Source organism: Populus euphratica, unplaced genomic scaffold, assembly GCF_000495115.2.
Source record: "Populus euphratica unplaced genomic scaffold, PopEup_1.0 scaffold67.1, whole genome shotgun sequence".
In the NCBI taxonomy this organism is placed as follows: Eukaryota; Viridiplantae; Streptophyta; class Magnoliopsida; order Malpighiales; family Salicaceae; genus Populus; species Populus euphratica.
This window is the reverse complement of record NW_011499914.1, coordinates 755,996-818,627: the sequence shown is the minus strand read 5'-3', so window position 1 is coordinate 818,627 and position 62,632 is coordinate 755,996. Positions and strand designations below refer to the sequence as shown.

Here is a 62,632-nt window from a genome sequence, read left to right as displayed (position 1 = left end):
TACTATCAGGACACATTTCACCTGTGAGCGTCCTCCAACACCTCACAATACTAGATTTGAGTGATAACAGGTTTTCAGGTCTTATTCGTCAGGAAATTCTCACTTTGCCTCTGGTGGAACGCCTAAACATCTCAAATAATCAATTCACGGAAATGGAGCCATTGCCATACCCCAGGGAAGGTTTACAGCTTCGTGTGCTGGACGCACACGCTAACAGGTTGCATGGTCATCTGCCCATCAGCTTGGTTAATATAGCGAATTTATCATCGATTGATCTATCCCATAATCAGTTCTCTGGACGAATCCCACTAGAATATGGAGCCAAACTGGGGAGTTCATGGAAAAGCTTGCTCTTAGAAGACAATTTTCTGATAGGAAATCTTCCACCACAGTTTATTAACGGGACAGTGGCAGTTAGAGCCAACCTTGCCCACAATTGCTTAAGGTGTCCGCCAAACATTCTGTTTTGCAGAGGAGGGCAAAGGGCAAACTCAGAGTGTGTCGAGCAGCGAGATCACAGCACTTGAGAAGTTACTGATAATTCACAACGGATCATCAAACAAATTCCATGTACTCAAGCTTATAATAAAGTCCAGTGAGGCAAGCTTCCACTTCCTAATCAAGGGTGGGATGCGAGTTTAATTTTCATCCAAAGTATAGTTCAGTGGTTCCAGCGAAGGAGAAGGTGTCATAATCTCTAGTCTTCATTAATGCATTTCCAGTGTTGAACAAATTTCCATTTATCCATTGGATAAATTAATTATCTGTAATGTTGGAACTTACATTTTATCAACACATCTTAATTATCTGTAATGTTGCAACTTACATTTTATCAACACATCAAACAACAGAGACTTTCCCAGATTCAATGTGGATGAAAAGAGCAGTGGATTCACATACTTATCAGCAAAAACAATCAGCTAATATTCCAAAAAATTCTGACATTTCAGAACTCCACAAATACATGTTTCTACAACATAACAGAGCAGTTTAGATAAACCAATTAACACCAACATTGCCAAGCCATGCAAAAAATGGGAACTGAACCAAAGCGATGAGGAGCAAGAGAAAATGGTGTCTGCTAGAATCAAAGCTCCTCACCTCTGCAAAAAGTACTCTCTTCATTGTCTTCACCAAGAAAATTCCCATGCATAAGCAGGCACATGGCATCAAAATGTAGTAAGAGTATCCAGATAAGATCTTTCCAAGGACAGCAAAACACATGCCTGTGAAGGTATACCCAGCATAAGCAACAATGTCTAGCAAGGGCGCCTCCCCGCTACCCAATGGAAGGAGTATCATTTTGAGCAATGCAACCTGCAAAAACCAGCCGAGCAATTAAATTGTATTTTTTTTCTAGCTTGTATTTAAAATTAAATTTTATAAAAATTATAGCAATATAACTTAATTGACTTGTTCAATTCATGAATAATTTGAACAATTGATAAAAGAAATTGATAATAAAATTTTAAAAAATAAAACTAAAAGAAAAGAAAAACCTCTCGAACAAATTCCTTATTTAAAACCATGTTTAAAATTAAATTATATCAAAAATTTTACAACTTGATTATTTCAAAAAAAAAATAGAGATAATAATAATATGTATTTTTGTATGTTTTGTTTTAAAATACATAAATTCACTAAAAAAAATTTATAAAGATAAATTTGTTTTAATTTTTAATCTTTTTTTATCTTTTTAACTAAATATATTTTTATTATATATATATATAATAAAAATATATTTAGTTAAAAAAGATAAAAGAAGATTAAAAATTAAATATATGTTTATTATATATATATATAATAAAAATATATTTAGTTAAAAGGATAAAAGAAGATTAAAAATTAAAATAAATTTGTCTTTATAAAATTATATATATTCTTTCTTAACTAAAGTTGCAAAATGTAATATGGGGATTGATTTAAAGCTAGGCTTGTATTACGAATAGAGAAGGTAAATCTAAATTTATCTAGGTTACCTGTATATGTTTTTTAACAAATAGTTTAATATGATATTATTTTTATAAAAATCTCCAAAATAAAATCAACAAGTTGATTCACCTTTTTTTTTTTTTCTATTTTTCCATTAACGCCGGTTTGACCGATCATGGCCAACCAGCCGAGGCAGTTTGGGTTGTACAAGAGAGAACACTAGCCTAACTGCAAAATCTTTCATTCATATATATATATATATATATAAAGATTTTCGGAAATTTTCTTTCCTTACATGAAACTCGTGAGGGTGTACAAGGCTCATAGGCCCCCGTACAGACCTATCAACTGTCAAGGCCTTATCTCCATGTACATTAACCCAATCCCTCCTTTCTCAACGCCAACACTAAACTATCAGGCGAATCCCTTGCCCATGTTTGTCTGTCTGGCATAACAGGTGAGTTTCGTACTCCATTGTTGTAAGTTGCAACGTTGCTCCATCTTTACACCACCCACATGGTTCTTAACAGTTTACAGATTTTGGTAATGTTGGTTTCTTTGGTCACGCTTTTTTCCGGTTGTTGTATATAACAGTTGTAAAAAGTTGTGTTTTTTTGGTGATTTATGGTGCTTTGGTTTGTTCTACTAGGCAATGCTTGGTCTCTTACTTGGGAATTGATGATGGAAGTTTAGAAAGGATTGTAATTCATGATGTTAGTGAACCAAAGAAAATTAAACAAAAGGATGGAAGGAGATTTCATTCCATTTTGAATCTTAGAGTGAATCAAATATTACCCTTTTGTCTGAAATTTCAACCTTTTTTACTTGAGGTAATGTTTGGTTTACTTAGGAATTGATGGTGGAAATTAGAATGATTTTGCTAATTGATTTTAGGAAGCCAAGAATGTTAAACAAAAGAATGGAAGGAGATTATGTTCCATTTCCATCATCTTGTGTGAACCAAAAATAACCCATTTGTATAAGATTTTTATCTTTTTTTATTTATTTTGATGAATATATTATCTATTTCTACTTGATATTGCAGGGGATTCCATGGAATAATATCAAAAGATATACTCAGTTTACTTGAAATTCTTTAGTGACTAATACGATTCTATTCACTTAATAAGAAAAAAATAAGACCCAAATGGCAATTTCTGCGCTAGGACCAGCTAATTCGCTCCGGTTAACCCCAGGGTCAACTCTCCGGTTGCTATCCTTCTACCCCAAATCAAACCCTAGTAACCTGTCTGGTATCCTCAAAACAATAACGAAGCCTCATGCCATACCTCCAAAGTTCCACCATCTATTGCAACTTTCGGGTTTGCCTTGTCGGAGGTTCTTCTGCAGTGTAATTTCTGGAGCTCTACAGTCTAGCGAGAGTGCAAAAGTGGAGAAGAAGGGTGAAATTGGGAATAGAGTTGGAGAATTTAGAAGGAAGTTGAAGATTGCTGATATAAAGGGTGGTCCAGATGAAGGGTTGGATCGTGTAGGGAATACCATCATTGTGATGGGTTGGGTTCGTACACTTCGAGTTCAAAGTAGTGTTACTTTTATTGAGGTAATAATGGTGGTTACTCTTATGATTTCCATGTTAATGTTGTTTTAAATTGTACTTTGTGATTAGCTGATTGGATCTCTGTTATTAAACACAAACAGGTTAATGATGGTTCATGCCTGTCAAACTTGCAATGTGTAATGGACTTGGAGGCTGAAGGTTATGATCAGGTATCACCTTATACAATAATTTGTGTATGTATAGTTTCTAGATTTTAATTTGCTCTGGAAGATAATCTCTTTGCACTTGACATCTAAGCTTCTCTTCTTAAGTTTGGTTGACAGAATCAAATTATCCTTTGTGTAAACAACTAGTAACAAGGACACTTCTGTTCACCTTCTTTTTTCTACACTTATTTATATGAAATTTAGTTTCTGAAATGTTGAAGCTGCATCAATTTTCTGTCTTTCAATAGAATTTCAAAAGCTCTCATAGTATGTTTATACAATGATGTATTCTTCTTTCATGTGGTCTTTATTGCTGTCACTTTACATTTATTCAAGCTTTGGAGCTTGTTAACAGGTAGAATCTGGCTTGGTAACAACTGGCGCGTCAATATGGATGCAAGGAACTGTGGTGAAGAGCCAAGGGTCAAAACAAAAGGTGGAACTGAAGGTCATCAAAATAGTAGCGGTATGATACTCTTAGGCATTCCTGGTAGATAGGGAGCTAATTTTCACTTGAACTCATCTATACATGATTTGATTACTTGCGTTTACTTAGTGTTAAGGGATTGCTGCTGAAATTTTTACATTCATTTTGTTCTCTCATGCCTTAGAAAGGGCTACTGCTAATTCTTATATCCCTCCACCCCCAGATTACAGAAAAGCTACTGCCAGTAAAATTGAATCCTTTTGAATTTATAATGATTGGCCTATCAGATGAGGCAAATTAAAAAATGGCAGGAAGAAACAGGGATCTAAAAAGAGTGCACTAAAGCAAATAGAAGTTATTAAGATTTTTCACATTTTTGCATCTTGTACAACTCAATTGAGTTGCAGTAAATCTGTACTTGTATAAGAACATACACTTTAAAGAAGCGAAAGAATGAACTCAAGGTCTTTGGGCGATTGTTTTCATATCTATTCTATCCCCAATGATATTCTAGATGACAAGCAATTGAAAAAACTGGTCCTCGTATATCAGGATATGGTTCTTTCTGTTTCTCATGTGATCTCTATCGGCATTTGAGTGTCAATCTACATGTTAGTTTTCACCGGAAACCTCCTTTCTTGTTATAGGTTGGCAAGAGTGATCCTTCCTATCCCATCCAAAAGAAAAGGGTTAGTAGAGAATTTTTGAGAACTAAGGCTCACCTTCGTCCTCGAACAAATACATTTGGTGCGGTATGGTTCTAGTTCTTTATTCTGTTTCCATGTTTTGGTTGGGTGTAGTGCCTTCTCGATGATGAATAACATTACCCACTTAACATGGCAAGCATGTTTTATACTCTCTTTTTTCCAATGGATCTTATTCTTCTTGATATTTTTGTCACCTTTGTAAATGATGCTAATTGATTCTAGGTTGCAAGGGTGAGGAATGCTTTGGCATATGCCACTCACAAGTTTTTCCAAGAAAATGGGTTTGTTTGGGTCTCAAGTCCTATTATTACAGCTTCAGATTGTGAAGGGGCCGGTGAACAGTTCTGTGTGACTACTTTGGTAAGCACCGCTTAAGTTGTTTATGACTTTTGATGGTTAATATCATATTTTCGCATATTTTATTTTCTTGTAGAAGCATTATTATTAAGATACTGAAGAGTACACCAAGATTCCTGTTATTAGCTGTAATTTGGTTTACATGGTTTGCTTCAATCCTATCTAACTAGTATTTTGAAACATACAAACATGCACAATTTTGCTAAAATTATGTACTTGAGGACAGAATGCACTTGACAAAGCTATGTAATTCCCCAGTAACTAACATTGCAAAATAGTTTTATAAAAATACTGTTGCCCTTATATTGTAGGGATTTCATTGTGCTTCTGAAAAATAATTTTAATGAACAGATTCCAGGTTCTCAAGAAGCTGTCAATTCTCCAGTGGATGGGATTCCAAAAACAAAGGATGGGTTAATTGATTGGTCACAGGTGATTTGAACATTCTTTTTTCTTGCTAGCATGCTCACAAGTACTTTAGTATAGCATGTCCCTCCCTCCATTCCCTTGTCTATCCCGCCACAAAAATCAAAGCGAATTACAGACAGGTTTCTTAAGGAACAAAGTACATCTTTAGCCATCAGAAAATTTTATTCTTGCATGTCCCCTGGCAAACCTTCATGTTAAATAAACATTGTGACTGAGAAGCTTGCTAGTTCTGGCAGCTGACATATTCCCCTCCCCCCCAACCAAACCAGCCAACTGAAACTGAGCTTGTCTCTACATCAATTTGGAAACATGGAAAGCAAGTTGATAATCTAGTGTTATTGAGCTCCACTGATATAGTTTTCATTGCCTTCATTGATTTCTCAGGACTTTTTCGGCAAACCAGCTTTTCTGACAGTCTCTGGCCAGCTCAATGCTGAAACATATGCCACTGCTCTTTCGGATGTATATATTTCCACTTATTCTTTGCTCATTATTTTAGTGTAAGATAGTAAATAAAAACTATTTGAACATTTTCTTATGGTGCAATTTTGCTCTTCTTTAGGTATATACATTTGGTCCCACGTTTCGAGCTGAAAATTCTAACACTTCTAGGCACTTGGCTGAATTTTGGGTAGGTGTACTTTGTTTTTTTCTCTGTTTTTTTAAAGAGACAAGTTTTGTTCTTCTGGATAATGCATTATATGAGTTTCATATAATTTTTCTGTTTCTTTAATCAAGATGATTGAACCAGAACTTGCATTTGCTGATCTGAATGACGACATGGCCTGCGCCACTGCCTATCTCCAGTATGTAGTATGTTGCTTTTCACATTTTCTCTATTGTCAATTTAACACTATACAGCTAAAGGCAAGCTTGCACATGCACTCACGCACACAAAATTACATATTTTTCCCATCCCATAATTGATTGACAAAACTTTATATGGAAGGTGAGGCATATCCTTGAAAACTGCAAGGAAGACATGGAATTTTTCAATACTTGGATTGAGAAGGGAATCATTGATCGATTGAGTGTATGAGCTCTCTAGTGTAACTTGTCTTTCCCCAAATTTTCTATCTTGTGCTTCATACTTTCCAGTTGTTTCAACACAATTCTTGTGTTGTTTTGGCTCTAGATGTAATTTCCATATTTTTCTTACACAATTTTCTTTGCTTTATACAGGATGTGGCTGAGAAAGACTTTGTTCAGTTGACTTACACTGATGCAATTGAACTTCTTCTGAAAGCAAAAAAGAAGTTTGAATTTCCGGTACTACATACTAATCGTGATATTTAGACTTTTCTGGTGACTATTTCTTGCAGATGCTGTTGTGTGTCAGTCTGCAGTTACTACTAACTGTGTCTTAGATTAGATCAGAAACTGTATTTCTATGTTAAATTTCCTTTATTTTTCCTGATTACATGCCAGAAATAGTTATATCATACTTGTAGTATCTTAAACCGAAATGCATATATGCTGATTATGCCTTTGATGTTTGTCTTGCACTTGGTTTCTATTAAGATTCATCACTATTATCGGTTTCTGTCTCATCTGAGTAATGAAAAGATCACTTATTGCGGCCTTGATTCGTTACAGTAATGAAATGTTGTCTGATTTGGCAAGATGACACGTTAATTGACTATGGTGAGCCAGAGGATAGGCATCATAGTCTTTTTGATTGATTGAAGTTGCAGCTTAACCATCTTAAACTTTAACTATGAAGCCTTGATTTGATCTTTCTATGGTTGGAACTGCTTTAGTAATCTTTTAAGCCAATTTACCATTCCTTAACTAATAAATGAAGATTATACAGAGTATTTACTGCTTAATAATGAATCTGTGACCTGTAGTTGGAATGGGGATGTGATTTGCAAAGCGAGCATGAACGATACATAACTGAAGAGGTATTTGGTGGGTGCCCTGTCATCATCAGAGATTATCCAAAGGTATGCATCAGACTGCCGCCTGTTCCACATTACTCCGCTTTTAAAGCAAGTGAAAACATATTGTGGATTGTATATTGTCCTTGGAGTTAATGTTTTTGTCCTGCGGCTCTTCAATCTAAAACTCTCAGGACATCAAAGCATTTTATATGCGGCAAAATGATGATGGTAAGACTGTTGCTGCCATGGATATGCTGGTTCCTCGGGTAAATATCCATTTCCTGATTCCATTTTAACTTATTTTTTGACTGTCAAGAGACTATTGGTTGTCATATTCTAAAGCATTTAATGACCTCATCACAATGGAGTGGATTGCATAGAGCAAGAAACTATTATGATTTACTTCAACGTGAGCCCTTGTTAGGGAGGTTAAAATGAATTATTTGGGCATAAGTTTAGAAAAAACAGAATGCAGGGGACAAGGTGTTTAGCAAATGTTATCCTAGTGAAATGTATCATGTAAGAATTTGTTTTATTTGTCAGGTTGGTGAGCTTATTGGTGGAAGCCAAAGAGAAGAACGGCTGGAATATATAGAAGATCGTTTAGATGAGCTAAAGCTGAACAAGGAGAGCTTCTGGTGGTATCTTGATTTGCGCCGTTATGGTTCAGGTGAGAAATTTCAATTTTTGAAGTTCACAATTTCTCTTAAGTTGCTGAGGTCTGTGCTTTGAAGCTGATGGTCTAATTTCTATCTTGGTCATTTGAAGATTTTGGTTCTGAGCATTTCATTTCCATTTTGAATTTCTCCAAGTTCTTGGAAACTTCAATGAAGTACGGAAAACAATTTGATGTCAGTTTTTATCCTACATAGAATTCAGTAGTACACTGCATACAATGCATGGTTTTCAGGGATTTTTCCTTTTTTTGTTCGATTGCTTCAGTGTCCTCAAGTAGTTGAAAATCTGCCTAACATGCATTTTTCTGATCTCTTTTGTTTCGGTATGCTCAGTTCCTCATGCAGGTTTTGGACTGGGTTTTGAAAGGCTAGTTCAATTTGCTACAGGAATAGAAAATATAAGAGATGCGATACCTTTCCCTCGGGTACCTGGTTCGGCTGAATTTTAATGGATATCTGATTTGATTTTCTTTATCCTTCAATCTTCTCTTTTGTTATACCTGTTACTTCAAATCATTGGTCTTTGTTTGCTCCTCCCTTTACCAATTTTGTCTTTTATAGCTCCAAAACTTCTTAGGTATACCTGTTAATTCAAATCATTGGTCTTTGTTTGCTCCTCCCTTTACCAATTTTGTCTTTTATAGCTCCAAAACTTCTTAGGTATACCTGTTAATTCAAATCATTGGTCTTTGTTTGCTCCTCCCTTTACCAATTTTGTATTTTATAGCTCCAAAACTTCTTAGGTAGCATAGAATATTTAAGTCTCAAGTTTGCTGCCTTTATCCAGCATGATGGTTAACATGCTATGCACAATATATGAAGTGATTAAACCAATTGTACATCCATTTATCACTGAATCACAATCTGACTGCGAGAATTCCCAGCATGATATCTGCTACGAGTCCTGAATTGCCTATCGATGAGTCTAGACGAGTGCTTTAACATGTTCCTGCCAACACTGCTAATTGATTGATAAACAAACTTAATGGACAGCTCATGCTAAGTCACTCAATGGTTCTGGCCAAATGAGAAGCCATTAAGAACAAAACAATGGTTCTGCATGTGTGCATTGCATGGACTGTCATGTTCTGAGGGAAATGTGCTGATCACATTCCAAATTATCAGCATTAGGTGTGAAATAAGAGATGATTCAACTACAGAATCTGAGGTCAAATCAAGAGTTGTGTCCCAGTGGTTCCTTAACTAAATGCCAAATTTTAAATTTGTGATGGATTCTTGAGGCTTGGTTGGGATGGTAAGTGAATTTGTCATCGTGAGTTTTTTCCTTTGGTTCGAAACCAAGGGAGGGAGGCTATTATAGAGTAATCTCCCATGTTTGGATTATTGTGGATTTGAAAGTCTATCTAAAATCTGATCGAGAAATGATTTGGAGCTGGTGTCTGAAATGCTTAAACATTTGAACAAAAAAATCAAGAATTTTGATTGCATAGCATCCTCTACAAAGAATCATAAAGCCTAGCTAATAAGTTGTGGTTTATGGACCTCCCTGTTTTTCAGACTGAGGCTCTTTCGATTTAAAAGCATGTATCCAACCTACCCTTGGCTTGACAGGCTTATCTGGTATTCTCTCAACTTAAAACTAATCTATTAGTTTTAAGTCTGGCCTAAATATATATTATTTTGAAAAGGTCCAGAGATTGATCCAATAAAACCCGAAAAAAATCTTGACAATTGCTATATATATATTATATATAGTTAGTTAGTTAGTCAACTTAGAGTTTGGTTTGATTGGTTTATTTTATAATTTATCAATATAAGACAAGCTTGGTGGGTCAACCTAACAACCCATTAATTATAAAAACTTGTTTGATATTATGGTTAAAATGATGTTTATTTAAATTTTAAATTTTTTAAATTATTTTAGTGTTTTTTGGATTATTTTATTATATTGATATAAAAAATAAACTTTAAAAAAATAAAAATATTATTATTTTAATATACTTTTATACAAAAAAAAATATTTTCAAATATAATTTATATCATACTTCAAAAAAAAACTAAATTAATGCATAAAATCTAAATAAGACCTTGTCAGGCCAGCTTTAAGGGTTTTTTTTATTAATTGATTCAGATTAAATCAGCAAAATTGTGAACTTGGAGGCTGTGATAGCCATGTTTAAATGAAAAGAATCACTGAAGCCTAAAGCAGGCAAGTAAACGACGAGTCTTTAGATGAAGATTTCTGCTTTGGACGACCTGTCACCTTGTTGGATTTTTGGGCAGAAAGAAAGTTGTCCTCCCCCGTGTGTCCAGATAGAAAAAAAATATGGAGGAAGCAATAAAAGTGTTGGGCTCTGCTCTCTCTCACATCAAATGGCGCCTCAAATTTCCAGCCAAAAATCGTCTTCAAATAGGTCCCTCTCATCTCTTTATGATATATAGATTTCTGGGTCTCTTTCAAAATCTGAACTTGATTTCATTTTTGTGGTTTTTCTTTGGGGGTTACCTTCGGCAGATATTGTAGCTTTGCTGACAGAAATGAGGCCAGTTATAATGGTTGACTATGGTGGAAAGTTGCCCGAATTACAAGACCATCTTTGTGCTCTTGTTAAATTTTGTCAACAGGTATTCTGTATGTCCCGTGTTGTCCTAAAAATTGTCACTCTTTAAGACAATATAATGCTCAAAGACATAAGCTTTTGCTGCTTTGATGATAAATTTTGTTTTTTTGTCCTGATTAGGGCGTAATATTAGTTTTGGTTAAAATCTTTTAAATTTCGATCAAGTTGGTTTTTGATAAACTATGTGATTCTTAACTTGTTAGTCTTGCTGTTAGTGTTGTGCCTTTGAATTTCCTTTTTGTTCCCTGATTGCCATTACTACGTTCTATGTATAAATTTTGCAGGAGTCGGCTATTTTTGAGAATCTTAGAGTGATGGTGATAGAAGATATGATATATCTGATACATGTAAGAGAGCTTGCTGAGTATGTTAAGTCAAGCTTGAATTTGGAAGTAGAATTGTTCTTCATCAATCTTGAAGAGGATCCTCCCAAGGTTGCTGTCTTCTTTATTCTTTTATCAAGTAATAGAGCATTTAATCATTTGCTGCTTGACACGCAAATTCTGCCGTGAATCTGTCTGTGATTAAGAATCTTTTCTTTTTTGTCTTCTTTTTTTTCCTTACAAAGATGGTAACACAAGCGGAGGAAAGTACTTTAGTTACAGAGCTTATAAGAGTTCAGAAGTTGTTCTCTTCATTTTTTCCCTTGAATGGAAATAGCAGTGACCTCGTGTCACATCAAATGCTAGATAGTGTGGCTAATGCTGAATCCTCCATCAATAAGCCTGCCACTTCTCAATCATCTGAGTTCGTTGATCTTAGTTGCTGCATGCAGGACACCGAGATCACTGTACCAACTTTAAATGGGTAATTTCCTATTTTAAAGAAATGTTTTGATTCAGTCTGTATTAAAAATGTGTTTACTTCATCATAACTGATAGACATCTGATAGACCATATTCTTCTATATTCTTTACCAATATCAACTGTATAAACACGCATGCGATGTGTTAATAGCTTTGTATTTGATGCAGTAAAACTGAATAACTGATTTGCTTGACACAGTAACTCAGTTAGCGCAGCAAGTGTTAATACAATCCTGTTATAGTGCAATAAAACCGTTCATCTAATGTGCTTCAGATGGCTCCTTGGCTATCCAGTCGTGTACTTGTTCAGCAAGCAGCACATTGAAGATGCCATATATAATCTTTCCACTAAATATCTTCGTATCTTCCAAATTACAGTCAGCAGGTTTGTTTTTCCTGATTCTCCTCTGTTGATTATAAGAATTACTTGTAGTGGTCATCAGAACAATATTAATAACTGTTTGGCCAGCATACTGTAGAAGCCTTCCATCTTTGAAGTCAGCTTTAATTCACCTCTCCAATTCTTCATTAAAATTCCATCACTTTGTTGGCATCTAAGAAAGTGATTTTGTCCAAGTGGAAATTTCATGTGGTTGCGATACTTCACAAAGATCTAACTTTGTTAACAGGAGGATAAAAAAAAAGAAGATTTTTTGCGTGAATACTATCTGAATAATCTTTGTTAACAGAAAGATAGTCAGGTCGTTTATATAGTGCTTTGGAGTCTGATTTGGACAATCTGCCAAAAATATGATAGTGGTCTTCAACATCACGAAGCAAAATGCATGTTTATAGTTGGTGAACAGTATGAGATAGTTTCTTATCAAAGATGCTGCTAGGAGTAGTGGATAGTGTCAATTGATGCTAAAACTTTATTAAGGACAACCAAATCATGGTTCCTGCAGGTATGCTTCACCGAAAAAAGGATCTCAGCCAGAAGAACTGCTGAGGTAATACTCTATTCCATATTCTATTGCAAAATATAGGCAGTAGGTGGCAAAGATGTGTTAAGTTTGACTAGAAATTTGTAACAGAGACCAAGATAAAGGAACAAAATATTATAAGAGATGAAAAGTTGGATGCGGTGGTGGAGTTGATAAGATTGCAACTGGGTTTCTGTGACCTTGCAGATAGGAAAATGAAAGAGAAAAACAGAGGTACACGAATGATTTTGCTAGTGAAAAAAGCATAAGAAAGGAGGGTTATCCTATTATAAATGTGTAATCTGGTTGGGGTTCCTTAAAGCTGCTGCCAATCTGAACTAGCCTCGATTTTTCATCCTTATTTACACAAACCAGCCCATCCCCGTTTCATTTCTCCTGTGTAAGGGATCAGTTTGGGGCAAGACAGAGCAGGTGACCGGTTAAACATCGGAGATCTCATCTGCGGTCATTTAGATATTACTTGTTTAGTGCTATACTCGTTCTGAACATCTGCATGCTTGTTTCAAAATGTTGTGACAGCTTCTCGGTGCCATATGAACTGAGCATGGGAGGAAGCAAAGAACCATGGGCCGTGGCATTTCTTGCACAAATGCAGACAAAGTGGGCAAAATGCAAGCCAACTTGGAGGTCCTTGAAGATGGAGGTGAGTGAGTGCTATCCACAGGCAATCGTCTTGTAGCAATGACCCGTCAAACTCCAACTCTTCAAGCCTGCAGAAGGAAGTGGAGGACTGGTTTCTTTGCTCAAATATAATTATTTTGTTGTGTCGGTATGCAAAATGTCATCGGAGGATACCTTATACTTAAAAAGAAAAGGAACGAAGATATCCTCTGAAAATGATATTTCCTATTTATGTATTTATGACAGACCTGACTGAGTTCCATCGTTTTAATTAATCCGATTTTCGCTGATTTGAAATGAAACTCGGTTTCAGTTCAAGGTTGTTAACTCACTAAATCAGGCTTCTTAGCCATGTTTTATAACTAGTGATGAATAGGCATACAACTCGATTTTCATTAAAATTTAATTTTTGTCTTAAATTAATTATGTTTTTAATATCTCTACATTATGTTTTATATTATTTTAATACATAAACAACGTCTGCAACTTTTTGGTTTGGCAGGAATTTTAGCTTTAAACAAATATAATATTTGGAGAAAGCTAACACTCAGATGATTGCTGCTTGATGCCCAAGATCAATTTGTTTAAAAGAAAAATTTTATTTGGCAAGACCTTAAAGCGCAAGTCTTTTCCATCATTACACTCGAGAAAAATGCGAAAATTTGAGATTGCAACAGCTCTTCGATTGAATTGAGAACCAGGAGCTGGAAAGGAAAGGGATAAAATGCAGTGCGGATTAAAAAAATAGAAGTTTATTTTCCTTCGTTAACCAGTTTGAGGACAGCAGCCGGAGTAGGAAGAGCAGGGATTGCTCCCTTTTTGGTGGTTGTAATGGCTCCACAAGCATTTGCAAATCTAAGTATCTCTCTCAACCTTGGCTCATCCTGAAAATGATGTCAACAAATGTAAGAGACAGCAATACAAGAATTGCTTCTTATTACCAATCTAAATGGAGATGGATGGTTTACAGAATTTACCTCAAGCACAGATTGGTCATCAACAATCTTGCAAAGGAGAGCACCAACAAATGCATCACCAGCACCTGTGGTATCAACGGTGTCCACATGGAAAGCCTCAACTGATCCATGGAAATTCTGTATTTGAACAACACAATTGGAGAATATTTAGAAAATCAAGTCCGTTTATGGTTCAATAGGATGTTCATTCAACCAACATTTGTGCTCACATCTGGCAACTATTTATGGCACAAAGTCTGAGTCTCCTGTCAAACAAGACAAGAGCACTGTTCTTGAGTTGCTGGGAAATAACACAGCAACTAGATTGGTGCAGAGATCACATAGCAAGCATTGACTTTTTGAATGCCCCCCAAGAAGGAAGTTTGTTTTATGATTTAACTTGAAGACGATCAATCTTGTAACCCAAAAGAGAAGAAGCAAGTTTCCAATCTAATCATATAAATACTTATTTCAAGCATTTTCCCTGTAAATTGTGTACAAGAATCATCCATATTTCCAGTAAATGTTTCCTGTTATCAAACAAATCAATTTAGCATATTAACAGAGCTCCAGGTTCATCCAAAGCATCCCCGCATACGCTTCTTTACGATCTAGACAATAGCTTCATCCCCTTAGCAAGTAATCTAGTTAGGTAAACAATTTATACTTTAGTTGGCCGCACTCCACTATGCTTAGGATATAAATAAATGCAAACCAAAACTCCCTTTCAACATGCAGAGTGGGCCAAGCACCAACCACCATATACACCAAACAAGGCAGCTAAATCCATTTGAGTGGTTGGAGATTTTGACCTAGATAATGACAACACACGCCTAAATGGACATGCCTGGTTTCTGACCTAAGCCAGTAGTTTTTTCAGCATTTAAGGGATTTCTTGATCGATGTCACTGCATGCTTATTTGACCGCTATTATGTTCCAAACAAAATTCATGCACATAAGCTTTGATCATGATTTCAAAATTAACATCATTAAAAGCAGGAATTAGGACTGCCGACAAGTATCAAATCCTACAAGATTAAAGCATACTCCTTGTTAAATAAATCAGGTTTGTATCCCTAATTAAAGCAAGTTTACTAAAATATATGGTCTTGCATCTGAGAAAAAGCATGAGATCCAACACCCCATTAGCAAGTAGCCTCATAGACAGTCAGAAATTCATCGCCTACCCTTCTTCCGGCCAAAATCCCGGTTGGATGACAATGTAACAGACAACATTGCTTAAACAAAGATCATATCATGGTTAACCAAAAAAAAATTAAGAATCCGACAATGAAAGACTGAACTAAATTACTCACCTTGGTGTAATAATTGCAACCCTTTTCACCAAGGGTGACCAAGAGCAACTTAAAGTTAGGACGCCAAAGTGACAAGGCAGTTTCATCATCAATTTTGTCACTTCCAGTGAGGAACTCAAGCTCATTATCACTGACTTTGATCACATCTGCCTCGTCCCAGATGCTCAATATCTGCTCACGCGCCTCCTCTTCTGATGGCCACAATGGCAGCCTCAGATTTGGGTCATACGAAAGCAATGCACCTGCATCCTTCGCCACCCTCATTGCCTGTAAATGTGCTGATCTGCATGGCTCCACAATCAAACTTATTGATCCATAGTGGAAAACCTTAGCCTGTATACACAAAAATAAAAGACAACACTTATGATAACATTTTAAGCGCGTGGGCAAACACAAACACAATCAATAACATAAATACAAGATTTTTCCGCAGGTTGACTCAAAAACCCGCGACAAAAGACCGATCCAAACAAGGTTTTAAATTAATCTTTGTGAAAAATGAGTTCTTCATCAGATTTTTTTTACAATTGACTCGGCAAAACTAACACGGGTCAAAATTAAAAAACAAAAAAAATTATTTTAAAAAAAATAATGGACACGAATTGAAACAATTACCCGATAAAGCGGGTCCTTTTCCGGGTATAAAAGGCTGTGATTTTAGCTATATTTTACACACACTCTGCAAATTTTCTAAATACAATTCTTTTTTGCTATATATAATATTTTCCACCAATTTTAACCGCAGTAATAAAAAAAATTCACTGTAAAAATAAAATCTTTAACCATAAATCATTTACGGTAAATAATTAAGACAGAAAATGATAACACTTACAGATCTGATTAACTCAAGATTTAACTCTTCTGGCCTTAGTAACATATCAGCACTTGGATTTCTATAAAACATGAACTCACGCTCTCCATCAGCGCGTAGAGTAACAAACGCGAGAGCAGTCCTAGCACCAGTGTCAAAATTTATCCCCGTAGCGATCACGCCGTTTTCCTTCAAAATTCCGGCGAGCATGTTGCCGAACTCATCATCACCGAGTTTTCCAACAAATGCCGTCTTTCCCCCCAGCCTCGCTACCGCTATCGCCACGTTCGCCGGAGCACCACCCGGTGCCTTCACAAACCCCGGAGCTTCAGCGAGGGAGACGCCAGAGACCGTCGGGACGAAGTCTATCAGCATCTCCCCGAAGCTGACGATCAGTGACTTGTCGTTCACTCCATTGGAAGCCATTGCAAGAGAATGAGAGGGACGAGAAGGAGAGTTGTGTGTTTTCTAGATAGAGAAAGCAGAGGAGGGAGTGGGGGGGAGAGAGAGAGAGAGAGAAGGGAAGGGAAGAGGGGTTCATTTATAGAGGGAGAAAGAGATCAAGTGGAAATTTTTTAATTAATGTTAATGACGATAATCAAGGTTTATGATTTTTAATTGTTTTTGTTGATATTGTGGATTTGTTTTAAGGGCCCACAAGTATGGATATTTGTTTTTAGGAATATGATAAATAAAATATGGATGGAGAAGAGTTTAAATAGCACGGATTTTTAGATGGAGGTAACGGTTTTTATTAATTTTTAAAATATTTTTTTATATAAAAATAATATTCTTTATTTTATAAAAATATATTTTTGATATTATAAGATTTTTTAAAAATAAAAAATTATTTTTTTGTCAAATGATATTTGAACTGGATTTTAAAATTCTATTATAGAATATAATAAAGTATGCTTGAATTAAAATTAGATGGAATTTTTTATTGTAATATCCGAAATGAGATTGAAAAACAAATGGGGTTATAGAATTAACTAATAGTTTGTGGGATTAATGTAAATTAATTATTTTTATTAAATAATTTTATTTTATTAAAAAAATACTTTAAATTAATTTAATTAAGTTTTTACCAGTCAACTAAATTATTAAAAATCAAATCAAATTAAATTAGTTTTATTCTATATAATATGTTTTTTAGAGGGATTAATTTTATAAATAATAGATAAGGATATTTTTTAAACTCGTGGATTAGGTTTCTTGATAATATTAAAAGTTGACCAGGAATTGCAGCATAACTATATGTACATATTTGCGCATTAAATTTCGGATAAGCTTAGGATACAGAACTATGAAAGGTTTTTTTTTAAGATAAAACTCATTTTATATATATATATATATATATATATATATTGGATAAACCCGTAACCTATGGATAATTGTCAAGTTATAGTAAAAATTTATTAAGGGTTTTGGTGAATTTACCGCCAGATTAGTATTTATTAAATTAGTTTGCATTTGGGATATTGGCTAAAGTGGAAAGTAAATCTGCTCCTACATTATAATTTATTATTATTATTATTATTATTAATGGAGATAGTAGAAGGAGATTGTGGGATAAATTCACATGAAGAAAAGTTATCGGGTGATCCAATTTCATTAAAAAAAAAGAGAGAGAATGATGACTTATCCAAATTAATGAAAAAAAGGAAAATAAGAATATATGGTAAATTTTCATTCAATACATTATACTAAGATTTTAAATGTCCTTGCTTTTATATTAATTTGAGTTTTCAATAGAATATGTTATCAAATTGTTGCATAATCAAGTACTAAAAGAAAAAAAAAATCTTATCATATATCACATACCCAGCAGTGTTTGGTATTCTGGTTGAAAAATAATTTTATTTTTTAAATTAATATATTTTTAATATTTTTAGATTATTTTAATATATTAATGTTAAAAATATTTTTTTTAAAATAAAAATAATTATTTTAATATGTTTTTAAATAAAAAATACTTTAAAAATGATTACTACAATATTTTCAAACAATCTTTTATAATTAAATTAAAAGAAAAGCATTGATCTTCAAAATTTAATTAAAAAGTTAAATTAAAAAAAAAAAGAGAACACACTTTATAATTAGATTAAAGAAAAAGCATTGATCTTCAAAATTTGATTAAAAAGTTCAAAAAAAAAAAAACACAATTTGACCTGGCTGAATTGAGTCAAAACCAGATAAACTAAAATCTTAGAGCAAGTTTTACAAATTTAAAGCGAGAGTTGTAATTAACCGGGTCAAAGTAGGTTGACTTTCCTGTTGATTACAAACCACTGTTTTGCTTGTTGTTTTGATGGATAGTTTTCACCCATAGTTTTGTCATTAAATAATTGGGTGCATGTATGAGGATATGTACATGGTTCATGATTTTATTTTTTATTTTATTTTTATTTTATTTTGTTCTTTTCTCAGCTGCAATATTGTCAGCTGTCAATCTTGCTACCGTATTGCCACTGGAAAGGGAGCATGAAATTCATTATATAAAATTATCAATAAAATATTTTTTTAATATTACACGCATACACTCTGATTGGGTTGTTGAGATCGTGTTTATCTTAATTTGTAATCTTATATTAAAGGACTGCCACGTATACATATCATATATAGTCATATCTATTTTGTCGCAAATGTTTTTGTTTGTATTTGATCTAAATTTCTTAAAACATAAAAAATTAATATCTAAATTGTGAGCATTTTTCTGATATTATTATTAAATATAATATGACTGTTTAAACCTGAAAAAATCTTGATTTGGCTCTTTAATTAATTTTCAGTCAATCACAACTCATATTATATATTTCACCAAATCGAGTTTTTATTATTATTATTATTATTTAATAAAATAATTATGTAAATTAATTTATTTTCATTCAATTAAATAATAAAATATAAAAATCATAAATTAAATGATGAAATTAGTAAAATAAAATAAATTTAAAAAGCTAAAAATTCTTAATTTGATTTCTTAATTAATATTTAATCAACAGATCAAATGTATGAATCGTATTATAAATTTTATTAATTAAAATTAAAATTTTATTTTATTATGAAATAAAAATATAATTTCCCACTACCCCAATTATAATAATAAAATTATATATATATATATATATATAAAAAAAACCTGAAAAAAAAGCAGCAAAGATGAAACACCCAGCCACGTCCATACGAGCTTTTCTAAAAAAAGTCAGGCACGTGTGTTTGAGAGAGTCCACGCGCTCAGCAGATCATCCTTTAAAAAAAAGAAAAAATAAACACGGATGACAAGTAATTTATATTTTGTTTGAAAGAAAATATATGCCTTATTGAACTTGAACTCGCATCCTCAAGTTGCGTCCCATGCTTTAACTCAGTTACAACTCAAACTTGATATAAAATGTTTAAAATAATATATTAATCTAGTTCGTTATTTGTATTAAAAGTTAAATTAATTTCATATCTTTTTGTTGTTTTAGTAATCAGTAATGCACAAGTGTTATTTAATTATATAAAAATTATAACCTATGATATATATATATATATATATATTCCCAAGTTTGCATTTTTTTAATGTAAAACGGGAAAAAAAATAAACATATTTCCATCTTGTTTTTTTATGTTTGAGTAGGCAAATGCCATGCTATGATATGTCCAAAAATATTTTTAAATGGTCAAATCTATTTAAAAAAATATAAAAATAATTAAGTTACATACATACATACATACATATATATATATATATATATATACACATACATATATATGGAACATCCAAAAAGGAACAGGATCTTGTTTGCATTTTTCAAAACCACTCTGATCTTTGTCGCGTAGTTTCCTTCAATGACATTGGTACGAATCTACGTAATTCTATTTTACTTGATTATTATATAATAAAAAATATCATCTTTATTATATAGTTAAAAGCTAAGCATATTTTCGATAAATAAAAAATAATATTATTGAGCTACAAGAATATTAAAAAATTTAGCCAATCAAGGTAAGGTATGATATCTTTCCCATCTTTATATATATATATAACAGATAAGTATTGTATAAAAGAATATTTATTGTTGTAGTAGTAGTTGGTTTTAAAAAGAATTTTTTATTTAAAAAATATATTGAAATATTTTTTTAATTTATAATTTTTATAACACATCAAAATAATTTTAAAATATTTAAAAAATAATTTAATGCAGATAAAATTTAAAATGTCAACCATAAATTCATTAAAATCATAAAAATAATGATACAATTTCTAAAAAAGTGGATTCAATATTTATAATCTCATTATAAAATTTAATTATCAATAAATCTAATATAAAAAAATAAAATTAATAAAAAAATAACAGTAAACTCAAAAAAGCAGCGTGGATAAATTTATCAAATTCAAGTATCCAGATCATGTTTTAATATTTCCTTGCAAATACTGCATTCCCTGTTGCAAAGCACATCATATGAAATAAATATATTTTAGAATATGAATAGCATATTTCATAAGATATGCTTTGACATAAATATTTTATAAAGTATAATGTTTCCTTGCAAATACTGCATTCCCTGTGGCCTTGTTTCCCCCCTCTTCTATTCTTTATTGCAAACTCAAACTTTAATGTAAAAAAAAAAAACTAATGAATTATTGAAACAAGGAGACAAAATATGACTCATGGGGCAGGTTAACAGGGTCCCACATCGTGTAGGCCATGCACATTGTCATCATGAGGATGAGACATGACTCCACTCAACCTCCACAGCTAAGCAACACCAACCTTTTTCAAGGACATGATCAGAAGACTTATGATGCATGTGGGTGGTCAATTTAGGGTTCGTTTTAAAGAAAGTAATAGTGGTTTAAACTAGTTTTTTAATTTAAAAATATATTAAAAAAATATTTTTTTAGTATTAACAAATTAAAAAAACTTGAAAAAATTTAAATTTTAATGTAACATGGTTTGAACCAAGTTTGAACAACTTTGTGTGTTAATTTTTTTTATTAATATAAATATTAGAATTAATTTACGTATATTTTTATTAATTTTATCAGTTTTGAAATTAATAATTATATATATTTTTAATAATTTTAAAATTTATAATAAGTAAATTGATAATTTTTTTAAAAGAATTAAAATTAAACTATAGTTAACTTGCCTTGAACGGGAAGCTATATGCCCGGTTTGTCCTTGTGGGACACCAGTGTAGTTGTGCTGTAATTGGTGTATGGGTTTATGCGTAAACAGAACTAATATCAAGAAAATAAAGCGGAGGTGGACTTGTCAACGCGCGCGCGCACAGCTGCAAATTAAGATCCAAGCAGTACGTCCTTTTTATCCAGCTAGCTTCTCTGTCAGTGGAGCTTTTTGCAGGTTTCAATTACCTGTCAGGCAGTGAGTTTGCTGAGGCTGTGTGCCAAGGAAAAAGGATTTATAGCTTTAGAACTTCAGGGCACGTTTGTTTTGTATAAAGCATTTTCTATGAGAATATTTTATTCTTTATGAATTTTTTAAAATGACTTGTTTTTTATTATTCATAAAATTGAGAAAGATTATGATATTTGTGGTGAAAGTGATAACAATAACAATAATAAATATATTTATAATATTTATAATAGTAATGAAAACAATAATGACAGGAAAATAATAATTATTATGGTAATGATTATGGCGATAATAATACTACAATTATTATTATTTTTATAATAAAATAATAATAATAAGAAAATTGCGATAATTATAATGGTATTAGTGTTATTAAAATATTATAGTTAAATGATAACAAAATAATATTTGTATTGATAATAAAATAGTAATTAATATTACTATGGTGATTAATAATAACTAAAGATTACGGTGAAATGTGATAAAATGATGATTATATTAAAAATAAAATGAAGATATTATCATAATATTATGAGTTGTTAGTGGAATTAAAATTATTCAAAGTTGATTAGGATATTTTATATTATTTATTTTTTAATGTTTGCTTAGGCTAAAAAAACAACTTGAAAGTATTTTTCACATAAAAAAATAAGTTATGATAATTTATTTATTAAAAAACCAGATTTAGTTAAATTTTTTGTATTTACAAATAATTTTTTTTATTTCATTGAGATGATAGATGTTAAGGATCGATTTAATAAACATGTTCATTTAACTATTTGACTAAAGAACATCAACATCATTATCTGATTAAGTACTAATTGTGTTGATTTATGTTTAAATTTATTATTTAATATTAAATTGATTGAGAATTGAATTAAATAATTTATTTTTTATTAAGTTATTCAAGTTTCATAATCTAAGTTTAACTCTGGTTTTTTACTTTTTTTACTTTATTTATTAATATTGAGATGATTAAAAATTAAATCTTAATATATTTTTTATTTACTTTTTATGAGGTTATTATAATTTAATGATCAAAATTATGAACTTTACATATTAATTTTAGTTAATTTAGATCAAATAAATATGTTATTGTTCTAATATTAAAAAAAAATTCTTAAAATCTCTTTACTCCAACCATATTTTTTTATTTAGATTGTCTTTCAACCTACCACCTCGCCCAAATTATTTTAGATAGATTTTCATACAATTTAAGATTTTTTTTTCATGAGAACATATTAGAAATTCATGTATACATTTTTTAATTTTTTCAAAAAAACATTGACTGGACTCTATGCGTACAGTGGGTAAATGATTTTGTAATACCCATGCAAAGAATGCAAGTTCTCCAAAATAAGAACGAACAAAGTTTGAGCAAACAAAGAAACAAAATATTTTGTCATTTTAGCAAAAGAAATCTTGTCACGTTGAAGTTCACGCGCTCCTTCTGGAAACTCACGCGACTTGTACTAGATTCTACAGTGTTGAAAACCCAACTACAACTTGTTTGCTTTTTTCCCAAACGACAATCAACATCCTGACCTGTAGGCCGTAGCTTTCCTTGGAGGCTCTCTTGTCAACACAGATCCCCAGATTGAGGGAATAGCAACGGCCGGATTTATTTGTTTTATTTAAAACAAAACACCAAAACTTACTCCTAAATCTGATCCAAAATACATATTTATATTATATAAATATATTCATAAAATATTTATATTTTTTAATATACTATAATATATACTTATCTTAATATTAACATATAACATATGTATATTAACTATTCATTTTTTATTGAATAATAAATAATAATATATAATAAATACATATTGAGTGCTCAAAAACCTGATAAATAATTTATGAATATTAAATTTTTTTATTAAATAAATAATAAGTAGATTATAGGTATCAAGATTATGTTGATAACTTTATTTAGCCTGTCATCTATATTTAATTTTATTTTATTTACTGTACTTTTTATTTGAGAATCTTTTTTATTCTTATCTAATCTTTGTTTTTACATGTTCCAATTAGAAGAATAATTTAGAACTAATAATGAACGGTAAACCTACTAATCCCTTCCTCCATATAAATGATAAAATAAATTTTATTTTATAGATTACATTCTCCTACTATTTTAAATACATATTTTTTAAATTATCACCCTTGTTTTAGGTGGTGTTTTTTGTTTTTTTTAAATAACTTCATTAATTAATTTAGAATATTCTTACTTTTTTTTTTTATAGAATATTCTTACTTGTTAGTATATTGTCTATATATCAATATGACATAATCAGAAGAAAATCAATATGACATGGATCAACCTTTCTTCTTGCATCAAGATCTTACCAATCTCCTCTTTATTTTTATTGGAAAGTTCTCACGTGTTTTCACATCTCCTCTTCGAGACCCTGAAAAATACAAAAATCATCACTTTCAAAAAGATGAGAAGATAACGATAGGCCCTTCAGTAACTATTAGATGGGTCGGAATCTGATTCACGTAGAAAGAAGTCTTGAACTTCAGAATCATCTTCAGCATCGGACAATCTTCCAAAGGTGGAATCAGCTTTTATCTCTGAAAGACCTGGAGAGAAGCTATTGCGAGGCGAATCATTGTTTTGCTTTACAGGATTTTCCAGATTCCTCGGAGTCTTTTTGCGCAGGACTGTTGAAGATTGATGCGGGATTCCTCTTTGTTTGAGTCACCGTAAAGTGCATCGTGCCTGTAGTAGAGCTCCGATTCTTTTTTCCGAGATAGCGATGAAGAGCCTCAGAGTCTCGAGCGACTGTTCATACTAGTTTTGAATATGAAACACATCAATGCCAATTGTCACCATCGTATACAGAAGCAACAACAAGTCAACAATGGTAGGACGAGAATATGCCAGATGCAATGGTGCCCTTTCCAAGATAATAAAAAGGGAGGTTGCAAATGGTAAAACAGAGGCGAATAAAGTATCCTTGCACGGCACGTTCTTCTTGAGCAAGAACACGAGCAGAATCACTAATAATGGTGTATTACAAAGGCCATATAAGAGCCAAGCTGAAAATTAATATAATAGTTCTACACATAAAATCATGCAGTGGAGTTTTAAGGACAACAAAAGGTTACAAATTAAGAGCTCAAAAGACTCACTGATTAGTCAAGAACACTCTTGTTTCCAAAACCTGGATTTATGACGCCTTGATCGTGTACTAGTATTACCTGAACCATTATTGGCATGCAAGACTATAGCCAGAAATCGGTTGACTCGTCTTTAATCTCATCCTAGAGGTCGCAAACTCTCTGTTGCGAAAAACATTGCAATAATTATTGATGAATATTGTAATAAGTGATCAACTAGAATGAATATAAAATTTTACGTTGTTCGATAATATATTTATATCAACATGAACAGAAGCTTTAATTATATATATGTAATAGATTCTAAACTGTCTAAGAAATATTAATAATTTTCTATAATTCCCTTTACTATACCGCGGGGGCAATGCCCATGCACCTCCAACTTATTAATCGCTCATGATAATAAAACAAGCAATAAATCTCATAAAAACAGATACCTTCGTTCCCTTTTGCTTCACTCGATACATTATGAGACACAAGCTATAACACTCTCTTAAATAATATATAATAGGAACGACAATGGTAGGTTGATGCCAAATACATAAAAATATTTCTAGTGCTTTGAGTTTTATATTTATATTAGACAAAAACATCTTAAGTCTGATAATTTTATCATATCCAAGAGAATTGGGTATTTTTTCTATTTTTTCATCTTTGAATATAACAAATTTATAAAATAAGTTGTACAAATAGAAAAAAGTTTGTAGTTAAGTTCTACTACAAATGAATAAAAAATTTAGCTTGAATGAGACAATATTTGTTATTGCAGTTCAATCATGTTTTTGAAAAATCTTAAATATTTTGACCCAAGCATGGTTTTGACATGGTTGTCAATTCCAAGTGCATGGGTTTAGACTCAAACATCTATATCTTGGGTCTGACAGCCATACTAGACCCAATGTGCTTAAATATAATAAACATGTATAATTTGATAATTTACAAATAAAAAGAACAATTATATATTTTAGTTGTTATGAGAAAGAGAAAAAACACAAATAATTAATTACTAGCAACAATTCAAATATTATTTATTTATATATGCCATATTAAATGAAAAAGATGAAAAAGAACATGCTTGTAGTGAGATGATAGATAATTAAATTTGACCCAAAAAAAATCACAAGGCCTCTTGCGTAAATGCTATTCTTTCACTGGGAAAGAAAAGGAAATCTAAAGAAACATCTCACTAAAAATTAAAAATTAAAAAATAAAATTATCATTATAATTCACAGTGAAAGGTTTCTTGATCTACCGTTTCTGTAACATTTAATTTTTGTTACAATGAAGCTACATGCTACTACGAGGACATTTCAAGTGTTCAAAGAAGTCACAGTGCAACCACGAATTAAAACACAGACTGCACAAACACCATAAGCATCTGGAAAGAGGAAATCTGAGGCAGTTGATAGTGTTGGAAGCTGCAGCACCAGCACCAGCACCAGCACGCACCTTCCTTTTCAACAACATATCCAGCGCGTAACTTCTGGCTGCACACAGTTCTTCCCTCTATAAAATATGATGGTACCTTCGAACATGGTTCTTCCCTCCACTCAATCTGGCATGGCCAAATTTGCAAGAAGATTTGCTAATGACCTTTACAGTTTCGTGCATCTTCCAGTGCTAAGCATGTTAAAGAATGGCACCTCCAAATAATCCTCTTCTGCCATCTTTTTCATGAAAAACCGCAGCTCACCAGTCAATTCATGTGGTTTGACCTCAGGAGGACCCTGCATTTTAGGAAATTCATGCCGCTTGAGTCCTTCAATCACTTTGTCTTCCTTAATTTTGGCCTGTGATTGATCCTCACATTGATTCCTTCATAGTTTCTTTTTTCTAAAAACAAGTTATTTAAACAAAAAAAAAATCTACTTTTTAAAATTGGATCAAAAGATGTTCAGCTTGCAAGCGAGTGTTTGATATCATGAGGTAAGATGTTTTTTAAATGTTTTTTTTTTAAATATATTAAAATATTAATTCTTTGTTTTTGATATTAGTATATAAAAACCATCAAACGGAAACATAATCTATGGGATCTTTTGATGGATGAACAATACCATCTACAAATTCAATTAAAAAATGGGATTGAGAATTTGATTATCGGATGAGTTCCATTTGGGTGGCAAAATTACAACAACTTTTAGTTTGGTACTGATTTCAGCTATACTCAATATTTAAGAGACCAAGAGGAGAGATTTACAGATAAGTAGTGATCATACGTGTAAATGTGCACTCTTCTTACCACGTGTTGACCCACCAGTCGTTCAAAATAGGAAGTCTTGACTTCTTCTTTCTATCCAGTCCAATCAATGTTTGCCACGTCACCTTTACCTCGCGTCCCCATTCTTATTAGCCTGAACTCGCACTTTCCTCTTTCAGTCTCCCCTCTCTGTGTGGCTTCCTGGAACTTTAGCCCTAAATCGATCTTTGCAATTTTTTTCAAGTAAGTGAAAATTCTTATCAAGGTTTTAATCTTTTATTAGCTTATTTATTCATATATTTTATTTTAATCTGGATTTTATATTAGTTCTTTAAATTGGGTTGTGAGTAATAAATAAAGAAGTGATTTTTAATGGGATTGGAGTGTATATTATGGATTAAGTGTCTGTTTGGATTGTGGGGAATCAAGGGAGTTATAAATTTTTAATCCTTTTTATGGAAGTTGATTTTTTTTAATTTCTATCATTTTCTTGTTGTAATTTTTTGTTATTTGGATATTGGTGGCGATTAGAATTGTGGGTTTAGGGTTTTAATGTGTTTGAATATGAGTTTTGTTTGGTCACTGAGAAAATGAGCGGAAAAGGGAGAAAAATGTTTTTGTTGTGAGAAAAGTTCACCAGTAAGCAGAAGTTTGAGAGTATCAATTTTTTGTTTCTTTTAATGATTGATTGGTGAAAAGAGAGAAAAATGTTTTTGTTGTGAGAAAAGTTCACCAGTAAGCAGAAGTTTGAGAGTATCAATTTTTTGTTTCTTTTAATGATTGATTGGTGAAAAGAGAGAAAAATGTTTTTGTTGTGAGAAAAGTTCACCAGTAAGCAGAAGTTTGAGAGTATCAATTTTTTGTTTCTTTTAATGATTGATTGGTGAAAAGAGAGAAAAATGTTTTTGTAATTTCAATTTCAATACTTATGCAAATAGTAAGGAAACTATTTGCATATATATATTGAAAGTTCTGTGAGGATACTGAAAGAAGAACAAAGAGAGATCAATTTCTTGGGAATAATCTCGTTTTAAGCCTTTCTCATTAAGGTTGAAAAATAACTAATTGACAAATACAGGTGCCAACTAACTCTACTTGGTTAGAGTCTGGTGAGCATTGTAATAGGTTTGGCATCGAATCCTTAGGAATTTCACTAACTGATTTATGCAAAGTGTTGATCCTGTTGTGATGATTAATTGATACGGGTAATATGTGTATGCTCTATTATGGGAACTTTGTGATTTTAATGCATGCATAGTTTCAATACGTGGTCTAGAATCTAGATCTGTTTCGCTTGGCAAATAGAGCTGATTCGATTAGTTGGTGTAAAGATTCAAAGTCTTTATGAACAAATCTTACAATGAATTGATTTTGACCACTGCTACTATTTTCGTAGCTTATTTGTTGGTAATAAACTCGAATTTTGCTTGTTTTATGTCAAATTTTATAGGAATTGTGTCATAAACAGGTACTTTTTGTTTTTTGTTTTTCTATGACTAAACAAGCTTTGCTTTTATTTTTATCTCTTAGTTCTTCATAGGGCACAACTTTGCTTCTTCCTTGGTTCCTAAAACCGCTGTTTGCTAATATAGTGATGAGTCCGTTTACTATAAAGGAGCTTCATGATGATGTGGTTACTATATATGCAGAATGCCTTTTGAGGCTGCCTTAGCCATGCGTACTTCTATTCTGTCTTACCATATCTCCAACCATAATCTTTGAACATATTGCTGGAGTCTATCTTGCAAATAGAATAAAAGAGACCCTATTTGTGAGAGACAAGCAATTAGTAACAAGCAAAAAGCCTAATTTTTTCAATAGTGGCATGGGGTGCCAAGACAATTTCAAAACCCACTTGTGCTCATATATTGGCCAAACTGTTCATCCTCCCAAGTCATTTGTTTTCTTTTTAACAAAATTGATTCCTTATAAGACTATTTCATAACCTTTTTGACACATTCTACCAGACAACTCAGCCCAACTCTCTCTTTGCGAAGAAAAACGCACATACACCAGGTAATGCATGTATGCATGCGTTACAGCTGTGAAAGGTTCCACAGCATGTATGCATGACTCAATTGGTACGACTAAGGCTAACACTTAATAGACAAAGGCCATGTGGGTTTTGTTATGAGGAAAGATTGTTAGGCTTTGTTGTTTTATGCCATCTGTGCAATCCCTTTGTTTACCTGGTTCAAAAGAATTGCTAGAGTTTTTAAGTATTCAGTTCATTAAGAACATTATGGCTTAGAGACTGAACCCTCAACCTTTTCATCTCTATTCAAAGATAGGGCTTTTAACAGCATGTTTTAGCTAATAAGATGTCGTGTGGGCATGAAAGTCATTGAAATAGTTGATGTTGTTTTTGCAGTGGACTTCATTGTTGATAATGATGCTAATGGTGATATAGCTGGAAATGTGGCCGTGGACATTGCTAGGGCTAGAGATGAAAACGAAGTCGTTGAAAATTCTGTTGAAGGAGAATTTGAACAGTATGATCATAAAATGGATAAAGAGTCTTTGGCTATAGATATGATCCCAGATGCAGTTCCAGCTATGTCAATGGTTGCTGCAGATGAGCCATACATAGGACAGGAGTTTGATTCAGAAGCATCTGCACATGCATTTTACAATGCTTATGCCACACGCATAGGATTCATCATCCGTGTAAGCAAACTTTCTCGATCAAGACGTGATGGATCTGCTATTGGCCGAGCGCTTGTTTGCAATAAAGAGGGCTTCAGAATGCCTGACAAGCGTGAAAAGATTGTAAGACAAAGGGCAGAAACAAGGGTTGGTTGCAGGGCAATGATTTTGGTGAGAAAAGTAAGTTCTGGAAAATGGGTGGTTACAAAGTTTGTGAAGGAGCATACTCATTCCTTGACACCTGGAAAAGCTCGAAGGGATTGCATTTATGATCAATACCCGGTTAGTTCTTGCACCATTATCATTAAGTTAATATCAGCTGATTGAGTTTTGACATCATAAAGTGATAAATTCAAAGAGTGAAATTGATCAAGTTATTTACTGGGATCCAAAAACTTATAATGAGGTCCTTGGGCATTAAATTAATATCAGTTTAGGAACTTAAGAACCTATGGACCTATATTTTTGCTTTCAGTGGGTCCAAAGATCTAGGCAGCTAAGAGGTATGCATTCTTTTTGAGATGCTATCAAATTTTGATGCAATATTTTAATGTTAATAAGCTGTGCTTGTACACATCTCGAAGGCTGAAAAATCTCTATGATGTACTTGTAACGGCCTTCCACTGGTTTATTTTTGTTGCTGTTACAACCAGTGTTTTTTCTTTCCTTTTCTTTTGCAGAATGAACACGATAAGATTAGGGAATTATCACAGCAGCTGGCCATGGAGAAAAAGAGAGCTGCGACCTATAAAAGGCACCTGGAATTGATTTTTGAGCAGATTGAGGAACATAACGAGAGTCTATCAAAGAAGATCCAACATATAGTACACAGTGTGAGGGGCATGGAAAACAAACCACAGCAGAGTCAGACATAGTTTCAGCATTATTTGTTCCAGAGCACACAGTTCATAATGGTATACAGAATGCTGCTGGTTGTATAGCATACTCTTCCTCTTGGCTTAGATACCAGATGCTGACCTTGTTCTAGCGTTTAGTTTTAGGTGTCTAGTTAGTTTATTAAAACCTTGTGAAGATGTTTGGTTCAGTTGACATTCATTTGAATACATTGTATAACTGTGCTCCTCTTTCTGGAGCACACGGTGAGCAGGAGAAATAGAGAGTTCTTGTACAGTTCTTCTGGTCCATGTTTGTCAGAGGATTAGCCGAAAGATAAACGTCCAGTTCATAGAGAGCATAGGCGTCGCCATGGGAAGCTGAAAATAATACCCTGTTTCCATTTTTTTTGGAAGCCCATTTGAGTCGAGTTCTGTGTATAGCATATGGATGGTTTTTGGTTTTGCTATTTATAGTTGTTGAATATCATTGTCTTTAAAAATCCATTGTATTGTGGGTTCATAATTTTCTTCATGGTCCAAGAATTATGTTTCAAGGTTCTGAACCCTTTACCAGGATTTCCACTTTAAACTGTTGAGCCAAAATAAATAAATAAAATTGTAACATAAGTATTTGTACTTCGTAGATCACGTGTACATGGATTTACTTTGTGGGACTCGCAAAGATTGAAATTATATTATAAATTATTATTATTGTTTTTACATCAACAAATTATAAAACCAATCCTGGGTTCCTAGAGATTTTAATTTTTTTTCTTAAAATAATTTTTTTATATTTTTAAATTGTTTTAATATATTAACAATAAAAATAATTTTTTTTATTTTAATATACTTTTAAACATAAAACATTTTGAATCATCGCTACTACAATTCCAAATAAATCCTAATATTCCAAATAAATCCTAATATGGTGTTTGAAAATATAATAATAGTTATGGTTTAAAATAATTTTTATTAAAAATATATTAAAATAATTTTTTTTATTTTTTTTATGACAATGCAAGAAAAAAATTTAAAAATAAAAAAAATAATTTTAAAAAAACATAATATAAACCATATTTTTAAAAACAATATAAATCTAGGTGTTCAATATTTTCAGCGAGAAGCTTGGGCTTCTACTGATGGCCATGTTGGTTAAAACTAGAATGTTGTTATTATTATTATTATTATTATTATAGAAAACATTAGTCCATGCGGGAGATTTATTGTGCAAAAATGCACAGTGGATCCCATTTGAGTATTCACTGTTTACAATTTTTTTTATTCTTTTCTATTTTTTTTCACCATTTCAGGATCATCCCCAAGACCACTTTAAGTTAAATTGGAGATAAAATTAAAAAATAAATTATCAAAGTTAAAAAGATAGGTAAAATAGGTGGGGTTTAAAAATTTATATAAAAATTTTTATTTTCATTTTTTTACTTTCTCAATGATACCTTTTCGGTCCTTAAGTTTTTTAAAGTTAATTTTAATATAAAATTTTATTTTTTTATTTTTTCAATTTCTAATTAGAAAAAAAAATAATATCAAATTTTAATAATAAAAATAATAAGTTGCTATTGAGATTGATTTCAGTAACGACCAAGCTTAATATTGGTGTCCACAAATCTTATTTAATGATAAAAGTTTAGTTTTAGTGTCATTTCACCTTGAATTAACATGGAAAAATAGATCTAATATTTAAAAAATTTTAAGTTTCATGTTAATTATTTTTTTGGGCTGATTTTTTTAGTTGTTTTAAGGAATTAAAGGGTTTATGAGGATGTCTAGATTGTTTTGTAGGTGTTTTTAAATTAAAAAAATAAAAATAAAAATAAAATTTAAATTGAAAAAAGCCAGTCCTGATTTTTTTAACAATTTAAAAGTCATAAAAAACGAGAGATACAAATGATGCGTCGTCTACAACACTTATAAAATCTTTACGGCTTGGCTGACAATACATCTTCTGCCTAGCCTAGCAAAAAAAATTAAATGGGCAAGCCTGTGGAACTGGACTTTTAGACCCAAACTCCATTTTGAAGGGCTTTCCTTCCTTTCATTTTAGCTTCATTTGAATAAAAAACAAAATTAAAATAAAAAAATTATTTTTAAAATAACCATAAATTAATAATTTATTTTGAATTATAATGGGATTAAATATTTCTTTCTTAACTTTTTTATTTAAAAAGTATAGTTTTTCCTATGAAATTATGTTGGTTTTATGAACCAAATTACAAAATCAAAGTTGATTAATTTTTTTTTATTTTTTAAGAATTATTATTTTTTAATTTTTTACTTCCACAATAAATTTATTAGGAAATGGCCTTCGTGTATTTATTTATTTTCTATAGGAGATTCCATTTTCACGACTCAAGTATTGAGCATGGTTTTTTTTCCAAGTTTATTCGAGTAATTATTTTTATTTTTTTAAATATAATTAATTAAAATTAATTTTTTTAATTAATTTTGGTTTATATTCAATGAAATTATTATAATTCTATAATTCGAGTTATATATTGGTTCGGATCGACCTATTATATTATCATTTTAATTTATTTTTAAATATATTATTTAGTATATTATAATTTTAAGATTTTACCATTTTAATATTTTAAAAGCATGTTCGCATTAGATTATAGATTTTCAGACATCTTTATATTTTTACAATTAAAAAAATTAATTTAATCTGTCACATAAGAAGTCAAGATTTAGAGACAAATACTTTATAATAATCTCTTGTCCAAGTTGTTAAATGCTTATTTGTGTCCCTATACTCTTATTTCATACAGGTTTATTCCTTCTATTTTATTGTATCAATATCAAATTTTTACTTTTAAGTTCATCCTTATTTTCTTTTAGCTTTTATATGATCAAAAGCTCAATTTATTCTTAAATCATTAGATTCCATTCCATTATATCATGAAATGTGTCAAATGAAAATAAATTTAGGACATGTTTCATGATATTGTTCTATATGACATAATAATTTAAGGAAAACTCAAGCTTCTAATCAAATAAAAATTAAAAAAATATTTTTAAAAATAAAAAGATTAATATCAATACAAATAAAAGCAGTGGACACAATAAAACTAGTACAAAATCAAGAATAATAAAAGATAAACCATATATGAATAAATATAGAACTCCAAAATGTATAAGGGATAAACTATATTTTAGTCTTTATAGATTCAACAACTTTCATTTCAATTTCTATAGTTTTTAACATAATTAATATGGGGAAATTCCACCAAACTACAGGGATTGAAATGGAATATTTCTGAATCTATAGGAGCTAAAGTATAGTTTACGCTTAAACAAAACCATAAAGAACAGGAACAAACCCTACTGTCTGTCTTCCTGCAGTTACTGACCGTTATCTTCACCTCCCAGCTCCCAGCCTCTCATTCTCGGTCGCCACAGGTAAAGCTCCAAACTTTGCAACCCCTTGGAACAAATTCTGCATCCCCCCCCCCCCCCCCCCCCAACTAACGCACAGAGAGAGAATTATCTATTGTAATATGAACGGAACCCTTCACATGAACTTGTAAGTCAAGGCAAAACATAGCATAAAGTTTTGATCTTTTTATGAATTTCACTAGTTCCCTTTTGATATTTTGTTCAGAAAATGAAGAGAATGATAGCACTAGGATTTGAAGGTTCTGCAAACAAGATAGGAGTTGGGGTTGTTACATTAGATGGGACAATTTTATCAAACCCAAGACATACTTATATAACTCCACCTGGTCAAGGCTTTTTGCCAAGAGAAACAGCCCAACATCATTTGCAGCATGTTTTACCACTTGTTAAGTCTGCTTTAGAGACCGCAAAGATAACCCCAGATGAAATCGATTGCCTTTGTTACACTAAAGGTCCTGGTATGGGAGCACCTTTACAAGTGTCTGCTGTTGTTATTAGAGTTCTTTCACAGTTGTGGAAGAAACCAATTGTTGCTGTTAACCATTGTGTTGCTCATATTGAGATGGGTAGGATTGTTACTGGGGCGGATGATCCTGTTGTTTTGTATGTTAGTGGTGGGAATACTCAGGTTATTGCTTACAGTGAAGGACGGTATCGGATTTTTGGTGAGACTATTGATATTGCTGTTGGGAATTGTTTGGATCGGTTCGCCAGAGTTTTGCAGCTGTCTAATGACCCTGCTCCTGGATATAACATTGAGCAGGTATATTGATATTAGTGAGTTCTTTGAGATTTCTGTTTGAGGGTTTGTTACTTCCATTTTGTTTTTGGTTTCATTAAAGTTTTGCTTGGCTTTATTTGTTTTATTCCTATTCTGATTAATCCCTGTGTGCATTTAACTAATAAAAAAATAACCCTGATTACAAGTTTTATGTTTCGTTGAAGCCCTTTTTTTTCTGGTCAAGTCATAATTCTTGTTCTTGTACTTTCATCAACAATTTAAATAAACATACGAGTTTGAAGCCTTGGTTGTGAATGCATAAATAATAGGAAAACTGGTGGCTCATCTATGTTGTAGTTATGTTTCGTGAATTCAAGCTTGATAGTCATATTGCACTCTTTGTAGCTTTCATGTTCACATAATATGAAGCAATCAAAACATTATCAAGAGGATATTGGAATTCATCTTCCGTGGCTTTAGTTTTCAAACAATTAAACCTGTCATTTAATTTTTATTTATCGGCTCATTATTCTTCCTTCTTCCCCTGTTTTAGTGGAATTCATATCTCAAGTTTAGTAGCTCTCTACCAGGGTTTATAAAATGCCTTTTGATACCAGTGGACCTAAAGTCCAGAATACTAATGAGCTAATTTTCATGCTTGGTACTTGAATTATTTTGTGAAGTGCTTCAATAGTTACTTACATAATGTTGTCGCAACCAGCTTGCTAAGAAAGGAGAGCAATTTATAGATCTTCCTTATGTTGTCAAAGGGATGGATGTTTCTTTTAGTGGAATATTGAGCTTTATTGAAGCCACCACAGAGGAGAAGCTTAAAAATAACGAGTGCACTCCTGCAGACTTGTGCTATTCCCTCCAGGTAGACCATGCTAGCTGTCATTAATATGTCTTTGAGTGGAAGAATCTGAATCATTCTTATCCTTTTTTTTGTATCATGTCACAAGTTGTCTAAGTACATATATCTTGTTTCATTATCTTCTAAAATTGTGTAGGAAACAGTGTTTGCAATGCTTGTGGAGATCACAGAACGGGCAATGGCGCATTGTGATAAGAAAGATGTTCTTATTGTTGGCGGTGTGGGTTGCAATGAGCGCCTGCAAGAGATGATGAGAATAATGTGTGCTGAGCGGGGTGGAATGCTATATGCAACTGATGATAGGTATTGCATTGACAACGGAGCAATGATTGCATATACTGGTCTCCTTGCTTTTGCTTATGGTGAAACAACTCCACTAGAGGAATCAACTTTCACCCAGAGGTTCCGAACTGACGAAGTGCATGCAATTTGGAGAGACAAAAAAGAGCTGGCCAGCGTGACTGGTATTGACGAACCTGGAGACAAAATTGAAGAAAACCAAGGTATGCCTTTTTTGGTCAGATAAAAAGATGACTTCACGGTTTTTTTTTTCAAATTGTTCGATACAGTATACCATTAAAAGTAAAAGGTGACTTGAATACAGAAGTGTGCTACATTTTAGTAAGATGCATACGCTAAGACCAGATCGTTTACTTTGATTGCACTCTGCCCATTATTGGGACTTTTCATGCCCAGGGAGATATGTTTATGGATGGAAAATCTTTTATTGATTAATTGACTTGATATGCCTTCCGACTTGGTGCTCAAAAGTATGAACTAGGACATTTTTATACTATCTAGGAAAGATCTAATTTCTTTCAGGTTCATTTGCTTATGGACTTCTCTGTTTTAGTTAATGGAGATTGATACCCGAGTAAAACAGTGTAGAAGTGAAAGGAATATAAAGAAGCTAGATGTTAAAGACAAGCTTACGGATTGACTGTCTTTTAGGTAGCTGGTTGATGCAAGGAAGTTGATTGGGCTTCTATCTGATTCATGAATCACCAAGTTTTTGGTGGCCTTTGTATTCATCATTTATTTACACAATGAATGATGCTTCAATCTTTAAGAGAGTGATTCAGGCTCCGGGTCTGTTTTGATGGTGGTTCCCGATAGCTTCAGCCATTGTGTTTGTTTGGGTGGAAAACAAGAAAGGAAGTTGAGGGAATGGAGTAAATTGTGGGTGGTAACTTGAAACAAAACTCCGTTTTTTGGTTATCTCAGCTTCCCTAGAGACTACCATGTATAGTTTTTGGTCTTCTGGCCTCTCTTTCTGCTATTCACACATTCCAGATCTTACATCTTTGTGCATCTTACCTCATTTTACACAACATATTGATATCATGTAAGCATCATATATATTGGCGAGCTCTACGGCTAGTCTTTTGACCCAAGTGTTCTTGTGTATACAGGTTGAATTACCTGATGTAACTTCGGAGATCGAGTACAATATTCATCCACTGAATAGGCTCTTTATGGAGAGTGGAAATCAATGCAACGTCTATCTACTATTTAGATTTGTCAGTTAAATTTTCAAGTAATCCATCAAAAGATAATTGGTGACCATACCACGGGCATTGCTTGCCAATCTTGCAGATTATACTGTGGTACAAAATTTCGCTGGAGTTATTCATGCCCCTGTGTGAGATTGTTGTGTGCACCTTTTCTTTTGCCTGGATGATATCTCTATTGAAGAGTTCATATTGTTATCAAATGAATATAGTTTTTCCATTCTAGAAAGATTATGTTGCTGATGAAAGAATGTAGCTCAGCTCCATGAGTGTCGTGGATGAATGTAACCCAAAAGCTGCAGGGAGCTGTGATTATGTTCCCTGATTATTTTAGCGTCTGAGGGTTGTCTATGATACCAATCTCCTCTCCTGTCATATGCGCTAAATCCATAGCAGTGGGAGCAAATTAACGAATTATACAGGATATTTGTAAAAACTGATATGAAATGAACCGAATTTTTTCTAGATAATTTTGGTTACGGAATTTGAAACAAATCTGGTTTGGCTTTAGATTTTAGAAGTTGAGAAAACAGAACTGAATTGAATGGAAAAAATACGCAATAAACTAAAAGTATATTAAGGCTTCATTTGTTTGTTGGAAAATATATTTTTGAAAAGTAAATTATTTTTTTATGCTTGACAATGTCATAAAAAATAAGTCAATTTTTTTTTTAATATTTAAAAAAAAGTTGAGAAATTTTGATTTTTTTTCAATTTTATTAAAAGAATGAGGATTAAAATTGACAGATGAAAAAACTATTATTTTTATTCATAAAATATCATTGTAAAAAAATCTCAATTTCAAAATTATCCATAGCTAAGATAAGGATAAAAAAAATTATTATTATAGTTTTAAAACTTAACTTAAAAATTCATCGAGAAAAAAACCCAAGTCACAAGTTAAGGTCTGGGTCACATGTTGAGTTGACTCTAATCAACATAAGAATAAAAAAGATCGTTATCATAGATTTAAAACTCGATTTGAGGGGTGATCTGAGATAAAGTTCAGGTTATGAGTGAAGTTGATGGTTGACCCAAGTCAGTATTTGAACAAAAATAATTATTATAATAGTTTTAAAACCTGAATCAGGGGTTGATCTTTGGTAAAGTTCGAGTCATGAGGTCCAGACTGGGTTGATTATAGTCAACTTAAAATAAAAATGATTATTATAATAGTTTTAAAATTTGATTTGGGGTTAACCCTAGGTCAAGGATCATTAGGGTTGACCGAGTCAATGTAAAAATAAAAAGTTGTTATAATCATAGTTTTAAAACCTAACTCAGAGGTCAACCAGGAGAAGACTTAGGTCAGAGGTCGAGAATCTTATAGATAAAAATAATTATTATCATAATTTTAAAACTCAACTCGGAAGTTGACCTGAGACAATGTTCAGGTCATGAGTTGAGATGGTCAACTTAGCCGATTCAAAATGTTTTAAAATTGATTTTTTTAAAAAAATCAATGGGTTTTTGACGTGTTATATCTTGAGTTGACTTGAGTTTTTGAATGGGTTAGACTGAGTCAATCATTCCTCTATTTTTTCTTAAACTTGGACTAGTCTAGGCCTCATGTCAACCCATTTAGTTTGTGCTAATTGTATAACTAGAGTTATTATAATATTATTAATTTTACCATTTAAGCTAAAGTGAAAAAAAAAAACATATCGAACTATTTTTTTAAATATGTAAGTTTGATAACAATACATAAAAGGTAATATAAATTTTTTAATATTTTATTCTGTCTTGTACATCATAACGAAATATGATACTTAAACACATAAGTGTCATACACAATTTTGTTTAAATCTTTTTTTTTTTTTTTTTTTTTTTTTTTTTGAAAATATAATTTTTTTTTTTTTTTTTTTTATGTTGAGAATCATAACCAAACACTATCCACAAGATCTTGTGATGAATGAGACTTTACAACTTCAAGGATACAATGATTAATAAGATTTACTTTATTTCTTGATTTTCCTTAAGTAAAAACTTTATGAATTATAAGTGGATAAATTTATTATTAATTTTTTGAATGTACCATGTTTATATTAAAAATGTATCCTTAGGATATTTGATTAAAAAATTAATCTAAATTAACATCAATATAAGTCTTAAAATATATTTATCTTCAAACCAAAAAAAAAAACACTCATGATTCTCGGAAAAAAAAAGAGTGTTTCCCCCCCTTTTCCTACCTATATAAAGTAATCACTACCTAATTATCTTAATTCTTACAAAATTTTTAATCTCATTACTTATTATCTAATTATTATTTTTTATTTAATATGGCTTGCAATTATTTAATTCCTTGAGTAATTTATATAAAAAAGTACATTTTAACCATATTGTTTCCTTTGATAATGTTTTAGAAATTAAAAAAATTACTGATGTAACATTTGAATTTATAATCTTTTATGACAAGAAACACAAAGAATACCATCATTCGGATTTCTACCTACCAAACCTCTACTGCCACTTTGTTTATCACCAAGAAAGTCTCCATTGAAATTAATTTTGATAGAGGACGCTAGCTGCTATGAAACCTGCTAAGGCTTGTCAAATGAACCTAAAAGAAAGAAGCCTTTTTAACCAATTTAATGTAGGCAAGCTGCAAACGCTCAGATTCCAGGCATGTTATCCATAAATGCTATTCCATAGCATAAAGGAGAAGAGCTGGAAATTAGAAGTGTGTTCTTGTTCAAGATTTCAGGTTTGACTCTTGCTAGATGGAAACAATGCTAGGTGCAAATAATTTCATGAGGCCATTGCTTTTGGGCAAAGTTTACATATTAATCGTGGTTCACTTGCATGAACTCCGAGGATTTGTGTACACTCATGATTAGTCGAGCCTTAACCTAGATATATGGTGTAACAGTATTAAATATGCATGAGGTGTACATTTTGATAAGTTGTCCAAAACAGTGCCTAGAGTTGCTGGCAGCCATGCTAATAGTGGAATAAATCAATAGCATAGATTTGTGCTGCTATAGATTTGTTGAAGGAAAATTGACAGCACATATTGTTGACGATATGAGCTGGATGATGGACTGTCCAGGCCAAGCAGGAAAACTTATTAGAGGGATATGTTGACGAGAACTGGGGTTGTCGTGGAATTCGATAGCATAGACATTGACAACCTGCATGCATATACGAATTCGGCAGAGCACAATAGCTTGTGCAAGTCGTTGGTTCAACTTGGCACGATCTAAAACTTAGACAAAGGACTGTCTAAGGCATGCGAGAGACCAGTAGCAGACGCAACAAGAACTGACAGTTGGGGTTGCCAGGTGGGCTTGCAGAACATGAGTTAGTGGAGGTTATGAATACCTAAGATCATGAGATTATGGGGGCTGGACATGGGGGTTGATCAGGGGTTACTCTCAACCCACTAAGATCATAGGGGATTATGGGGGGAAACTTTCCACTACTTGGTAGATAATAGGGCCACTATGTTTATGTGTGAACATGGATGAGATAGTGTCCCACTACTTCTTTAAAATTTGGAATGAGGCTTGTGCCTTCTAAATGCTTGTCTATAAATACTTGTTGCAGCTCTTGGTTGAGGGAAGCATGCGTGGGGTATATTCAATATGTAGGGGCATACAAGAACATATAAAGCACGAGATAGAGATAGTTTAGTGTAGCATGCAATCTTTGTACATATCACACATATGGATTTGTGTATAGTTCCCTTTGTTTACGAGATTAATAAAGGTTGGGAAAGAGTTCCTATAAAGCTTGTTGTGCACTTTGATTATCTTATTCTATTTATGTATTTTGCTTGTCTTTGAACTTGGAAAAGTGGGAAAACCTTTTAGGTGAGGAAAACACTTAATTATTAGGTAAACACGAGTGAAATGAGTGAGGAAAGACTGAATCTAGTAGAGGATTAGGCTGCTGCATGAGTTTATTAGTAGAGCAAAAAATTACCCCATGACACCTGGTGCTAATTCAACAAAGAATAAATTGTTTTAGGCATATAAATAAATTGTTTTAGACATATAAATTGTAATTTGTATATATCCACTCTGCAAAAACTGGTTTTGTTCAAGGGAAATCAATATTGGTTTTTCTTAAATTAGATTCACATTATTTATTTGATTTTTGATGACCAAGTTGTTGTTTCTTTTTAACTAAGAGCAATGAAATAATTCAGATATATATTCTCTTGCCTTTGTGCTATAAATATATTTATTGTCATTATTGTATGTTTTAATTTAGAGTTAAGAAGAAAATATTTATACCAAGCAAAATACAGCATTTAAGGAATTTAATAAGACAGTTTAAATAGAACTATAATAAATAATATACAAGTTAAACATTTGAGATTTAATCCTTGTCCTTCTTTATTAATTTTAAACTTGATTATATACCTATATTAAGATCGACATTAATTGAATATTAATTCATAAATAACTCTTATATTGCATCCGTTTTGTCATTTAAGCCGTATATGTATATATATACATGTAGGAGTATATGCTTCACCATCAAAATAGAATTTTAGCTCCAAATTATCTAAAAAGATCACAATGGCAAGGTCTAACAACGTTTCATTCACGGTGCTTCTGTTCTTGGGAATAACGTTAATAGCCTCTCCTATCCTTGCAATTGAGAATGAAGGTGAATCAATTGAAGCTGAATATATTGATAACGAAAGTCTAGCTGCATCACCAGAAAGTTCCACAGAGATTTTGCCAGGTTTTTTGAAAAATTGTGCAAATACTATTACAAAGGCTGCTGGAGACAAAGTCTTCGATTACATATTTGGAGATGAAAAGAGCCTGGACTACGATACTTGTAGTGAAGTCACGGAATCCGGTAAAGAATGTCACGATGCCCTAGTTAAATATGTTGCTGAAGGACCAATGTTTAAGGCTAATTACAATTTTTATTTGAAAAGGGGCGATGACCTGTATAATATTTGCTTGGCTGTGTTCGTGGATTAGGGCATATATTTCCTTTTAATATTTAATCAATGTCAACAATTTTCTATATTGATTCTTTCAATATAGTATAATGTAATAATATGCATGGATGTGATAATACTTAAATTAAATTTACTCACTTGGTATTAAAATTAGTGTCCTGTGATCATTAAAATACTCATGATCATATCCAATCATATTTATGGAAAAAAAAAAGAAAAATAAAGGTGTTTTATATTTATTTGTATCATGAAGTTTTAGTTTATTGTTGTTTGCCATAAGAACAATATAATATTCTTGAAATAAAGAACTAAACTTGTAGAAAATGAATTAGTACTAGCAAGTGTATTGGCGTAATATCCTTAGGTTTTTTTTTAATATATATTTTTTTTAATTTTATGAAAATCAAAATAGATATCCGTAAGAATTCATGATTTAAATTTATATAAAAAAATATTTTTGTAGATAAAATTATCTTTTTATTCATGTATTGTTTTTGTGACAAAAACATGTTGTTATTAGTAGCAACATAGTTTTTTGAATAAAAGCTAAAAACAATTAACATTATTCAAAGATAAAAAAATAACTTTTCTTTAATTAAAACTTCTTGTTCATGTTATTTTGTTTTATGAAAACACCTTTTTTTTTAAACAATAATATTGTTTTTAAATAAAAATTTATCATGATCACCTTAGTTTACAAGTAGAATGCTCACATAATAGAAATTATTATCCCATCATTTTGTTTTATTTTTCATAGGAAGTAGTCTATTTGATTATGAAAATTGATAATTTTTCAAAAAAACTAAGAGGTCCAACGTTAATCAGAATTAAAAAGGATATTTAGTAAAAAAATACATAGATAAAGTGACAAACATCACTCAAAGCAGCTCTGAAGCCACTTGTTGGATCTAGAAGTAAAAACAATAATGAACAATAAATTAATTAATTTTTATTTAATAACAAGACTTTTATACAAAATATTAATTCTAGAAAATCAACTAATACATATAAACACTCATATATATACCCATGAATTTACTATGAATCACTTACAGGAAACTCCTTGTTGTGGACTTGTGCACCCTCAGGATTAGTGAGGCCTTGACCTCTATACCCGATGCTAATCTGAAAAAAATTGCTGTAGCAATGTAAGTTGTAATTTGTATACATGCACTTTGCAGAAACTGGTTCTGTTCAAGGGAAATAAAATTTTGAGCTATACCCTTTATATATATATATATATAAACCCCACCTGGTGGTTTTTTTTAATCATCTTGAAGAGACCGAGGCTTAATATATTGATTTTGCTATAGATGGTAGGGGATTTGGGGTGTAATGACGGCTGGAACAGCTCTACAGACCTTGATGCTTTTTTAATCATCTTTCCTCTCTCTTTTTCTTGTCTTTTCATTATATATATATAAACTTAAAATGTTGCTGTTTTGAACAGGCAGCCCTGAACAAGCTATCTAGTGGCTGCCGACTACCTTACCCCTGTACCATGAATAGACAGGGGAAAAGGAGCTCTTTCTTTCTTTTTTTCTTCTCTATAAATACCCCCTTTACCAGGAGGTGGAGGGAGGACAAAAAATAAAAATAAAAATGAAAAGACAAGAAAAAGAGAGAGGAAAGACTTCCACCTGCAAGTAATCGACAACTTAATTTAGCATATTTTTCTTCGAGGATGATGAGTACTCCTTCCATATATCTATGGACACTGCAACTTTTATGAGACTTCTACCCTTTCTTCCAATCGGTTTTGTAGAGTACAAGCAAAAGCATCAAGGTCTGTAGTGCTGTTCCAGCCATCATTACACCCCAAATCCCCTACCATCAATAGCAATATCAATGTATTGAGCTTCGGCCTCTTCAAGATGATTAAAAAAATATAAACTGACCTGATCAGTTATATATATATTAAAATTAAACTTAATTTTTATAGATAAATTAATTAGGATTTAATGCTTTGTCATCTTCAAAACCATATCGTTTATATATAAAAAGTATATAAAAAGTAGGAACGCGAAAAGAAATTGCTATGGTTTAGATTTTATTTATTTATGTTGGAAACAGTTGACATTGCACAAGTTGAGAAGCTGTGAAGGGCAATAATCTTGTAGTATAATTTAGACATTATTCTTCAATTGAGAATCAGTGAGGTCAATAATCTCAGGGTCTTGTTGAAAAAGGATCATGTCCTTTTCCTCTGCAGTCATCCATACTTCAACTCCACCATCTTTGGTGTCCAGCAAGTTCACCACTGGTACTGGTTTATGGGGACTGCTCACCCATGCAGGCTTTCCCCAGCCAAAATCCACTTCATAAATTGGGAAACCACACCAGCTAGCAAACGTATACGCATCTGTCTCACCTCCACTTGCTTCCTCATTCCATTCTCTAAAACTCCCTGCTGCTCCCAACAACAAATCATCATAGCTTATTGCGTTTCTGCAATCCGAAATGGCATCTCTTATCGCCTGCCTTACTGGAATGACCAGGTCAGGCAACCCCATTTTGCTCTCATCTGCCTCGAATCGAGCTATGGAAACCCTCAACATGTTTCCGAAACAATTTTGTGGTATTGGTAATGCTGACCTCTTTCTCATTTCCACTCCATGAATTAAGGCAGATGGCCTCAGGTATCCATGCTTAAGTTTAGCCACCTTAATCAGAGCCCTCCATACAATTGCAGTCACTACTTGGACTCGCGAAGGTTGGCCTGTCCCTCCTTCCAAATCATCATCTCTTGTTCTGGCAATCACTTGCAGGTTGGCTACTGCAGACCTGCTAAACACAAAAGTTCTTGTCACGACCCTAGCTCCATTTTTAACTGGAGTTGCTTTCAGGATTTGAGTTGCCTCTCTTGTCGGAAAGAGGGATGGCAGAGCAAAACTTGGTCGGGGCACTTCATCAATACCAACTCGACTTGTTGTTGCCCATCCGTTGACAAATGAGGTTAATGTCGCTACATCACATATCTTGTGTGAAATGCGCAAGCCGACAGCCAGTCCACCGCACTCGAAAGTGCTTACTTGCACAGCTACTAATGGACTTGTGGGTGATGCAACAGGATACGGAAGAAACTGATTCAACTGCTCAGGCTGCAACTCCCCATTTAAAATTTGAGAGAGTCGTCCACTTACTTCAGCTTCCAAATATTCTACCCCTTTGTCGTTGCAATCGATCAACAGCTTTTCTTCATCATATCTCCCTGCCACCGGATAGTAGAGGGTTAAGATTTTGGATAATGATTCCTCCAACTGCTTTCCTCTTGCGGAATGCTTGGCTCCTTGAATGTTTTCGTCAGCCGGGTAAAAATATGTTAATCCTACATAAACTGGAGGAAGAAGCTGATCCAAGGCCGATATTTCACAGCTTCTAAGGTGAGGTGTGGTTGAAGATGACGGAGTAATGAATTTCCTGGAAACAATTTCAACCCTCATGTTCTCCAGTTGTGTGCCTGGTTGAAGAGACAGATCTTCTCTTGGCTAGACCTTAGAGTTGTAGACAAGTTTCATAAATATTATAGCAGTTTGAACTTATTATTTGTACCTTGATAGATTAAAATGAAGATATTTGTAGGTTTATTCTTCAGTTGAATTTTCAATACCTTTAAAGTTATTAAATTAGGAGTTTTCTTTTGGTTACTAATTACTTTTAATGTTACATTATTATTCTTAATGTTTGATTTTTTATTCTTCATTATTTTTAACAGTACTTGGAAAACGTCAGGTTCTTGATAATGATTCTGATTTTCAATTAGAAAAGAAAAACCAGAAAAAGAGAAGAGAACTGAAAGTAAAAGAAGGAAAATTGTTTTCCGTTACGGCCATTACATTATTTTGCAAACAAAACAAAGTAATTCTTAGAATTCCATATTCCAATCCCTCAAAATCCCACAATTTTCCTTATCAAATCCCATAGACAGGAAAATCAGTCCAAGAAACACAAGTACAGGTGAAAAAGAGAAGCTACATGAAAAAAAGCATGTAGTTGCAGCTAAATAGAATTTTATACAAACTGCTTAGATCAATTCTTATAACTTATTCATCACAACCACGTAAACAAAATGATTGATGCACACATAACTACATCGCTCAGAGTTATGGCTCTATCAAGATTTTGCAATTTTTCATGTAAATTGATTGATGGGGGGGTGATCGCATGAGTTGCAGTTCCGTAGTATATTTATTTGTACTAACTATTATAACAAAAGTTAAATCGTATGAAAAAATCACTATATATAAAGAAATTTTTATTATAAATTGTAATAATAATTTCACTTTAAAAAAAAGATATTTTTTTGATTGCTTATATATTTTTTTTTTTAATTCTCATAATAACTAAAATATATAATCATTTTTTTTTATTTGTGTTTACTTGGATCAGGCAAGGCAAGAGTTGGAACTGACATGACTACCAGACTCAAATCACTTAAAATATTTTTTATATTCTTAATAATTTTTTCTTATATTTAAACAAAATTATTGACCGGATGCGAAATGAGGACAAATATACTAGTATTATATACAGAAAGTCAGAGTTGGTTTCAACAAGGAGCAGAGCAAATTTGAGTTGATAAAAATAACATTTGCATTCATCTTATACGGTGACAGCATTGCTACAACACCAGGGTGAACAATCAGTTAATCTGGAGAGTATGAGAAAAGAAGAGAAGGTTCCACCCATCCATTTGAAATATCCATGTCCTATCATAAAAATGCATCACTTGCAAAAGCATACTAAATCATAACCTACCAATACTTCATATTACTAGTTTGCTATACAAATCAAGACTGCTAAAAACGGAAATTTTTGTCTTCAAAAACTTCCATAACTTATTGTGGCGCCTCCATCGACATCTGCACTCAAACATAATAAACCTGCAAACTAGAGTCCCAGCCCGGCCCCCCCACCAACATAATCACTGAACTCACATGGACTACAAATTCGAAAACATAACAATATCCTATAACTACATTTCTAATTGCTGTGTCAGTTTCTGCTTCCGATGAAGAGACAAAACAGAGAACAACAGTCAAAAAGATTGTACAACTAACGGAGTTGAAGAAGTAATAGCTAAGTACTTACACCAAATGCTGAGACTATCTACGCTGCATGAGCTCCTGCTCAATAGACTCAAATTCTTTTAGATTTTCTACCGCAGTTTTAACTTTCTTGGATAGCTTCTCACTGTGATCTTCAACAATTTTCACAAATGCAGTTAACTGTTCTTGATAAGTGGCACATAACCGCTTCTTATTTCTCAATTCAGCAGTTAATTCTTGAATTTTTTTGTCTTTTTCATCCTACAAAGTAAAAATAAAACAATACTCAGATCACGTAAGATATGCAGATATTATACTTCCACAACCTCAAAGCATGAGAAATCTTCCTTCCAAGCACATATTAACCACATCCCAGTTCGTTTGTCTGGTTTCTTGAATAGCATGTGATGCACTGAATTTTTACACTTGTATTTGTCACTCATGAAAACCAAATAAAGAACAGAGAAAGTGAAAGTTTTATTTAAGGAATTACATATTTTCCTTAAAAGCTTATTTAATTACCAGAGAGAAGAAGGCTACAGAATCACATGTCAAAGGCATATATATATAGAGATGGTAAAGCATGGAAGCAGCATGTCATAGTTAACAAACAGAGAGGAAAACTCACCAACGTTTGACGAGCTTCACGTGGGGCTACTACAAGTGGATGATTATGGTCCTTGACAAATTTTGTTATCACCCATTTTCCAGACTTATCAAACTTAACATGAATCATCGCTTTACAACCTTCTCTAGTACTTGGTCGTGGCTTTCGAACATTTCCGAATTTGCCTCGAATGCTTACACAATAACCCTCCTTATTACACCCAAGTCGCCTGGCAAGAATCCTCCCATCTCTTTCAGAACGACGACAAGACATTACACGCATTACAAACCCTATCTTCCGAGCATATTCATCATAGAATATCTTGGCAGCATCTTCTGATTCAAACTCCATGCCCTCATGTGGTTCTACAACCATACTATCACCTTCATGTACAACCACTTCATTTCCAATTGAGCTCTCTGCTATATCAATCCTCTCATCTACATCCACTGCCACACAATAACACAATTCAATATTACCTTTAAACCCATTTAAAATCCCTTATTCATCTTTAAACATTAAGCTCAAAATTTGACAAGAATAAACCAAAAACAGCATAATTCACTCTTCTCTGCAGCAGCTAAAACCAAGCAAACAATAAACTAAACGGCCCACCAAAAAAAACCCCAACTTTTATGTCAAGAGCACCATTCAACACTAAACAAAAAAATCAAGAAACACTAACAAAAACTGTTTCATTTCTTCTTGTTTTCTCTCTTTCACTTTCCTCTCTTTTCTCAGAAAGCAATCAGACTATACATTCAAACAACATCAAGAAACCACAAGATTCATTCTTTCTCTTCTCATACCACAAACCAATAACAAAATGAAAAAGAAAAAAAAAGAGATGGAAACTCTGTAGCATTAAAAAGTAACACTGAGCTATACTTTGCATTCAAAAACACAAACTTTTTGTATGATTCAATAAAGAAAAGAAAATTAAAGATGACCCAGAGAGAGAAAGATTGCCACTTACTTGATGCAGCAAAGATCAGAGAGACCCAGAATTGAGAAGGGTATGGAAGGTAATTTCGAGAGTTTAGAGAGGTATTTTTGGGTTTTGGTGAGTAGGGATAAGATGGATCAGAGACTAGAGAGAGATGATCGTGAAACTCAAGTGTTTTGATGCCACCAGACAAACATGAATAGATCTGACAACATGTCGTTTTTATCATGAATGACATGTCAGTTGTCGTTGCATAAGGGTTTTTTCGGGCAAGGCTCAAATAGAACCCCCCGTCTACTGGGGTGGTATAAATGTTTACCCCAAAACAATTTGTTTATCAATTCTATCCCAAACAATTTGGATTTCTCAAATGGGTCCCGATTCCAGAATTCCTTATATTAAATTAACTTACTTAAGCTATAAAACTGATAAATAAATTATTTGAGAGCAAAATTAAAACTAAGTTAAAGAAACTTGTGACTATGAAAATTAGCTAGAACACAATTATCAAACTTATCTCAAATCAAAAGTAAAATTATGGTTAATCACATGAGGAGAGACAACTTTAATCTATTTTAAAATATTTTTTTTATTTAAAAAAATATAAACATGAGTCTATTTCAAAACTATGTATTATTTCTTTACATAAAATAAAATAAAAAATATTGCTTTGGATAATCTTTTTAGAATATGAGTCGGGTTTGATAATTATGACTGAAGAGTTATACAGAGGAAAACAGGCGACGGATATCCTTATATTTCTCAAAATATTCATTTTAATCTTCTTTAAATTTACTAGTTCAAATCTATACACTGGATCGTTCGTAGCCAAGACAACATACAGCCCGCTGGCAAATCTGATTGGCTAGTACTGGACTCTAGTTCTAACAGAATCTAGTTTCAAACAAAGAAAGAGATCATACATGTTTCTTGAAGTAGCTCTTGGCATGGATGGTGGAAAGTAAATGCTGATGGCATCAGTTCCCTTGCAAATCCTGGCATGACGGAAACCAGATTGGAGGTTTTTCGTGTAACCTCTGGCCATAAGCTGGGGTTTTAAGATAAATGCATGCAGGTTCAAATTGAGGTTGATGCTTAGGCGTATCATCAGTTACTTTGAAGAAAGATTGCAAGTGCGGGATGTTCCTCCTTAGGGCCTAAGCAATCTGCACGCAGCTGCTGAAACGGGCGCCTCACCGACATCGGTAGGGGAGGACACACCAAAGAATTTTGATACTGCACGCATAACCTCACCGTTATCATCTCTGATAATAGCGACTAAGCCAATACCTTCGCTGTCAAAAATTGCAACTTCTGTGTTGAGTATCAGGCGGCAGCACGCGGGTTCCAGTTTTGGTAGCTCGCCGTGGTTCCATATTGACCTCAATCTCCAGGGTTGGTGTTCCCGTCACATTCTTAACCTGCACTCCTCTCTTTTCAAAGTTATGCTTGGTGGGAAGGACATTGAGGCACGCTCTCCAAATAAAATTTATGATCCATCTTCCAGACCATAAGAAAAAAGAAAGCTCCCAAAGCAAAATAATCTTACAGCTTGCAGCATTAATCCAGTTTTTACCTCAAAATTACGTCCTGTTGGGAATTTTAGACACTACCGATTCATCAAAAGTAAATGTTTGAACTTGCAGATTTAGAATCCAATTTCATATACAACAAGTTTTGAAAACAAATGTTGAAGGTTCACCTTTGCTCCCAAGAAATTAGTATGATCTAAAATCTCAGCAACATTTCCACCACTGTGCATCCAAAGCTCCATATATCAGCTCGAGAATCATTCCCACCACTTCTACGATTAGCAATTTCCGAAGCCATCCAATATGAACTTCTCGAGCCAGGCTTCAAAGACTGGCTATCTTCCATAATAGACAAACCAAAACCAGCAAGTTCTATGTTTCCAGATTCGATCGGTCACCAATATGTTTGCACATTTAAGATCTCTGTGAATCACATTACAACTATGAACATACTTCAGACCCCGCAAAATCTGTCGAGTATAATGAGAAACTTGGGATTCCACGAAAGGGTGATTAATTCTTGTATGCTTGTTCAAGGGTGCCATGGCTTACAAGCTCTAGAAAGATATAAAGCTTTTTCTTATCCTTGTCTGTTCCATAATACTGAATTATGTTTTCATGATCCAAAAGTCTCAATAAAGCAATCTCCTTCTCAAGAGAGCATAGACGTTTCTAATCACTAAGTGAAACTTGCTTCACAGCAAAAAATATTCCATCTTCACTGGATCCTCTGTATACTGATGCGAATGACCCGCTTCCAAAATAAGATCACCCTTGTTCCAGTTCTTAAATGTACGTCTTCGTCTACTAATCTGCCAAGGATTTGGCATAATTGTTATGCTTTTCACTTTGTCTTATACCAATCCACAAGTGAACTGCCAGATATTAACTTTTTTTGCAGGAAGAGAAAGATCTCAAAATCCGAGAGTTATCCCTGCTTATCAACAGCATCTACAAATGGTGTTAACTTCTGAGATTTGGCTTGGGATAGTTACTTCAAGATTTTCCTTAAATACGCCACTTGTGTATGGAAGGTTTTACTAATATCCATGTATATCATTAGATTTGTCACGCACTACGCTGCATATAATAGCTATTTTTTCATTAAGATATTTAGGCTGTTTTCTTTTTTTAAAAAAGAAATTCAATAATTTAGATTATAATTTCAACCAACTAAATAAATTGGCTTTATTTAAATCATACAAAAAGAAAAACACAAAAATAACAAACATAAAAATATATATTAAAATGGCAATCACCATAACATGAAAAAAAAATTATTCAAGAGCATAAATACGATGTTATTTATTTTTTGATCAATTAAACATTAATAGACAGAATATGGTAAAAAATGAAAGAAAAGATGGTGTGAGCCAACCCAAGCTAATATAATAGACATAATTTGAGCATCAAGGGTTGAGTTAGTTTAGGTTAATATGTCAAACTCAAGTTTTATGTCATGAGGTCAGGATAATTTAATAAAATTCTTTTTTAAGAAAACCATAAAGTTATTAAAAAAACAAAAAAATGTCATTCGAGGATATCAAAAGAGAAAATAAGACAAAAAAAGATATCAATCTTTATTAATTTTTCAAACTCGTGATCCAGGTCATTAGACTAAAAGTACTATACATGAAAAAATCATGAAACCCAATTCTCGAGAAATGAAACATTAAATGATGAAATTGAATAAATAAATAATTACATTAAAAAATTTTCAAATAAAAAATAGCAATTAAAATAATATTTTAATGAGGGTTAAACTAGAAATAAGAAAAAAAAATATACGGCAACAATAAATTTTCAATTTGAATGTTAAATTGAAAAGAATAAAAATATTAATAAAAAAAAATTAAAAGAATAAGAACCAAAATGATAAAAAATAATACTCTATAAAATTGGATTATAGGGTGAAATTAAAAAAAAAAACCTTTTATAATAGAGCTAAAATAATCAAGAATAAAAAAAATAAGAATTAAATTGAAAATATAAATACTTGATACAATTAGAATCCAAGAATTAAATTGAAATTTTTTTTTTAAATCGAATTGGGTTTAAAAAAATAAAAAAATTTAAAATTTTAGATAATTTGACTGACTTCGGAGGTTAACTTAATAATTTGATTTATCCAATAAAATTTGATTAAAAACTCAATTATAATCTATTAATTATTTATTTAATTTTTAATTAAAAAAATATTATTTTGATTTATAAAAAAAATTAGAGCTAATCCAGATGATCCGGTGACCCAGGTCTTGGACTGTGTTTACGACCGAATTGGGTTTAAAAACTTTGCTACACACATGACATTCCCCATGTCAACCCGTTTCTAGGCTTAAAACAACTCCAAGGTCCCTCAAGTTTTAGAAATCAGTCACATTAGTCCTTATACTTCAATTTTGGTCACTCAAGACTTTCTACTTTTAATTAATGGCCATGCATGGTCCCTCCATCTGTCACTACAAGCTTGTTCATTCCAAAAAATCAATGATATGAATAATGCAATAGGGAGGGATAAGATTAATCCCACTGTAGTAATCCGCTCGCAGCTGCTGGAACGGGTACTCTCCATTGTAGTGGTGCTTAATGTTTCTTTTCTGATCTTGCAAGCTCTGAAGAAATAGTTTTGGTGAGAAACATGGTTTGCATCAGAGATAAGAAGATGATGGATAGACTGAGGTCAATTCTCAATCCAGATTTGCTGCTGATCTGAGCTAATAGCCAGTTTGCTTAAAGTATGAGCATCCTGATTAGTACATCTAGGAGAATAAACAGAAGATAAGGATTCAAAAACAAGACCAGAACATTAAATGTCCTCGGCTGGCAAGATAACCAACTTCATTGAGTGCAGCTGGGAATGTTCAACAGCACAGTACAGATTCATCAAAACTAAAAGGTTGAACACACAGATTTAGAATCCAAGTCCATAATACAATAAGATTTGAAAAGAAAAGAAAAAAAGTGTTGAAGGTTCACCTTTCACCATAAAGCAATTCGCTAAGATCAGGTTGCGTGCAAGATGATTCATTCACGAAAGGATGAGCTAAAAGCTCGGCAGCAGTTGGACGCATACTTGGATCTGGCTGCAGGCATTTTTTGATGAAGTCCTTCGAAGTTTGTGAGAGAGAATCAGGAATAATAGGTCCTGTGCCCTTTCTAATTGCACGTTCTAAGGCCATGAAGGTATTCTCGACATTATACTGTGGATACTTTCGGGTCAGCATTTCCACCACAGTGCATCCAAGGCTCCATGTATCAGCTCGAAAATCATACCCGCCACTTTTAGGATTAGCAACTTCCGGAGCCATCCATAATGAACTTCTCGAGCCAGGCTTCAAAGACTGACCATCTTCCATAAATTTAGAAAGACCAAAATCAGCAAGTTTTATGTTTCCAAATTCGGTCACCAGTATGTTTGCACATTTAAGATCTCTATGAATCACATTGCAACCATGAAGATACTTCAGACCTTGCAATATCTGTCGAGTATAACGAGAAACTTGGGATTCCTTGAAAGCGCAATTCTTATATGCTTGTTCAAGGGTGCCATGACTTACAAGCTCTAGAAAAAATACAAAGCTTTTCTTCATCCTTGTCTGTTCCATAATACTGAATTATGTTTTCATGATCCAAGCGTTTCAATATAGCAATCTCATTCTCGAGATAGCAAAGATGTTTCTGATCACTAAGTGAAACTTCCTTCACAGCAAAAAATAATCCATCTGCATTAGATCCTCTATATACTGATGCGAATGAGCCTCTTCCAATAAGATCACCCCTTTCCCAAATTGTAATTGGACGTCTTCGTCTGCTAATCTGCCAAAGATTTGGATTTATCATTATGCTTTTCACTTTGTCTATGCCAATCCGCAAGTGAACTGTAAATTCAGCGCATAACTGCTTGTAATAATAATAATAATAATAATTAAAAAAATAAATAAATGGAATAGAAAAGATATAAGAACAGCTGGTTACCTTCAGTGCAAGAGAATTAACATCATTGTAGTGATTGCCCCTTGCAATTTCCTTTAAACACTGTAAAACAGAGTCATGATACTCTGGATTGCTGAAAACAGCAGCACCTTGTGGGGATGAAAATTAAGGAAAATAAAAAGAGAAACCAACAAGAAGTATAAGAAGGACCTCATGTAGGGATAGATGCAACAAAACGTAACTTTAAAATCCAGGATAAGGATGACATACCGCCATTCTCATTCTGAATTGGACTGCCTAGCTTTTTCAGTATTGTTTGAACAATATTTGCTGTTAATCCTGACACTCCACTACAAAGGAAGAAAAAATTGGCAATAAGCGTTATAGTCAATTGGATTCGTACATGTAAGGATTTATATACAAGAAAGGACACAATTTTACTCAAAAAACTTCTCATGGGATTTTGGGTTCTTTTTTATGTGTAAGCATCTCTAACTGCTTATTCCAGGTAGACTTCCCACTAAGGAACTCAAAAATTGTGTCTGATATTATTTTCAAGACATTACACATGATATGAAATCATCTCCAGGAATTAGTGTATTCTAAGAATAAAAATGAAAGTAAGAGTACCCGATATATTGAGCAACATATCCAGCAGAACTGGCCGCTGCCTCAATAACCCGCCTCAAGGTCTTTACCATCCCTGTTTCATGCTGAGCAAAGGCGTCCGCATAATCTGGACAAGAATAAGATGATGAACTGGCAGCTTGTGTGCTCGAAGAAGGCATCGGAGAAGACCAGGCGGGAGGACAAGAAGATCAAAAGAAAGCAATTGGGGAAGGATGAGAAAGGACCAACAGAAGTTGGGGTTGGAAAGGGGTTGAGGAGGAAGGGAAGACAGAGAAGTTGTTTCCCTATAATGTAGTTGGGCAGGAATGTCTTCATTGTCATTGTTTTTTCAACATTTGCAAATCTCTTTGCTAACCAAGCGACAAAAGTGTCATTGTCAAAGGGAAAGGTGTCGTTATCAGTGCCAAGAAAATTGAAGGGTGATGAACAAGATGCGTGTGTTCTCGAAGAAGGCATTGGAGGAGACCGGGCATGAGGACAAGAAGATCAAAAGAAAGCAATTGGGGAAAGATGAGAAAGGATCAACAGAAGTGGGGGTGGAAAAGGGGTGGAGGAGGAAGGAAAGACAGAGAAGTTGTTTCACTACAATGAAGGTGGGAAGCAATGACATGATTGTCATTTTTTTTCAACATTCGCAATTCTCTTTGCTAACCAAGTGGAATGGTGTCTTTGTCAAATCAAAAGGTGTCGTTATCAGTGCCAAGAAAATTAAAGGATGATGAGCAGGCAGCTTGTGTTATCGAAGAAAGCATTGGAGAGGACCAGGCATGAGGACAAGAAGATCAAAAGAAAGCAAATGGGGAAGGAGGATCAAGGGTGGGTGGGGGTTCAAATTCAATTGAGGAGGAAGGAAAGGCAGAGAAGTTGTTTCCCTATAATGAAGGTGAGCATGAATGTTTTCCTGTCATTTTTTTTTCGACATTCGCAAATCTCTTTGCTAACCAAGTGATATTGTCAGTTTCAAAGAAAAAAAGTTTTCAATATGTTTCACCAAGAAGTTTCAAATTGAAATGAATTCCTCCCATTTAAAGTGCAGAGCAGAACTTCAGACCTTGCAATATCTGAAGACATTGATCTGTTTACATGATCCAACCGTGTAAATAAAGCAATCTCATTCTCGAGAGAGCAAAGACGTTTCTGATCACTAAGTGAAACTTCCTTCACAGCAAAAAACAATCCTCTTCATTAGATCCTCTGTCTACTGATGCGAATGAACCTCTTCCAATAAGATCACCCCTTCCCCACTTTGTAATTGCACGTCTTCGTAATCTGCCAAGGATTTGGCATAATCATTATGCTTTTCACTTTTTCTATACCAATCCGCAAGTGCACTGTAAATTCAGCGCATAACTGCGAGTAACAACAAAAATGATAAGAAAAAAAGGCAGATGTCAAATCAAGTAACGAGAAAACAAAAATGTGAGATTTCCCACTGTGCAACTCAACAATTGTGTGTCTGATATGAAATCATCTCCAGGAATTGGAGCATTCTAAGAATAAATATGGAGCACCATATGTACACATGGTGTCATTGTCAAAGACTGTACAAAATCTGTCAAGGTGTTGTCGTCGATGAGAGATAACTTCCTGTTTTTTGTTTCCTAGATCTTTCCTAGTGTTATATAGACATGGACCTTTCAAAGACTGTACAAATTACATAGAACTTTCCAAATTGTCAAGGAGTTGCTTGCCGTGGGTCATTGTCAAGGACTGCCCTACCAAACTCAAGATTCAACTTTGAATTGTTTCTCTTCTCTAAGTGTCACCCTAACAGTGAGTGTCATTGTCAAAGACTGTACAGATATAACAGTTGTCGTTGTCAAAGAAAGACTGTACAGAACTAAATGTTGTTGCTGTCAAAGACTGTACAAATCCAACGAACTCCCAAAGATAATCTTTGTAGTGTTGCTCTTCTCGTAGTGTCATCCTGTAACACGGTGAGTTAATAAGTCGGTCAGCGAGATAATATGTTCTTTTTTAGAAGAAAAAAAGGGGTTGAATATGTGTTTTAGTTTGAAATTAAATTTTTTATATTTTAATTGGTTTAATTAATAAAATATAATTTTATTTTGTCAAATTGAGAATTAGCTAAAATCAAATCCTATTCTTAATCAAGTTAAATTTTATTTTATCAAATTAAGTATTAACTCAAAGTCAAGATCTATTCTTAACATTGTGAGAATTCTATATAAAAAAGTTTAAATTAAAAATTAAAAAAAGTCAAATAACAAAAAATTAAATAAAAAAACATTGTGGATAAATATTGCAACCAACAGTGGATTACGTATATATATTTCTTCTATATTGTATTTTTATCATTTTTTATTATATATTTCTTTCATCTCGTATTGCCTAGTGTGTACATGATTCCAAATATTATTTCATGGTTAACCTAAGGTTAATTTTGTAAAATCAAACTATAATTGTTTAATAGAAAGCAAAATGACGTAATATAAAAATATGAGTGAAAAAGATATGTTTGGATGACCCAATCAATTAAAAAAAAGATGCAAATTAAAAAAAAAAAAAAGGGATTTGAGATGGTAAAAAGAAGATTGAAATACTCAATTAAAAAAAATGCAAATAAAGAGAAAAGGAAAAAACTTAATGTGGTTCACTGTTCATATACTTATAATTCATATACAAGGGTGAAGTAAAAAAAATGTTGTAAAAAATTATTTAGATAGCTTTTGATTACTATTCTATAATAAAATAACAAAAACAATAGAGACAAATAAAAAAAACAAAAAAAGAACAGAAATATAATTGCATTAGGTAATGGTATATAAAATAAAGTGATTGTATCTCTGTATTCTATTTAGTTGTGCTAGATAAGATAAAATAAGTTATAAAAAAATATATTTTATCTTTAATATATATTATAATCAAACTTATATATTTAAAAAATAATTAGATATTTTTTATTTTAGTTTATATTGAGTGTTGAAATTAATAATAATATAATAACTTTAGTTATAAAATTAGAAATGACCTGACGGGTTGATCCGGAACCAAGCCAACTCGAGGCTTAGACTGATTCAAGTTTTAAAAACTAGATTAATGATTGACTTAACTTGACCCATTCAAAAACCTAGAATGACCCGACATAAAACATAGGTAAAAAAACTATTGATTTAAAAAAAATGCTAAAAAAAAGGTTGCTTTGATTATTTTTAAAAAGGTTTTTGGGTCAACTAAATTGACTCTCAAATCAGGTTTTAAAACTGTAATAATAATCACTTTTAAAAATAAATAATAATCACTTTTCAACCTCTCTCGCTACCCAAGCCTTGCCTCGAGTCGACTTCCAAATTGAATTTTAAAAATGTAATAATAAGTATTTTTATTCTTATGTGGACTTAGGTCTTGGGTTAACCTGACCATGATTGGAGTTTTGCCTCGAGTCATATCTGAATTGAATTTTAAAATTATGATAATAATTATTTTTATCATTACATGTCTTAATTAGATAATTTTATAATTGAAAGTTTTTTATAATAATATTTTAAATATAAAAAATAATAAATATTATCTCTAGAGATATGTCTTCATGTACCTTTTATTTTGAAAGCACATAAATTCACTCTAAAATTATCTCAAAAATATATTTATTTAATTTTTGTCTTAACCTTTGGCTCTTCAACTAGTCTTCATGTACCTCTTATTTTGAAATCACATAAATTCACTCTAGAATTATCTCAAAAACATATTTATTTATTTATTTGTCTTAACCTTTGGCTCTTCAACTAAATATCTCTCTCTCTCTCTTAAATCTTTCTTATCAATCCCATATTATTAAATCTCATTTGATTGTTTCTTGTACCAACAAGACTTTGATTTAAATAGAATTAATTAATCTAGGATGTATTGAATTTTTCAAATCTAATTACATATCATAAATATTATCATTTCAAAAAAAAATTAATGGTGTGGTTGTTTATGTGATACTTTTCAAAAAATATTTTTTTTTTATGTTTTTAAATTATTTTAATGTATTGATATTAAAAATAAATTTTAAAAAATAAAAATATATATTATTTTAATAAATTTCCAAACAAAAAACACTTTAAAAACAATCGGTATCATAATATTCTTTTAATAAAAAAAATTCACTTTATTTGATTGAAAGGAAATTCACATAGTTTTTGTGAAAATATCAGTTACCTAACTATCATGCATCAACATTAATTTATGTTTATATTTTCAATTTTTCATAGCATCATTGATTTACTATCTAGCCCTTTATACAATTTTTTTCCAATCATATAATAATAATAATAATAAAGCTAAATGCCTTCAAGTGAAAAAATAATTATGAAGTCTATATATTGTTTGACTTTTTTATGCGTAATTAACAATTTCTAGATGACAGGGACTGTTAAAATCTTTAGTTTCAACTTAATTTTTAATAGATCAAAATAACCTCTTCTTAAGATAATAATAAAAAAAATTGGTATTTTTTTTTAACTATCATAATCATTTATTAATAACAAGAAAAAAGAGTGCATTTATTTGACTAAGGAATCGCAGTTACAGGCTTTCTTTATAATAGTAATAAAAAAAGATAAAAATAAAATTCTGGCTACAAAGATAAATAAATAATTGTTAGCAAATTGAATAAGTGGTAACTACTCTCTCAATGATAAATAAATAACATGTTAATATATATGTTAAATTGGAGGAAAATAATATGTCTTCTGACATATTTTGTATTATTGATAATATCGTTTAATCGAATTTTAACTTTCAACCACATATAAATTATATATATATATAAAACAAAGAAAATTGAAGAGATTGTTATATTCTTAATGAAAAATAAACATAAAATAACCTTATATTTTTTAATATTTATTTTTAAACTTATAATATAACAGCTGTAAACATTGAAGGTTTGTCAACTACAAAACAAATATGAAAAAAAAAATCCAACTTAATAAAAGAATATGTACTTTATAAAAAAAAAGTAAAATAATAATGTCATATTTGAAACTATAACAAATAAAATATCAATTTGTATCAATGTCTTTAGCCGGAATAAAATGAAATTGATAACCTTATCCCTAATAGCAGCTAGCCCGCCACCGTCTTGTAATGTGGTTTCTTGAAACTGTACTATCCTCTGTATATCAGTCTGCAAGTCATACTTCTTCCCCCGTAGCTCCAAACTTCCAAGTGACTCCCGGAAAAGACAGAGATGTAAAGAGAAAGAAGAAGAAATGAGCTGAGAAAATGTTTGGTTTGTAGGGTTTTAAGCATGAATAAATATTTTTTGTTTGGTTTGGTTTTTATAAAAAAAAAAACCAAATTAGTTTTTTTAAACCAAAACCGGTTCAAACTGATCGGTTTCGGTTCATTTCAGTTATTTTAGAGTAAAAACTAGTTTTTTTCCTAGTTTTGCTCGGTTTTTTCAGTTTCATGCTTATGAAACCAATCTGATTGGTTTTTAAAAAATTATAATCGGTTTTTTTTCACAGTTCGGTTTTTTCAATTATTTTTTTCTAGTTTTTGAAGTTTAATTGGTTTTAAAGTTTTTTTCTCACCCTTAGTTTTGAGTTTGAATTTTTTTTTTAGATTAACGTAAGTGTCCGAGTGAGTTTACACGTACCTCGACTAATCTTACGAGCTTTAATGTTAATAACTATGTAAATCTTCAATGACCTTGAGCTTTGTGGGATTCGAACCTGTAATCTTTAGTGAGCAAATCTAAAATCTAATTAGTTAAACTACACCTCTCAAAATTAGTTTAGATTCTTTTTACTTACTCAAATATTAGTGTTTTTCACTCTCTCTCTTTCACATCCACTTGATATATAAAAAGATGCAATCTTTTTTTAACTCTGTTGCTAGGTTTTGGTTTTTTTTTTTCTTTGTTATGTTTGTTTACTTTGTTGAACTTTTGAAGTGTTGGAAAAATTAGGAACAATTGGACACCAATTTACCCTAATCAATTCAGCGGAATACAATTTACAAGTCTCAATCATTTTCCCTCTTTATGCATTAAAATCAGAATTAAACAATGACCAAATATAATGCAAATAATCACACAAATCAACACCAAAATTTTTAACGTGAAAAACTTGATGCGGGAAAAATCACGGGACTGTAGTTTACCTAAAAACTTTTATTATCAACAAATAATGGGTTTACAATGTTTTTCCTCAGATTCAACTAAGGGATACAACATATATATCATCAAGAATAACTTATTCTCGGATTACAACAAGATTAAAGGAGAATTATTTGAGAAAAACTCACAATACTGACAGCCCCGTTTTCTGTCAAAATAACCAGCTTTCATACCACCAATCTTCGATCCAACCGTCCATAATGAAGAGTAACGTGTTTAGAAGCTGCTGTCAAAATCTCAACCCGATTCAATGATGAACGAGCTGGAAATCAAAGGAAAAATATAGGCTGCTCTGCTGCCTCTTCTTCTCTCTTTTCTCCTGTTTTTCTCTGCTCTCTTGTTCAAATTTTGCTACTTCCTCTACAGTAGCTGACCAGTTAATTTTAATACCAAGAGATGCTGTCTCTTGAAAATTAGTAGTTTCACCATCATATGGTACGGGACCACACATAACATGAAGATAGGTTGAGGAAGTGGAAGAAGCTGAAATGCTTTTCAAATCCTTTTGTCTGAAATGCAGCATATTTGACTGTCAAGTTATTGCTTGGGTAATAAATTTTGTTTCTTTTAGTGATCTTGAACTGATAATGAGAATGTCATGGTGTTAATCAAATTGAATTGAATATATGAAACCATGAAAGACTCGTGATCTTAAATTTGGGACTTTGGTCAAGTTATGGAGGCACTAGTTCAACCAAATTGGTCTTACAGTTCCCTGATTGAACAATTTTTCTTGGAGACCAGGATGGTAAGAAAACCATGAAGACATTGTCTGGCCAGGAGGTGCCTTCTCTGTATCCATTTTATGGTTGCTCCATTTCGCCTCTTCCTTGTTGAGACATTTTTTTGACCATCTAGTTTTCTTGTTTAAGATAGGACTCGAATCGACCACTCAGGCCTCCACCATTTGCCACGCACAATCTTGTAGGAGACCATATTCTTAATTAAGTATCGATTGTTCTGTGTTTCAAGAATATTTATTTTCTTGATTGGCATCCTAGTCTAATTAAGTACGTATTTTTCCCTATCCTCGCAATGCTAAATCTCCCTCCCTTGATCTCCATGTGCTGCACTTTCTCATTTCTTGCCGGAATGAGAAATTTTATGATAATATCTTCTTCTATTATTCAGTAGAATAGAGGTAGTGGCACCTCGCATTAGAGACATATATACATGCTGATTCAACTGGCATCACCAAGGCCTGCACTATTTATATATTGATCGAAGTAGTCTGAATAATGTTGCAAGCAATAGGTTCATGATGGCAAGCTCCTCTGGCGAACAAGTCCATTCAAACAGAAATTATAGGTGTTTGCTCGCTGAAACTTTTGATGGACACAACGTCTATCCCTTAAGGCTGAAGTTGTGGCTAACAAAGTTGAAGAACTTGAGTCTGAAGAGCCAGAAGATTCAGATTCTGATTAGGATTATAGCTGAGAATTTCTGTTAACATCTGAAGCCAACTGATTCTGGTTTTGCTTGAAAAATTACAAATGTATAAGCTCATTTTAGAACTTTGCTTTCGCGAAGATAACTGTTGCTAGCTGCATGCAAGATTGTTCATGCCATCCAAACCTCTAGACCCTATTGTAATGTAAATGTGCTCTATTAATCTCTTCAACAGCATGATTCGATTGGATTCGTTAAAAAAGACTGGTTTTGGAACTGCTGTACACTGAGATTACTAGCTGAATCTTGACAAACTTTTAATAGCTGATAATGATTTAGGAAAACCATGCATCTGGATTTTAAGCAGATCACCGATCGATAAATCAAGATTTAATTCTGGGCTACGAGTTTCCACTGAAATGAATTCCTCCCATTTATAGTGCAGAAGGTGAAAGGGGAAACTAGGATATCGTTGTACCTGAGCTTCTCGAACTCAGAGTCAACTAATTAAACTTTTTAGATTCGGCTTGGAATAGTTATCTTGGTTTCAAAATTTTTCTTAAATACACCACTTGAGCATGGAAGGTTTTACTTAATGCCCTAGATCATATATCTTGTATATC

At 32.4% G+C, this 62,632-nt stretch overlaps 8 protein-coding genes across 11 annotated transcripts; 4 read left to right on the top strand and 4 right to left on the bottom strand.

Moving 5' to 3' along the window:
• Positions 1 to 2,208: 2,208 nt before the first annotated feature.
• On the top strand, positions 2,209 to 9,023 carry LOC105134405 (asparagine--tRNA ligase, chloroplastic/mitochondrial-like). Its single transcript, XM_011038807.1, has 17 exons — positions 2,209 to 2,389; positions 2,978 to 3,493; positions 3,592 to 3,660; positions 4,013 to 4,123; positions 4,732 to 4,836; positions 5,014 to 5,151; positions 5,500 to 5,580; positions 5,962 to 6,039; positions 6,140 to 6,208; positions 6,316 to 6,390; positions 6,527 to 6,610; positions 6,760 to 6,846; positions 7,428 to 7,523; positions 7,652 to 7,726; positions 8,004 to 8,130; positions 8,471 to 8,714; positions 8,881 to 9,023. Exons 2-16 carry the CDS (start codon positions 3,080 to 3,082, stop codon positions 8,584 to 8,586), a joined length of 1,725 nt encoding a protein of 574 aa, XP_011037109.1. The 5' UTR covers positions 2,209 to 2,389; positions 2,978 to 3,079; the 3' UTR covers positions 8,587 to 8,714; positions 8,881 to 9,023.
• Positions 9,024 to 10,353: 1,330 nt separating this feature from the next.
• Positions 10,354 to 13,391, top strand: LOC105134404 (uncharacterized). Of its 2 annotated transcripts, none has more exons than XM_011038805.1 (7): positions 10,354 to 10,512; positions 10,614 to 10,723; positions 11,004 to 11,153; positions 11,288 to 11,526; positions 11,799 to 11,909; positions 12,430 to 12,474; positions 12,559 to 12,663. In XM_011038805.1, exons 1-7 carry the CDS (start codon positions 10,425 to 10,427, stop codon positions 12,593 to 12,595), a joined length of 780 nt encoding a protein of 259 aa, XP_011037107.1. In that variant the 5' UTR covers positions 10,354 to 10,424; the 3' UTR covers positions 12,596 to 12,663. The 2 variants fall into 2 exon arrangements, with proteins under 2 accessions (XP_011037107.1, XP_011037106.1); XM_011038804.1 differs by lacking the exon at positions 12,559 to 12,663 and adding an exon at positions 12,988 to 13,391 and having other exon boundaries at positions 10,364 to 10,512.
• Positions 13,392 to 13,668: 277 nt separating this feature from the next.
• Positions 13,669 to 16,698, bottom strand: LOC105134403 (probable fructokinase-4). The gene is made up of 4 exons (XM_011038803.1): positions 16,195 to 16,698; positions 15,363 to 15,695; positions 14,067 to 14,183; positions 13,669 to 13,973 (listed from the first exon to the last, which is right to left on the bottom strand). Exons 1-4 carry the CDS (start codon positions 16,597 to 16,599, stop codon positions 13,842 to 13,844), a joined length of 987 nt encoding a protein of 328 aa, XP_011037105.1. The 5' UTR covers positions 16,600 to 16,698; the 3' UTR covers positions 13,669 to 13,841.
• A 10,314-nt stretch (positions 16,699 to 27,012) lies between these two features.
• Positions 27,013 to 30,873, top strand: LOC105134401 (protein FAR1-RELATED SEQUENCE 5). Of its 2 annotated transcripts, none has more exons than XM_011038801.1 (3): positions 27,013 to 27,108; positions 29,237 to 29,793; positions 30,192 to 30,873. In XM_011038801.1, coding segments are annotated over exons 1-3 (753 nt in total). In that variant the 5' UTR covers positions 27,013 to 27,107; the 3' UTR covers positions 30,387 to 30,873. The 2 variants fall into 2 exon arrangements, with proteins under 2 accessions (XP_011037103.1, XP_011037104.1); XM_011038802.1 differs by lacking the exon at positions 27,013 to 27,108 and adding an exon at positions 28,001 to 28,272.
• Positions 30,874 to 33,654: 2,781 nt separating this feature from the next.
• On the top strand, positions 33,655 to 37,219 carry LOC105134400 (Actin-like ATPase superfamily protein). 2 transcript variants are annotated; one of them, XM_011038799.1, is made up of 5 exons: positions 33,655 to 33,764; positions 33,967 to 34,524; positions 35,204 to 35,359; positions 35,493 to 35,859; positions 36,769 to 37,219. In XM_011038799.1, exons 2-5 carry the CDS (start codon positions 33,970 to 33,972, stop codon positions 36,771 to 36,773), a joined length of 1,083 nt encoding a protein of 360 aa, XP_011037101.1. In that variant the 5' UTR covers positions 33,655 to 33,764; positions 33,967 to 33,969; the 3' UTR covers positions 36,774 to 37,219. The 2 variants fall into 2 exon arrangements, with proteins under 2 accessions (XP_011037101.1, XP_011037102.1); XM_011038800.1 differs by having other exon boundaries at positions 33,664 to 33,764; positions 33,943 to 34,524.
• A 6,701-nt stretch (positions 37,220 to 43,920) lies between these two features.
• LOC105134449 (acetyl-CoA-benzylalcohol acetyltransferase-like) lies at positions 43,921 to 45,237 on the bottom strand. The gene has a single exon (XM_011038854.1). The coding sequence runs from the start codon at positions 45,235 to 45,237 to the stop codon at positions 43,921 to 43,923; it is 1,317 nt and encodes a 438-aa protein (XP_011037156.1).
• Positions 45,238 to 46,455: 1,218 nt separating this feature from the next.
• Positions 46,456 to 48,579, bottom strand: LOC105134399 (protein FAR1-RELATED SEQUENCE 5). The gene is made up of 3 exons (XM_011038798.1): positions 48,426 to 48,579; positions 47,471 to 47,898; positions 46,456 to 47,103 (listed from the first exon to the last, which is right to left on the bottom strand). Coding segments are annotated over exons 1-3 (633 nt in total). The 5' UTR covers positions 48,427 to 48,579; the 3' UTR covers positions 46,456 to 46,899.
• A 4,028-nt stretch (positions 48,580 to 52,607) lies between these two features.
• On the bottom strand, positions 52,608 to 54,648 carry LOC105134448 (mitogen-activated protein kinase kinase kinase 1-like). Its single transcript, XM_011038853.1, has 6 exons — positions 54,491 to 54,648; positions 54,131 to 54,210; positions 53,903 to 54,009; positions 53,485 to 53,743; positions 52,904 to 53,396; positions 52,608 to 52,686 (listed from the first exon to the last, which is right to left on the bottom strand). Exons 1-6 carry the CDS (start codon positions 54,646 to 54,648, stop codon positions 52,608 to 52,610), a joined length of 1,176 nt encoding a protein of 391 aa, XP_011037155.1.
• Positions 54,649 to 62,632: the final 7,984 nt, after the last annotated feature.

What these genes read in the sequence shown, in the direction of transcription:
- LOC105134399 (XM_011038798.1), bottom strand. An exon ending in GTGAAGCTCGTCAAACGTTG is followed by an intron (nt 47,104 to 47,470) that starts GTGAGTTTTCCT and finishes TTTACTTTGTAG; the next exon opens with GATGAAAAAGACAAAAAAAT.
- LOC105134403 (XM_011038803.1), bottom strand. Translation starts at nt 16,599, where the DNA reads ATGGCTTCCAATGGAGTGAACGACAAGTCACTGATCGTCAGCTTCGGG. An exon ending in ATCTTGAGTTAATCAGATCT is followed by an intron (nt 15,696 to 16,194) that starts GTAAGTGTTATC and finishes TTGTGTATACAG; the next exon opens with GCTAAGGTTTTCCACTATGG. An exon ending in ATGACCAATCTGTGCTTGAG is followed by an intron (nt 13,974 to 14,066) that starts GTAAATTCTGTA and finishes CATCATTTTCAG; the next exon opens with GATGAGCCAAGGTTGAGAGA.
- LOC105134400 (XM_011038799.1), top strand. Translation starts at nt 33,970, where the DNA reads ATGAAGAGAATGATAGCACTAGGATTTGAAGGTTCTGCAAACAAGATA. An exon ending in CTGGATATAACATTGAGCAG is followed by an intron (nt 34,525 to 35,203) that starts GTATATTGATAT and finishes TGTCGCAACCAG; the next exon opens with CTTGCTAAGAAAGGAGAGCA. An exon ending in ACTTGTGCTATTCCCTCCAG is followed by an intron (nt 35,360 to 35,492) that starts GTAGACCATGCT and finishes AAAATTGTGTAG; the next exon opens with GAAACAGTGTTTGCAATGCT.
- LOC105134404 (XM_011038804.1), top strand. Translation starts at nt 10,425, where the DNA reads ATGGAGGAAGCAATAAAAGTGTTGGGCTCTGCTCTCTCTCACATCAAA. An exon ending in TTGTTAAATTTTGTCAACAG is followed by an intron (nt 10,724 to 11,003) that starts GTATTCTGTATG and finishes TAAATTTTGCAG; the next exon opens with GAGTCGGCTATTTTTGAGAA. An exon ending in ACTGTACCAACTTTAAATGG is followed by an intron (nt 11,527 to 11,798) that starts GTAATTTCCTAT and finishes AATGTGCTTCAG; the next exon opens with ATGGCTCCTTGGCTATCCAG.
- LOC105134448 (XM_011038853.1), bottom strand. Translation starts at nt 54,648, where the DNA reads ATGCCTTCTTCGAGCACACAAGCTGCCAGTTCATCATCTTATTCTTGT. An exon ending in TATGTTGCTCAATATATCGG is followed by an intron (nt 54,211 to 54,490) that starts GTACTCTTACTT and finishes CTTCCTTTGTAG; the next exon opens with TGGAGTGTCAGGATTAACAG. An exon ending in AATTCAGAATGAGAATGGCG is followed by an intron (nt 54,010 to 54,130) that starts GTATGTCATCCT and finishes CATCCCCACAAG; the next exon opens with GTGCTGCTGTTTTCAGCAAT.
- LOC105134405 (XM_011038807.1), top strand. Translation starts at nt 3,080, where the DNA reads ATGGCAATTTCTGCGCTAGGACCAGCTAATTCGCTCCGGTTAACCCCA. An exon ending in AGGTCATCAAAATAGTAGCG is followed by an intron (nt 4,124 to 4,731) that starts GTATGATACTCT and finishes TTCTTGTTATAG; the next exon opens with GTTGGCAAGAGTGATCCTTC. An exon ending in CTGCCTATCTCCAGTATGTA is followed by an intron (nt 6,391 to 6,526) that starts GTATGTTGCTTT and finishes TTTATATGGAAG; the next exon opens with GTGAGGCATATCCTTGAAAA.
- LOC105134449 (XM_011038854.1), bottom strand. Translation starts at nt 45,237, where the DNA reads ATGAGGGTTGAAATTGTTTCCAGGAAATTCATTACTCCGTCATCTTCA.
- LOC105134401 (XM_011038801.1), top strand. An exon ending in GCATTTATGATCAATACCCG is followed by an intron (nt 29,794 to 30,191) that starts GTTAGTTCTTGC and finishes TTTCTTTTGCAG; the next exon opens with AATGAACACGATAAGATTAG.